Source organism: Schistocerca americana, chromosome 2, assembly GCF_021461395.2.
Source record: "Schistocerca americana isolate TAMUIC-IGC-003095 chromosome 2, iqSchAmer2.1, whole genome shotgun sequence".
NCBI classification, from domain to species: Eukaryota; Metazoa; Arthropoda; class Insecta; order Orthoptera; family Acrididae; genus Schistocerca; species Schistocerca americana.
Window position 1 is genome coordinate 916,432,621 of NC_060120.1, and position 72,089 is coordinate 916,504,709.

Sequence of the window (72,089 nt, forward strand, 5' to 3'; positions counted from 1 at the left end):
CCTATTTGCGTTCTAAGGGGGTTACTTATAAATACTCGAGCCGAGAGTCCCATGGAAGGCTTCTTTATCAATTATTTTCGTTCCCTGACTCGTACCCACGGTGGGCATGTATTTTAGTCGTTGTTGATGGATTTATTAGGTTTATCTAGTTGTTCCGTAATAGGAATATTATGGCTGCTCAGAGTATTACAGATATGAGTAGAATTTATACTTGGTTTGCTCACTCAAGTGTTCCGGTTAGTGATAATGCTCCTTTTCATACTTCTTTTCGTAAATTCTTACTTCTTTTCGATAATTTGTTTCCACTTCGATATTAATCATGTTACTATTGAGCCCTATTATCCCCAGCCATCACTCGTTGAATGGGTCAATCGTAATTAGAAATTCTCACTTAATGCCTTCCACTCTGAGAATCAAACTAGCTGGCACCATACATTGCCTTTAATACAGCTAGGCTAAAAACCCTTCAGACTACTTCCCCCTCGCTTACTTTATCTTATCGCTTAATACTCCCTTGGCCAACTTCTGGTGCATACAAGATCTGCTGCCCAACAAGCCCACTGTCTACTATATCACAGATGCATGGTGAAGGTCAAGGCTAATATTCAGTGTGCCCACAACAGGAAAGCTGCAGGGTATAATAAACGGCATCGTCTGGGAAACATTCGAGTCGGGGATAAAGTCTTTGTCAAAAATTTTGTGGTAGGGATTCATGCAGTAGGGTTTCGAGTAAGTTATCTCCCCATTTTCTGGGGACATAAAGGGTGTTGGAAGTTCCCACTCACACACATTCAGGGTCAAACAGGAAGAGAGTGGAGGTGAACTCAAGGTCCATCTAAGTCAAACGAGGTCAGAAATAGTCGAAATTCTTATACCTTCCAGTTTCGGCGGAGGTGTGGAGCGGCGAAGGTTGAGCCTTACCATGTCGATAGATCGCTGTACATACCACCTTTCACACCAACAGAGGGCTTGCCATTTTGACGTAACTGATAGTGTGATGATTGAGCTGGATGGTGAAAGACAGCGGAGCAGGAAGGGTTCTTCAGGCATGGCGTGTTGTGATTTGAGATGTCCAATTTCTCTGTCGGATGACTGGACTTTGGTACTCCGCTTTCAATCGTTCGTCTCAAAATAGGTTTTCATCCTGGCAGCTCTGGAGGACTCGAGGCGGCCATAGTTATTCTTATCACGGACGTCCAGGGTTGCGATGCCACAGTTAAGAGGAAAGCGTCCTATCTTACATCTGTAGTGAGGTATTTTACTTCTATTGAGTGAATTCGGGGACAGCTTAAGGTTCGCAAAGTTTTCCTTTCTATTGCCTTTCCTGAGGCATCGCTGTCTGCTTATGCTCCTCACCGACCTTCATGGCTGTTAGCACTACAGATACACCTGCTCAGCCATCCTGATTTCTTACACTCTGGTCGTGGGTACGCTGTTTGCGAGTTCAAGAGGCCTGCTTGTATTTCTACCAAGTGCTTGTTATACTAGCATAAATCTGTGATTTTCTTTTGTAATTAAGACATGCTGTGGTTTTACATTCTCGTATCCATCAGCTTTGTGGACTTCAGTTTAAGTTACTTCATTTATTGCTGTGAGTGGCTCTAATGCTTACTGTTTAACTTGTTAATTTTGGGAGAAAAGAGCTGGTAGCAGTTTTTGGGTATTTGAGGTAGTGTCTACTAATGTAATCGAAATTCGTCTGCCACTTGTGTGCATCCATTTCAGTATTGTTGGCTTCCCAACGCACTTGGTGGCTCTTGCTATTGTTACAGCATTGGACGTTATTTTGAAACTGAACTGTGGCTGGGAGGCAATTCCTCTTATCTGCTTGTTGAGGTTTTTCTGTGTGTTAAATAATAATAATAATAATAATAATAATAATAATGCCCAAATTTTTTGCTGTGTATTAATACTGGAGGGCTTAGTTTCTACTCCATTATTGGCATGTCAATGTGTAATTGCACTCACAGACGTATTCTGTTCAGTTCCATGACTGAGGGGCTAAAGATTATACATGGTTTTATTATTGCTTGAACTTAAAGGTCTTTTCCTCACCAGATAATGTTAGCATTTACTTGTGCCATGCACAGATTTGTATCGATTATATGGGAGATATCTGTATCTGATTTACACTGAGTAACTACCTAGACGCACCAGGTTAGATTTTGAGGTCGAAGGGCAAGTTGTGCTGCCTCTTGATCAAGAGTACTCATGTGTTCCCAAAAAACATTGTATCTCTCTTGGATTTTTAGTGAGATTCTTTGTTTTTTTTTCTTTTGAAATGTGTGTGTGTGTCTTCTCCAGAATGCAATGTAAATATTAAGATCATTGTCTTAGTAAGTTTCACTGCTCTGGTCAGTAGTGTTCCAAAACATTCACTGATACCAAGCAATTGTAAATCACTAAACATACTGTCAGATAATCAGTGAGGTGATTTGCTAAAGTACTTGCGACACTAATTCTTCTTTGAACCATAGATATTTTAAACAGTTTTTTCATCATTCTCCTGTCACATACTCTTTACTGAATTTTTTGTCATGCTGTAATATGGTACCTCATTACAGGAGTTGAAACTTTGTGATAAATGGTTAATACCCAAGGAACTGCAACAAGTTTCTTTGCCTCTGTGATGTGGATTGATGAAACTGTATTCTTCCGTAATTGTGATACCCAAGTATACAGCTCACTTCTTGTCTTTGAACATAGATATTTTCATTACCATATACAACATTTTGGGTTTCAAATGTTTTTCACAGTACAATATGGGTAAGTGTGACAGTGGATTAAAGATTTACTTGAATGAAAAATAAACACTACAGGAATATGCACATTTATGGAGTATCATCATGTTTGACACTTGTTGCTGTTGTTCTTAAAGTGTCTGTAATTAATTGTAGAAAGCTTAAAAGTAAATTTTTCTAAATTGGTTTGATTTACATTGTATGCATATATTACCCACAAATGGTGTTCAACACCTACTTGGGCCTAGTGCTCCTGTGCCTAGTCTACCGCACTGGGACATTACAGTAATTACTGTTTAAATATCATGTAAAACAGAAATATTTTACAATAATAAATGTAATGGCATTATTAATTGTGTAATTCGTTGTCATAATATACTGATATTAATGTAAATAATGCAAGACTGAATCGTGTAATCACTAAACAATACAGTGGGGCAGTGGTGGTTTTGAAATGTGTTATGTAATCATAAAAATAAAATCTGATATCAAAAAAAGATATATGTGTCATCAACTTTTCGTTATGGGTTACATACTAACAATTTCAAGAGCTTACTGCCATCTTATTGTTGAAACAATAATTTTAAAAATGATTGTCTCAAGGATACTGTGTATAAATTTACAGAGAATTAGTTTATTACTTTGGGTACAAACAAAATAACATATAATATGTGAATCCATTGAATTCTATACATAGTATAGTTTTACACCTAATCAAAATGTTGTGTGACTTCGACTTATATTTTGTATTATCTGTTTACACCATTTGATTCATTAATAATGAAAAAACGTTTCATCATGGTCACCAAATGGATAAAATAGTTAATTGGAACTGTATATCAGAATTTGTTGAGAAAAGAATGGTCGTTTCAAATAGACCAGTTGAGGATCTTTTCTCAAAGAATTCCTAAATTTCGACCAAAAATCCTTAAAATTGGCTCTGCAAACCTAAAAAACTTGACCTAGAACACAAATTTTACACCTACTGACAACTAATGATTACTGTTTTGTGAGTGGCGATACCTTGAGGGAAAATGCTAACAGAGTAATGAAAGTAGAGCTGTTTAATAAGTGCAGCGTTTGTAATTATTGTGTTTGTTTATGTCATAACTACAAAGTGGCAGGTGACTAAAAACTGCTTTGCGATATTTACAATATTAACAGAACGAATTTTAACTAATGATGTAGTTAATTAACTGTGTTTAAGAATGTAACACACTTCCAGCAAGACAGTGCAGCTGTCTCTCAGAAGGCACCAACAGAAGAAGGCTATCCACCAAACTGAAACAGTATGACAGCGTATGTCACTACTGCTGCCAGATAACCTGTGAACAGCCCACTGTCCACAGTGAGGACATAGCAGGTGCTGAATGAGATGGGGCAGTGACGCACCTGCTGTGACAGCTGGCGCAATTGTTGGGACAGCTCATCCTCTCCGTTACCTGTGGAAAGTAATGGTTTCCATTAATTCTGCTCCAGCCAAGTGCTACAGATAGATTACTGATCGTCGACTGTTCACAATGAGATCATTAGAGATGAACCAAAAACTGAACTTAACGAAGGAAGTCGGTCATGTCCCATTAAAAAAAAAAAATAACCTCCTGGCTTTCACCTTAACTTATTTAGTCAAACCATGGAAAATTTAAATCAGCATATTTGGATGAAAGTTTGAACTGGGATCCTGCTGAATGCTGCTATAGGGTCTTACAACTGCACCAATTTGCTGGTTATCAATTGAATATGAACTCTGTTACTTGTAAGAAGAAAAATGAAGAATGGAAGCACTCAAACAATAACCCACACTAAAGAAGACTCAGCGACATATTAAACAAGTAATAAAGTGCAGCGACTCACTGAGGTCCAGTGTGCAAAACTCGTTTGATGTTCTAATATGTTAATTTGGAACCGATTTATTGTGGATACTCCATCATAACATACCCCAAGTGCTGCAATACGATGGAATACGAATTCTGGTTTTATGTATGCTACATAAAAGAATGTGATGGGCACAATAAATAGTACATGAGATGGCAGATGTGCTTGATAATGGCTCTCGACCGAAATTATCTAATAGCACGATTTTAATAAAGCACAATAAAGCCCACAACAGACAATGTATTCTTTTATTAAGCAACTGCATCCTGTGGATCCCCATGGAAGCTACTTCCTTTTAAATAAGATCGTTCACTGCATGTTCATTTATTTTATGAATTCAATATGGCACTGTTATCGGCTGGTGGACTTCATTCTCAGTGTTGATTGATTCTTTCTCCATGTGAACGAGTTTGGAGTTTGTCTGTGGGTATAAACGCGTATTTGTATGTTGGATGAGGGATTTATTACGATTCTTATACATCAGGGGGTCAGAAATGAAACTCTTCTTTCCCACATTTTAAGGAAATTGAGTTAGCCACATGTTATTGTTCGGTTGGCACTTGTGTTGGGAAAAGTGTATTTTCTATCCTGAATTTCTTATTTCCATAGTAAAACTAAGCTCAAAAACTGAGGTTTGATTTAAAACTCAAGTTCTCAAATGTAACTAATGCAAAAAAATCTCTTTTTTATATACAGATGGATTTCCCAAATACTATTCTTTTCCAAGGCTGATTGCATGTTTACATTTAAGAATTTGACACAGAACTGTCGTTTTCAGTCCCTAACAAATTTCTGCATTTTTGGTTTATATTTTGAATTCCAATGGTAAATAAAATATTGGCAGCTTTTCTTGACTATTAAATAGCGTACAGTTACATGAGCTGACAGCTCTGCATTGTTGATCATTTAAATATGGCCAGAAGGTAAGTTAGAGTCTAGAAGTGTGATAGATCACCTCCACACTTTCAAGCAATCAAGAGACGCCTGCCCAAGTTTCCTTGAATATTATCCTTTTAATCAGTATCTTTATGGAAATAATTTCGGGAAATCGCTTCAGAATGTTGATGTGCAAAATCGAAGACACAGAAAGGGAAAGAGAGATGTTTGTAACTGGAAGCAAAAGATAATGAAGGGGATAGGAAAAAGAAAAAACCTGAAACAAGTAACGCTAATTTATTTGATCCCTTATTGCGAAATATGTTAAATAATTCAAATGGTAAAGTATTACAATAGAAACTATGATTTCTTTAATGAAAGCATCTTCCATTCATTGTGTACAGCTTACAGAAGAACGTCACCTACATTTACGTCTACGAGAATCATCAAAGTATTTTGCATACTGTTTGGCTAAGGTAAGAATTAAATGTTGTTACCTTACAAAATTGACTATGTATGATTCAGGTATAAGGTGAAATCCCGACGTGTCATCACAGCACACAGACTTTCACTAATTCTTCTCTCCCCATGCAAGATGTGCGACGGATCCCTTAATTCATTATGAAAAACACGCGTCATCAGATTCAGCTACGTGCAAAAACCTTGTTTTCTGTACTGAGTTTCTTGCAATAGAGAGTGCACAAATTTTACAGAACACATCTTCAAGGAGGCATGTCTCCTAAAGAAGTCACAGGAGATTACAGACGGTCAGAAGTGTAGGAAAACAAACGGAAACCTGTCATTGAGTTTATAAAGAAGCTAAAGCTGGTTGAATCGCACTACACTCGTGAGAAAAATGGAAGGCTTTAACTAAACTGTCACATGAACATGAAAAAAATGTAGGAAATGTGCAGTAGCAATTGTCACGTCATGTGTTCTGTATTCAGTCATGAGATAAATGTTTAAAATTACCTGAGTTGTAAGTCCCCTGCAGCTGATTCACGTTCCACATGTATTCAGTTGAAATCTCAAATGAACTTAGCACAAAGCGGCTCAGATCCAAAGAGAGCGTGACGTATTTTACGACGTATTAGAAAACATAGAATAACGGTACAATAGAATTTATTGACTGTCAAAAAAACTTGGTGTTGTGTGAATGACATTACCAGCCTGCCTACTAGAGCTGACAGTTAAATCAATACAACTTGAGTTTCCTATTAGACATTCCACAGCGAATCAGACTCCTGAAAATATGACTATTTATGCGCAGTTGGAAAAGGAGGTTTTGAAATGGTCGAACCAAATCTGATTTTCTCTCTAGGAATGCCTAAACACCTTCAGTCTAGGTGGAGTAAACGGCATCTAGTTATGCTCAAATGGATGCTCAGGACACAAAACAAAAATGCTTTTTTCATGTGTGTGGTCAGAGAATGGTTCAATGAATTTACTCCTCTTACCATTAGCGAAGTTGTGGTAATGCATCCTGTAGTAGGTCATTACCTATCATTTCCACTGACAGGCACAGCAACCATTATATGTTGTTTGATAAAGTGAAAGAAAGACTTGTTTTGATTGGAAATATTTTGTGTAAGAAAGTGTGAGGCCTCCAGCTTCTTGCCACTTCAAATTCTTTCAAGCCAAGAGATTTGTTTTTTACCAAGAACAAGAATATGGAAGTCCTACCTCAAGGTAAAATTCACTGTAACACTGACACTGATGTACTTAAATCTGTTCTGATGCAACGAAGAATGTACTCTCCAATTAAACTGACAGAGTTGATAAAGGGGATGCTTCTCAAGCAGAGAAGCTGACTGATGTAGACAATCTATGGATAAAAACATTGTGTGGTAGAATGAAGAAACATTGGCGAGATAAAATATAACAGAAGCATCGTTGATATCCCCAAAAATATCGGCTACTAAACTGTACAAGAATCTAAACGACATAATTGTGATGAACATAATGAAATTGTGATTTAGTGTTAACTGCTGTTATGGATGATTATTACAGATTTATGTTTCTTAAGGATTAAGAATGATTCTTTGTTTACTTACAAAACTCTCCTTCACATGGTCTTCAGCAATAAAACTGACTAACAACAAGCCTAACTGAATCACACAGTAGGACCATAATCATGTCGTCCTACTTCTTATAATGTGGCACATTTTATCTATTACCCAAAAGTTAACTGTTATGGGAAAGGACAGTTTGGTTCTCAGTGTCTCGTTTCTATACATACCAAAATAATTGGAGCAATTGTCAGCACTCACAAATCTGTTATCAGCAAGTAACTTCTCTAGGAACACATTTCATTCACTGAGTTTGAGAGAGTAGATGCCAATTCATCAAACAGATTTTTTCCCAATAAATGAAGTATTATTATTTATAACTACAGCTATAAACTGCTAATAATTTGTTTTCCATCCATCAGACAACGTTAAATAATCTTTTGGAATTAAATGGGGATACTGAAAAAAATGAAATTACATTTTACCCTAATTTCACGTTTGAGGATTATATTACACTGTTTATCTACAACATCATTATTAATTATATTATATTTAATTAATAGTGATCTTATAGAAGTCTTATGTAATTTTACACCAGTGACTTCTTTTGTAGTATTTGTTCACATTCATTCACTATTATGTTTCCCATGTCTTTATGCAACAGTTACAAATAAGCTTGGACGAGTGTTTGTATTATTTTTATTAAAAAGGATTTTCACTGTAGAACACATTCGTAGTAAAATAACATTTGAACGTGTTCAGTATTATTACAGTACCAAAACTTAACAGTCATTTCTTTAACTTATTCCCTGATTAATGTCCATGTAGCAAATGCATGAGATATTTATTTATTCCTGCTGCAATCTTTGGATGAATATGACTCAGAAAGAAATGTGTCTTCCTATATGATTTTTATACTTAAATGCTAGTGCTCAAAACTTAATGACTGTTTTTCTGTACATTTTACAAAGCTACCTGCACAAATAGAAAATAGGGTATCACCCTTGTTATTGTTTAATTTTCTACAGGTGTGGCCCTTGAGTCTGTATGACACAGGTGTTTAAAACGTCAAAAATGTAGAGTTATTGATAGTTAAACTCGATTTCTATGTTTCTGAGACATGTGCATAATGGATTTTTCATTATAACGTAGCTGCTTCTTAGCTTATTGTTGAAATATGTAACGTTACATAACAGTGCAAATCGCATATTACATTACAATTATCAAAGCATTATCGTTACTAGTAATGTTTCTTCAGCTGTTTGGAGCAGATGCAGTTCATTCATCTAATGTAGTGTGTTATGTGTGGGTATCACGATGCAACATTTTCTTACTGGTGAGTTAAATGTAATGGTATACCTCCAAAGAATAATAACGACAGTATTTATTCTACATGTGCCACAAGACACTTTATACGTAGAACCTCGTGTGGCAATCTGTAAGTGGTGCAAGTTGTTCAGTCAAACGACAAAAATATCATGTGGAACTTAGAATCTTTTCCACCAACTTGAGGAGCAACCACTGAAACCGTTATAAATCCAATTTCTGATGCAACAATATATTCTGTAATTTCTTTTCAAGCTCTCATGAACGATAATCTTCAGAGTATTGTGATGCAAATGACAAATATTGAGAATCAAAAATGTATGCTGGTATCTGCCATTAATTTGATTAATTTACATTACATAGGTTTCTTTTTACTGGATAGTGTGTATAAAACATACGGTAAATAAATAATTAGTCCATGGGACCCAGAGCCATATTTCCTACTGTAATAACACAAAAATTGTTATGTTATATTTAACATGTGTTGTGTTTTGAAGAACGTGAAGAAGAAATCCAATGTAGTTTCTACTAGAGTTCTGTGGGAAATGTATTTGGAAATGCTTTCGAAATTATACACAGATGAGGAAGCGAAACTGGTACACCCACGTGAGCACTCAGAAGTGCAGGAACATGACACAGCATGGACTCGACCAAGGTCTGAAATAGTGCAGGAGGGAACTGACACCATGAATCCTACAGGACTGTTCATAAATCCGTAAGAGTAGAAGGAGGTGGAGATCAATTTTGAACAGCGCGTTGCAAGGGATCCTAGATATGCTCAACAATGTTCATGTCTGAGGAGTTTGGCGACCAGTGGAAGTGTTTAAACTTGGAAGAACGTTTCTGGAGCCACTCTGTAGCAAATCTGAACGTTTGGGCTGTCTCACTGACCAACTGGAATTGCTCAAGTCTGTCGGAATGCTCAGTGGACATGAATGGAAGCAGGTGATCAGACAGGATGCTTAGTTACCTGTCACCTGTCAGAGTTGTATCTAGACGTATCAGGGGTCCCATATCACTCTAACCGCACACGTCCAACACCATTACTGAGCCTCCACCAGCTTGAAGATTCCCCTACTGACATACAGGGTCCATGGTTTCAAGAGGTTGTCTCCGTACCCTTACATGTCCATCCTCTCGATACACTTTGAAATGAGACGTGTCCGACCAGGCAACATATTTACAGTCAGCAACAGTCCAATGCCAGTACTGACAGGCCCTGGCAAGGCGTAAAGATTTGTGTCATAAGTCATCAAGGGTACACGTGTGGGCCTTCCGCTCCAAAAGCCCATATCGGTTATGTTTTGTTGAATGGTTCATACGCTCACAGTTGTTGATGGGCGAGCACTGAAATCTGCAGCAATTTGCGGAAGGGTTGCCCTTCTGTCACATTGAACGATTCTCTTAAGTCATCGTCGGCCCTTTTCTTGCAGTATCTTTTTGCGGCCGCAGCAATGTCGGAGATTTGATGTTTTGCCGGATTCCGGATATTCACAGTATACTAGTGATATTGTCGTGTCGGAAAATCCCCACTCATCGATACCTCGGAGATGGTGTGTCCCATCGCTCGTGCGCCGATTATAACACCACGTTAAAACTCAATTAAATATTGATAACCTGCCGTTGTATCAGCAGTAACCGATCTAATAACTGCGCCAGATACTTGTCTTATATAGGCGTTGCTGACCGCAACGCCGTATTCGGCCTCTTTACATATCACTGTATTTGTTCACGCATGCCTATACAAGTTTCTTTGACGCTTCAGTTCACAATCATGACACAAACCTACCATGGAAGAGCAACTACTGGTTTCCTACAGATACTGTCAATATATACTAAGTAGATGCTGAAAATATGGACACAGGTAGTGCTACTTCTTAAGTTCTGAAGAGAGAAATCTGTTCCTGAAAGTTAATGGGCAAAAATCCTATGAAAAATCATTAGATGCTTTTGAAAATGGATTTAACACATAATCTGAAAGATCAAAATGTGATATGTAACAGTTTCTTCACATTTCGTTCATTGCCTCAAGTTTTTCTCAAAAGACTATCAGAAAAAAATAAGTCTCAACTCGCTAATAACACATCAGCCAAAGAACATAAGCGATCAAGATCCTGTTTTAGTGAGAGTCCTACATTCGTGTTTTATGGACTAGGTAATGTGAAAGAAATTGTTTTGATGATCACTGTACACCAATATAAGGGAAATAGTAACAGAGATGGCAGTAAACCAAAAATAAAACTGGACTAGAACACAACTAAGAGACATTGGTTCAGCTTACTGCTTCTTAGTCATGCAAGAGGAAGTCCAGCCATATTGTAATCTTTTACAGTATTTTTCATCCCTCTGTCTACAATGCACCTGAACCAAGGAGGGAAATGAATTTAGAGTAGAACAGAAATATTCATTACAAAGGAAGAATTTTTAATGATGCAATGGGAAAACTAGTCACTTGTTATACTGAAGCTAAAAAAATTCTCTAATGATATGAGATAAGAGCAGCCATTTATAAAAGAATACAAGGAGTAAATTCTACAGTTTCAATTTCAAAGAGGTGGAAATCAAAACTTCAAACATCCTAGACAGAAATTCTATCCATCAAATTGTGATAAAAAATAAAATCCCTTTCAACTGTTTAAAACCATACTAACGTGTTTATAAAGCTATGTACTACTGCCCCAAAACTGGAGTGTAATATACTGTTCATTTTGATATTTAGCTGAGGCAGCTAAGAATATAGAAAATACAGCAATTGCAATTTTACCAATTGTTAACAGTTCCTGTTACATTCAGTTTAAGTATTGGTGTAAAGAAAATATTTATTTTTCTATATATCTGACATAATTGTGAATTTCTAATACTGTAATGTTTATTTCATGAAAAGTAGTACCCCACTAATTTTAAATACCAGAAACTGAGAATTTACAGATTAATGTTATTGTAATTTCCAGTTTAAGTTATTTGACAGTTACCAATACATTGTTTTTTAAACTAAGTAAAAACTCACATCAGTTGCACCTTGTACTGACTATGTGTAAGACAAGAGCATTTAATATTTTTTTTACACAGTTAATGCAAATGGCCACAGTTTTGAAAAATTGTTTATTTTGCTGTAACTGCAGTAGCTTGTAATAATTTGTTTATGCCTTCCAGTACCAGTCAGATTGTTATTGCCCAAAAGAACTTTTGTGTATAGCTTTTTTAAGGAAAGCAACTTTGTTAATAAAAATATTTTAGTAATAGTTCCTTAGTTCATGAGAAACGTATTTTTGAAAAAAATTCGAGGAATTTAATTATTCTGTTAACTTTACAATAATTAAATTTTTGCTAGACAAATGGCACTAATAAATTCTTGGAGGCTGAAAATCTTATTCTAACTAAATATATTATTTTGTCATAACAGAAATTGTATAAAGTTTCGAAACCCAAATAAAATTGGGAGATACAGTAGCACACTTATAGAAATCACTTCCTATGACATTTAAAGCTGCAATTAAATTTACAAAAACAATACCTCTACATGCAACAATAAATTAAAATAAATCCACTAGCATCATGATCAGTTTCAGAGAGTTCTTTATTCATTGTTAATCAAGAAGCGAAAGCAGAGCAATCCAAAGAAAGGCAAATAATAATAAACTATCAATGAAGTTGAATAGCAATGATGTGAAATACATATCACATCTGCAAATGAAAATTATTAAAGATAATAATGCCAATTCTACACTTACTGCTGTGAAATAGTTCCAGTAACAAAATATAACGACACTAATCACAAGTAATCAAAATTTGGCAATGAACTGGCCATTAGCACTGCATAATATAAAAGAAATAAGACAAAAACAAAACAAAACAAAAATTTGAAAAATAGCTATATGAACAATTGCATTAAAAACAGGAATATAGTAGTGGGCTAAGTAATTTGATGAAATGGGAAAAGATTGTTCCTAACAAACCATTTTATTTACTTCTCTGAAAGACTGAGGAATAATAATAAAGGAAACCTTACAAGGGCTCTTATGAATCTGAACACACTCAAAATTTTATGCTGCAATGAAGGTAAAAAACACAAACAATGAAGAGAAGAAAATTTATAAAAAACATAAATAAACAGTAACATCTCAGAACTAATTGTAGGTGAAACCTACTTAAGAAAATTCTAAATTCAACACATTAAGATGTCAAATTTGACGTTAAATAATTTTATTCAAAAGTACAAAAACTTTGTCCTTTCATGCTAATGCTAAACGTCCTGGGTTCCACGTCCAGATACATGTACTGCTTACATTATGAATAAAAATTGTCAGCAAAACTGTGAAGATTTTCAGCATAAACTGCCAACTGCCAACTGCCTTGTCAGTGTGGGTAGAGGAACAGACATAGGTTCATAACACTGTCTTGCCTTTGAGGTGGACCACTCTACAAGATGGAAGAATTGACAGTGACAAATGGCATGACGATGTAGAAACTAATGGAAACCACTGCAGAGAAGACATGTAATGTGTATTCTCAAAGGACATGGCCTGTAATTGAAAACGTGACACGATGATGTCTCCATTGACGAAATGTGACGTCTTAGACCTCATTTCCGGCATCAAGGAGCAAAATTGGAAGGCGACCAGTGAGAAACTTAACAACACCATTGGTGATCACGAACTAGACGAAGTAGATGTAAAGAAATTCTGCTCCTTTGGAATTGAAATAACCCATGACGGGTGGAGCAACGAGAACATAAAAAGCAGGCCGGCACAAGGAAAGAGGGCATTTCTGGCCAAAAGAACTCTACTGGTATCTAACATTGGCATTAGTTTGAGTATTAAATTTCTGAGAACGTACGTCTGGATCACAGCAGTATACGGTGGGGATCGTGGGGAGGGCGAAAACTGAAATGAAAGAGAATTGGAGCTTTTGAGATGTGGTGCCTCAGAAGAATGTTGTATATATGGGTTACTGAGAAGATGAAGGATGAAGAAGTTATCGTCAGAATCTCCGTAGAAAGCAGTATATGGAAAATGCTGACAAGAATAAGGGACATGATGACGGGACAGGTGTTAAGATACCAAGGAATAATCTTTATGGTACCTGATGAAGAAGTAGAGGGTAACATCTGTAGGGAAAGACGGGAATTGGCATTCATCCAAGTAGCTGAGGAAGCAGGGTGATAGTGCTACTCTGAGATGAGGCGCAGGCAGGTATGTGTGTTCGAACGCATCATTCCAGTATACAGACATGACTCAAAAGAAATCTAATACGATTATTTATAGCATGGGATAGAAATCAGCGAGGATCAGGCGAGTATGAGCTCCGTTTATGCAAGTACTTAAAGGGCAAACAGCCTTAATTAATAGACTTTTGCACTCCGAATTCTTCTTAGCCAAACAATTAGGTTGCAATCTACTTTTACGATATGAGGTCTCTAAAGTCATGTAGCTATTACCTCTAACGTACCTCAATCTTAAGGTAATAAATTGTGAATCATCATAAGCATAAATTGATTTTATAAGAAAGAGTTCATTTATTATGCATGTCACCCCAACAACACATTAAAATTAAATATAGTCGAAGTCTATGAGAAGCATATTAAGTGGTTTGCAAATCAAACTAGGATGTACTCTATAAGTGTACTTACGGTATTATCCTCATTTCTGCAACAATTACAAAAATTAAGTGAAATAGCATACATAACAGATCTGCATCGGAGCACTGAAAATGCATCTGTAAACGATGAATCTTACAAAACAGTAGGTGAAGTCAGCCCAAATCCGGAAGTCCAGGCTAACTTTTGTTTTCATCTACATCTACATCTACATTGATACTCCGCAAGCCACCCAACGGTGTGTGGCGGAGGGCACTTTACGTGCCACTGTCATTACCTCCCTTTCCTGTTCCAGTCGCGTATGGTTCGCGGGAAGAACGACTGTCTGAAAGCCTCCGTGCGCGCTCTAATCTCCCTAATTTTACATTCGTGATCTCCTCGGGAAGTATAAGTAGGGGGAAGCAATATATTCGATACCTCATCCAGAAACGCACCCTCTCGAAACCTGGCGAGCAAGCTACACCGCGATGCAGAGCGCCTCTCTTGCAGAGTCTGCCACTTGAGTTTATTCAACATCTCCGTAACGCTATCACGGTTACCAAATAACCCAGTGACGAAACGCGCCGCTCTTCTTTGGATCTTCTCTATCTCCTCCGTCAACCCGACCTGGTACGGATCCCACACTGATGAGCAATACTCAAGTATAGGTCGAACGAGTGTTTTGTAAGCCACCTCCTTTGTTGATGGACTACATTTTCTAAGCACTCTCCCAATGAATCTCAACCTGGTACCCGCCTTACCAACAATTAGTTTTATATGATCATTCCACTTCAAATCGTTCCGTACGCATACTCCCAGATATTTTACAGAAGTAACTGCTACCAGTGTTTGTTCCGCTATCATATAATCATACAATAAAGGATCCTTCTTTCTATGTATTCGCAATACATTACATTTGTCTATGTTAAGGGTAAGTTGCCACTCCCTGCACCAAGTGCCTATCCGCTGCAGATCTTCCTGTATTTCGCTACAATTTTCTAATGCAGCAACTTCTCTGTATACTACAGCATCATCCGCGAAAAGCCGCATGGAACTTCCGACACTATCTACTAAGTCATTTATATATATTGTGAAAAGCAATGGTCCCATAACACTCCCCTGTGGCACGCCAGAGGTTACTTTAACGTCTGTAGACGTCTCTCCATTGATAACAACATGCTGTGTTCTGTTTGCTAAAAACTCTTCAATCCAGCCACACAGCTGGTCTGATATTCCGTAGGCTCTTACTTTGTTTATCAGGTGAGAGTGCGGAACTGTATCGAACGCCTTCCGGAAGTCAAGAAAAATAGCATCTACCTGGGAGCCTGTATCGAATATTTTCTGGGTCTCATGAACAAAGAAGAAGGCATCAAATACAAAATTATTTTATCTTCGAAAGTGGCATGATATACGTACTTCTGTTCAACATGAATCATAATGTATGGGTAGATTAGTTGTAAGGCTCAGGATGTGTTGATTATCATGGATTGTTCTCTCTCTTACCACCTTTGACCGTGGTCCTTCCCAAGTCAATAAATATGTAATGGTTGATTAACTGATGTAACGCATTTTAGAAAATTCATCCGAATAAAGATTAGATTGTACTATATGGGCACTCGGAAGAAATAAACGTATAAAGCGAATCAGTTTTCTCTACGGTAGTTCCCAGTTCATAACCCTCTGCGTCGTTCGTACTGACACAGCAAACCAAACCTACCAAACTGTGGAAATCAACCGAGGAATAGCTGACACGTCGCACGACTCCCATTGGTAGCTTTAAACTGAGCCCACAATTACTGCAACCAGAAATAAAATCAGTATAATATCATACAGGACGTATCTGCATCGTAGTACTGAAATTGTACCAATGCGAATCATAAATCTTCAGTGAATAAAGATCACTTCACAACCATGAATGATCCGCGTTTCATAGAATTTAGGACGTCAGTGTGCCGCTGATTTAGTTGACGCAAGATTAGAGGAGTAGAAATTAGTCAGATTTTCAATTCGTTCACGATTGCAAGAGATGGGTGAAGGTAAAAGGAGGGAAGATAAAATAGACTTCTTTCAGTTTTACTTCTTACCTTCCAATATTCTATCAACAATATAACTTCAGATAGTAAAATAAAATTATAACAGCCGGCTGGAGCGCAGAAAGAATTGCAAAGACCGACACTGACACTTCTTACTACACGTAAATAACTTCACAATGGTTAGAACGCAACTATCCTGTGACGCTTCAAAGTCTTTGTCGTGTAGCTCATGATGCTATATCCAAGCTTTGTGGCTATGTGGAGAAAGAACTTGTTCTGCCATAGGCAGAAAGTAAGTTAGGAATTACTTGCTCGTTTCCACATTAACCAGTGCTGAAATACAAGATGTGATAAGTTATTCTAAGTTTTATTTTCCTGTTCATTTATTCACTTATTGTCCATCTCAGAGTTTGTCACATGCGTCTCTTAAGGTGCACCTATGAAGTAGTCATAAAACCTCACAGATCGTGAGTAAGACAAACACTAAAAGTGATATATTTCTACATTACTCATTGCGATACCCTTTATCCCAATGTTGACTAGATGTACCTTGACGTGCGTTGCACTTACAGTTTTCGTCAACAGCAGTTGCTATGTTTTTGATGCTCTTATCGCTAAATGATCGTTTACTGCAATGATCACACCACAATGCAAGATGTCGTTTGAGGAACGTAGCTTTCCTAAATCGCATAAGGCAAGTCTGTTACGGTTCCTTCAGAAACGACAGGTTTTTCTCATTTGTCCCAGTCCGAGCTTGTGCTCCGTTCCTAATGACGTAGTCGTTACTGGACCGTTAAACCCTAATGTTCCTTCTACCTTCATTTTTCCAAGACCTCTTGTCTTTCCGTGCCCCGTTATGATTCATAGCTGCCTTGCCTTGAGGTCGTCAGAAACGATGAAATTGCTTATGAAAGATATGCGAGCTATGGTTATGAATATACTTAACGTGTTAAAGGTTGAACGTCAATGAGAATTTTTCTTTGTGTCGTGAGGAGTAATTTAGACACAGTATCGTAAACTAGTGTACTGCAGCAACACAGACCTGCATCGTTCCAGACTATTAGTTCTTCTGCAAGCACTGCTGTCTTCTTTGACTCTGCAGATGTTGACTGACAAGCAACAGTTAAAGTTGCCATCTGGATTAGTAAGAGAACAACAAATATTATGCTATTTAGTTGCACTAAAGGTGTTGTGAAAACTGAGGTCATGAAGACGGTGATGATAAAAAACACAGCATTAATCGTTAGCAGGAGAATCTGCATTACAGACGTAAGAATGCTCACACTGTATGTATCGTTCAGAGCTACTGCGAGTTTTGATAGACTAAGATGAAGAACTTTAAACTCCATCACTCGCTTTCGTGTCATCCTCCTTTTGGTATATGGCTCTCTAGGTGCCGTTGTACTAGTGATGGTATGTCCATGACGGATATACAGTACTCCTCCGGATATTTGTCCCGGAAGGACGTAATTTAATTCCCTCAGCATACTCTCATTAAGCCATCTGAACCTCTGTCTGAGGAGCAGACAAGGAATTACAAACTGTAGTAAAATCAGGGACATTATGAAATGGTGCACCGTAATGGTTGCAACAATATTATTTCTTGTAACGACATATTGAACTGAGTTGGCAACAAAAAATGGGCATATTACAGACAGGCTAACAATCAAGAAAAACTTTATACTCGGGATTGCATCCTTTTGTTCTCTTATCGGTTGTATGTCCACTTTTTGAATCTCGGCAATGAGTTCCATGAAACATTTGCATCTCCTTGGTGGACAGGCTAGGACACAGGTGGCCATGTTGACACTGGACAGTGAGCACATAAGTATCAAGATCCAGTGGGTCGTTATGCTCGGCTCTCCGAGCACCTGCACCACGGAAATGAAACCGAGATAGAGGATAGTCATTACGACTACAGTCTTGTAAGCGCGAGCACACGCGATCAACAGCGGCCGGGTGTGTCTAGACAGCGGCACGCCTGCTAGTGTGGACAGCAACGACAGTGGCCACAGAACACCTTCGAGGTGAGCACGGCCTCCACTCTGCAGAAGAGGAGCCATCACTGCTCAGTACAGAAGGAGGAACTGCGCTGTCACGGGACTGCCGCTGTACTGAAGCTTCGCAAACGACCAGTAAGGCCTGCTATCCTGAGTCAAACACGACGCCATGCTGGGGGTAAATAATTAACAGTTAACAGGGAGGTTCGAACGCTGTGCTTGAATAAGTCAGCTAAGGTTTCATTCGCTAATAGGTCCTGCCGCATCACTTCTGCGGTGCGATAATGAAACTGACTCATTTGTGGGGTGACAGTCGCTTGTAACTCTTGCGGTGACACAGGAAAGTTTCACTTAATTGCATGCCTTATTATTGGACACACATCAATATGTCTGATGAACCACACACAGCTCATATCACAGCGTGGCAGTTTGGTGCGGCGTTTTTAGATAATTACGTATCTACATTAACTAAGAAGGCAACATCTAAGTCCTGATTAAGTACAAGATAAAAACGAGGGCTTTAGACTTTGCTGCCAATGCTCACTCTGTCATTCGAATTAACGCCGTCATTAAGAGCAGAAACTGCTAGCAACCAGTGTGCAGTTTTGAGTTTCCATTTGACTCACAGTTGTAAACTGTGGGGTAATTGTATCCTCTGCTGAGAGCAACATCTAGTGAAACAATGTCCAAGCCACTACAAACTGAATGAAATTGAATGAAATACTGCAGTAAGTTATTTCCTGCCGATCTTTGAAGTAACAATTCGGTTCACTTTCACAGTTCTTGACCTCTCATTATTATCAAACACAAGAGATCATATAAATCTGTAAAAAAAAAAAAAAAAATGTTAGGAGGTATGCAGTCGATGGCAATAAAAAGCATATACCTTTATTTGTTTTACACGCTGCATATCACAAAATCTTTGTTTTTAAACGCCTCGTCCCCTTTGAATCGGAAGGAAATTTGCGGGTAAGCAGGATTGGTAAACCGAGCGACAGACAACCGGCAATTTGTGTTCAAATATAAAAGTATATATTCCCTTTTCATCTAATGTGGGAAACATTCTCCAATCGAGCAGTACCAGGTGTGTGATCGTTACTGATTTTTCAACAGGATCCATATCTGGAACACATGCCTGTGTCGCAATTTACCACGTCAAGTGATACAAGCAGCTCGTCTGCACCAGTGACCTACCTGTTGTTGTCGTGATCTACTGTCCCAAGACTGGTTCCATGAAACCCACCACGCTACTCTATCCGAAACCTCTTCAGCACCGAATAACTACTGTAACATGCATCCTTCCCTATTGGCTTACTATATTCATCTCTTGGTCTCCCTCTACGATTTTTATCACCCACACTTCCTTCCAGTATTAAATTGGTGATCCCTTGATATCTGAGAACATGTCCTATCAATTGACCCCAACTCTTTTTCTAGTCAAATTGTGCAACAAATTTCTTGCCTTCCCATTTCTATTCAGTAGGTTGTTAGTAACGTGATCTACCAATATAATATCGAGCATTCTTATGTAGCGCCATATTTCAAAAACTTCTATTCTCTTCTTGTGTAAACTGTTTAAGGTCCATGTTTCACTTCCATACATGTTGACACTCCATACAAATATCTCCAGAAAAGACATCCTAATAATTAAGTCTACGATCGATGTTAACAAGTTTTTCTTCTACAGAAAATATTTTCTTCCTATTACAAGTCTGCGTTTTATATTCTCCCTACCTTAGTTTCAGTTCCTTGCTGCCCAAATGGTAAAGTTCATCTGTTACTTTGACCGTTTCGTTCCCTAATCTAATTCCCACAGCATCACAACATTCTATTATCTTTATTTTTCTTTTGTTGATGTTCATCAGACAGTCTCCTTTAAAGACACTGTCCGTTCCGTTCAACTGCTGTACCAAGTCGTTTACTGTCTCTGACAGAATTATAATTTGATTGGTAAACTTCAAAGTTTTAACGTATTCTCTCTGAACTGAAGTTTCTTCTCCCAACTCTTCTTCTGTTTCCTTTACTGCTTGCTCAAAGTAGAAATTGGATAACATCGGGAATATACCACAGCCCTGTCTCACTTCCTTCTCAACCACAGCTTCCCTTTCATGCCCCTAGACTCTTACAACTGCTGTCTCGTTTCTGTACAAGCCATAAATAGCCTTTCACTCCCTGCATTTTACCCCTGCAGCCTTCAGAACTCCAAATAGAGTGTTCCAATCAATATTATCAAACGTTTTCTTTAAGTCTACAAGTGCTATTAACGTAGGTTTGTTTCTGCTTCACCTATGTTCTAAGATAAGTCGAAGGGTCTGTATTGGCTCGCGCGTTCCTACATTTCTCCGAAATCCAAAGTGACTTTCCACGAGGTCAGCTTCCTTCAGCCTTTCCATTCTTCTGTAAAGAGTTTGTGTTAGTATTTTGCAAACACCATTTATTAAACTGATATTTAGATAGTATTCACGACTGTCAGCACCTGCTATCTTTATATTTGGAATTATTGCATTCTTCTAGAAGTCTGAGGGTATTTCGCCTGTCTCATACAACTTGCCCACCGTTTTGTCGTGACTCGCTCTCCTTAGGCTATCAGTAGTTCTGACGGAATACCGTTTGCTCCCAGGGCTTTGTTTCGACTTACATCTTGCAGAGCTCTATCAATTCGTTCTCGCAATATAAATCTCCCATCCCATCTTCATCTCCATCCTCTTCAACTTCTATAGTATTGCCATCAAATTCATCTCCTTTGTATAAACCCTCTACATACACCTTCCAACTTTCGGCTTTCGCTTCATTGCTTAGGACTGGTTTTCCATCTGAGCTCCTGATATTGATACAGCTGCTTCTCATTTCTCTAAAGGCTTCTTGAATTTTCTTGTAGGTGGTGTCTGTCTACGAGGGTGAGTAAATTGAAAACCTTAAATTTGTAATAACAAATCGAAATTTCGCGCCGTTATCCTGTAAGATGATAAGAGTGCTACAAACAGCTTGCAGAATGGCCTGTAGGAGGCAGCATAGTGCAGATGCACACATACCGTTCCTCGTATCAGTATAAAGATGGCCGCCCCACTTGCGACTTGCACCAGGGCTGAACAGCTTTCTGTTAGCCGGTTTTTGGATAGTGAGGGTGTGAAACCAATTGAAATTCATCGATGAATGAAGGTTCAGAACGGTGATGCATGTTTGTCACAGCAGCAAGTCTACGAATGGAGTAGGAAATTCGCAAATGGTGTGACTTCAGTGGAAGATGCTCCTCTTCCAGGTCAGGCACAACGAGCTGTGACTCCACAGAACATTGCAGCAGTTGAAGCCATAGTGAAGGAAAACCGCCGAGTGACGCTGAATGACATTGCAGCATGTTTACATATTAGTCATGGGTCAGCACACCACATTGTGCATGATGTGCTCCAGTTTCACAAAGTGTCTGCACGATTGGTTCCACGGCATATGACTCCTGAAATGAGGGAACGACGTGTTGATACTTGTGAAGAACTTCTTCGGCGCTTTGAACGAGAAGGTGATGGCTACCTTGCAAGAATCTTTACTGGGGACGAAACCTGGGTTCACGGCCAACAACCGGAAACGAAGAGAGCGAGCAAGAAATGTCGCCATTCCCCATCACCAAAACCAAAGAAGTTTCGCACAGAACTATCAGCAGGGTAGGTTATGCTGACTCTCTTTTCGGACGAAAAGGCATCTTTTGGAGCATTACACGCCTAGAGGGACCACTGTCACCAGTGCTTCATACACAGATCTCCTAAAAAATCATCTGCTGCCTGCAATCAAATCAAAGCGACTTCGACTGCTGTCAGCAGGTGTAATTTTGCAACATGACAATGCAAGGCCCCACACTGCCCGTACAAGAGTTGCAACAATCACAGACCTGCATTTTGAGTGTCTTCCTCATCCACTATACTCACCACACCTTGCCCCAAGTGATTTCCATATGTTTGGACCACTCAGAGACGCAATGGGAGAAAAGAAGTTCCGTTCTGATGAAGAGGTACGCCACGCGGTGCATGAGTGGTTGCGCGGACTACCAAAAGAATTTTTTTTCTAAAGGAATTTATGCACTTTGTAAGCGCTGGAGGACTTGCATTGAGCGTGGGGGAGATTATGTTGAAAAGTGATACAGATTTGTACCACTTCTGCAGAATAAATAATATTTAAAAAATATTTTAGGTTTTCATTTGACTCACCCTCGTATCTCCTAGTCAAACACACTTCTAAGTCCTTACATCTGTCCTTTGTCCATTCCTGCTCAGTCATTTTGCACTTGCTTTTAATCTCAGTTTTTAAATGTCTGCAGTCCCTTTCGCCTGCTTCATTTTCTGCATTTTTTTTAATTTTTTCGTTTCATCACTTAATTTCAGTATCTGTTGTGTAGTGCAAGGGTTTCCAGTTGGCCTTGTTTTCTTACCTGCTTGATCCTCTGCTTCCTTCAGAATTTCATCACTTAAAGCTACCCATTCGTGTTCTACTGTGTTCCTTTCCCCTATTTCAATCGTTACATAGTGCTCCCTCTCAAACGCCCTACTTTCAACTTATTCAAGTCCCTTTTGTTTAATTTCCTACCCTTTTTACAATTTATTCAGTTTTGATCTACAGTTCATAACCAACAGATAGTGGTTAGACTCCACATGTGCCCCTGCGAATGGTTTACAATTTAAAAACTTGTTCGTAAATTTCTGTCTAACCATTATATAATAAATCTGAAACCAAACAATGTCTCCAGGTCTCTTCCACGTACAAAATGTTCCTTCATGATTCTTAAATCAAGTGGGAGATATTATAAAATTACGCTCTTTGCAAAACTCTACCAGACGGCTTCCTCTTTCATTTCTTTCCCCAGTCCGTATTCACCTACTATTTCTCCATACCTTCCTTTTCCTACTACCGAATTCCAGTCCCGGATCGCAGTTAAATTTTCATCACTCTTAACTACCTGAATGATTTATTTTAACTCATCAAATATTCCTTCAGTTTCTGCTTCATCTGCGGAGTTAATTGACATATATATTATTACTACTATGGTATGGGGGGATTCGTGTCTGTCTTGGCTAAAATAAATCACTATGCTGCTCGTAGTAGTGTACGACCATCCCTAGATTCTTATTCATAATTCAACCCATTCCTGCGTTACCCTTATATGATTTTGTATTTATAATCCTGTATTTACCTGACCTGAAGTCCTGGTCCTCCTGCCACCGAACTCCACTTATTCCCACTATATCTAACTTCAACCTATACATTTTACTTTTTAAATTTTCTGAGCTCTCCACCCTATTGAGAGATCTAAGATTCCCAGCTCTGATCCTCAGAAAGCCAGTTTTGTTTCTCGTGATGACCACAATCTTCTGAGTAGTCATCAGCGAGAGAACCGAACAGGAGGCTATTTTCGCTTAGGAACATTTTTCCTAGGAGAGTGTCTTCATCATTTGATGACAGAATAGAGTTGCAGGCCATAGGGAAAAATTACACCTGTAGTTTCCCCTCGCTTTCAGCTATTCGCTGTACCTGCACAACAAGACCGTTTTGCTTGATGTTACAAGACTTCCTCATTCATTCAGACCAGTGGCCCTGCAGCCACTGTTAAACCAGTTGCTCCTATTTGGCAACCATACGTTTGTCTGGCCTCTGAACAGATATTGCTGCGTCGTGTTTGCACCTACGGCACGGCTATCTCTATTCTTAAGGCACGCAAGCCACCCACTGACTGTAAGGTCTACAGTTGATGGCAGTAAATGAAATTCTATACAAAGAAATTGGTCTGATAGGATTACTACATTCACTTCTCTTGGGGAACGCAATACTGAAAAATAAAACATAAAACGAAAAATTGACTATTATCTAGAATCTTGTTGCTCGGGTTGCAAACTCCTGTAGACTTATTTTTCGTGTTTGTCCTTCAAACTTATTTGACTTACTGAAATAGTTAACGTAGAAGAAGGTATCAGTGATCAGAAAGTTGTGATAACAACTATGACCACAGGTTTTACAAGGAATCTAAAACAGTTAGGAAAATATTTTTCGCTATGAAGAGTGATAGTAGTATCTGAGTACTCAGCATCAAATATTCGGTGCTGATCACGAACTTGTGCACCACCAGAGTGAAAACTAAAAAGGATCATTCAATATACCTTAGACAAGTGCTCTTCGAACAAGGTCATAAGGGATATGAAAGACCCATAGTGGTTTAATAGTCGTGTAAGAAAACTGCTTCGTACACAAAGAGAGTGTTATCACAGATTCAAGAGAAGCTGAAACCTATCTGACAAAACAAAATAGAATGAAGCGAAAATGTGCGTAAAGAGATGCGTTTGTTGATTTTAGAAGTAAAATTTAGGCAACCGATCTGAGTAAGGGTTTTGTCTTATGTGAAACTACTAAGCTATTCGAAATCCTCTATTCGTTCACTCAAAGACCATTCTGGCACTGAAACTGAAGATAACAGGGAGAATGCGGAAAAAAATGGTTCAAATGGCTCTGAGCACTATGGGACTTAACTTCTTAGGTCATCAGTCCCCTAGAACTACTTAAACCTAACTAACCTAAGGTTATCACATACATCCATGACCGAGGCAGGATTAGAACCTGCGACCGTAGCGGTCGCGCGGTTCCAGACTGTAAATGCGGAAATATCGCATTCCATCTCCCGACATTCTTTCCCCGCTAAAGATCGTAACACGCTCCCCCCTTTCAGTCACCGTACGAACGTCGGAATGGCAGATATTGTGGTAACCGTTCTCGGAACAGAAAGGCGACTACAATCGCAGCGTTGTAGACGACGGCGCTCAGGTCGGTCCAGTATCCTCGACTTCAGAAGGCTCTTGATACCAGTTCGCAATGGCGTATAGTGTAGAGGAAATACTAGTTTACCGAGAATTGGGCTATATTTTCGTCTGGATTCAGGCCTCCCTTTCGTACAGAACTCGACACTTAGCTCTTCACGGAACAAAATCGATAGTTGGAAACGTAATTTCCAGAGTACCCCAAGGACGTGTGATAGGTCCGTTACTGTTTGCACTGTAAATACATAATATGGTACAAAGCGTCTGAAGCTCTTCAAGACTGTTCGCAGATGAAGCGGTTCTCTATAAGACAGTAGTAACGCCAGGAGGCAGTATCTATTTGCAGTATGACCTGTAGAACATTGATGAATAGTGCAGGTTCTGACAGTTTATTGTGAACTTAAATAAGTGTAACTTACTGCGCAAACACAGGAAAAGAAATCCGCTTCTGCACAATTGCATTAGTGATGAAAAATTGCTGTAAACAATGTCTACAGTAAAATATCTAGGAGTAACCATCTAGAGCGGCCTCAAATGGAATGATCACATAAAGCATAAAGTAGGAAAATCAGATGTCAGATTGATACTCACAGCAAGAATATTAAGGGAATGTACTACACGCAAAAACAAAGTTGACACTCAGCTCGGTGGCTGATGGGAGAGACAGTAAAGGCGTTTCTCATTTATAGTCGCTCCCATCAGCCACCGAGCTGAGTGTCAACTTCGCGCGAATAACAACTCATCCAATGAAGGAAGTGTGGCATACAAGGCGCTGGCTCGAATGATTGCTGAGTATTTTTCACCTGTCTGGAAACTTTACCACGTAAGATTGATGGAAGATACAGTAATGATCGAAGAAAGAGCGGCACGTTTAGCCACGGGATCATTTAGTCGACAATACAGTTACAGATGTGCACAAAAATACTCCACTGTCAGAGTCTACAAGACAGGCGTCGAGCACCAAGTAGAGGTTTACTGCTGTAATTTCTAAGAATATAACTACTCCCTCCCACATACATCTCGCGAAATGACCACGAAAAGTAAAAACGAGAGATTAAAACTGATACAGAGGCTTTCCGACAGTCATTCTTACCATGCCCCGTTGCCGAGTTGAACAGGGGATGGGGGTATGAATTAGTGGAACCGGAAATACTCTCCACCATACACCATTCGATGACTTGCCGAGTATGACACAGATGTAGAAACTTTAAGTTTTTTAAACTCTTCCTTGTCAAAACACAATTTTTATCCGAAATACTACAAGTTTAAACACTGGTACCGTTATTTGTACATCCTGTGCTTGATAACCCGCAGGAGCACGCAGATAAAACAACTACACAGTCTCTTAAATACAGTTCAGTCTCAAGTAAAATACCCCATTAACAGGGAAGCAGAAGTGAAACTTAATTTCTGAAACATCACTATACGCAGAATCAACAACAAACACAATTTTGGAACATTCAGGGAACTTACGGTGATAAGTACAACATTCACCTCAGCAACAAAAACTCTCAAGTTTCAGGCGCACGGACACAGGCTCACCAAAATTTCACCGGAAAACTTACTTACACAGGAAGTAAACACAGTACACTAGGTATTCAGAGAAAATTGGCATAACACACAAATAATAGATGCAGTGTGAATAACAAAATAAATAAGCAAATTAAAAAAGAACGAAATGCGAACAAATTGCCAGCCACAACAGATAACAAGGAACACAAACACGGGGAACCAGGAACACTCTACAAAGACCACAGCAGCATAGCACATAAGAGTACTAACATATGGCAAGAAAAACTTCTACAGCGTGGGAAACACACTGAACAAACAAGGACTGCAAATATCATTCCGCACAAACATATAGAGAAAAATTCAGAAACTAAGAATACTTCCATGGACAAAGTCTGTATTGCTGTAATCAATCAGTTAACTTGTAGATCATGCCAGTCTGTTTACATCGGCCAAAACGAGATACTCTGAGCACTTTGGAGCCTGAAAAAGTGACAGTATACCCTCTACTTTTGCAGATAATCTCGTACAAGAAAACCGCCACCGTAACTACATTGAGACAAATCTTTAGATCCTTTGGGAATAAAACAATATCTATCAAGAGCACACAAAACAGGACAACTACCACATACAGAAAGCAGTGATACAAGAAAAGAGAGCCTTGATTACAAATTTAAAAATGTGAAACTGAACACTACAACACTCAATGAACTACACAAAGACACTTTTCCACACAAAACATTGTAATCTAAAACCACGAACCAAGAACAAACGTTTTCTCAATTCCCTCCTCCCCCCCCCCCCCCCATTCTTTCCAGCTCCATCACTCGACCCCCTCTCGCACACATGGACACATGTGTGCATGTACATTACATTACATCACGTTTGTTCTTACCTGGCAAAACCCACCACAGTACTTCTTATGAAACATAAATATCAGTGCCACACTAAACATAAGCCAAATGATGAACAAGTGAGCAGCCATAAAAACATATCACCACTCAATGAGTATAGACACATAAGTATTTGTTCAAACCACATTATGTGGAAAAAAACTTCTGACGTAAAGGTGAGAGTGAAATCATATAAAGAGGTGTGAAAACAGTGTACGCAATAGCAACCGGAAGAGAGAACTTCCACAGATACACAACATGATGGAAAATGTAAGTAGGTACACTAACATACACGCCCACTACCTGCAAAAAAAGTATTTAAAAATGAACAAATTTCGTCGTAAGTACTTTGCAGATGACATGATGTCCAAGGATTAAAAAACTATCTGTAAATTTTCACTTGCTATATAGTTTTCTGGTGAGAAACTGAAAGAAACCAAACAAAATGCATTTGTTATAATTTTTAGGCCGTCAATAGATAATCGCCCCTTAAATTTGTACCATATTTTACAGAATAAATTTGACGCACTGAGGATGACACATTGGAGTGGATATAGGACTGTATGAAAAAAAGGAAATAAATTGTTTTCCATAAGGCTGTATTTTTTCTTTCTTTTTAAAAATTTTAGTATTTAGTATCCACGTACTTCATTATACACTTGTTAATAACGTTCGAATATTTATGTAAACAATATTCGATATTATCTATTGTGTAGGTTCTGGAGTACCAGACCATACCTCTAATAGAGCCATGGCTGTATTCCCTTGATTGCATGGTACCTTCTGGCTGTCCCAAACCGGAGGTTCTGGATAAAGATTTTATAGTTAGAATCTGTATCCACCGTCTATGAATATCGGGCGTATGAACACTGAACAACAGTGCCATCTTTGGCTGAGTTCTACATGCCTCCAATCTGGCAATGATCTTTCAGTACACTTCATGATGTATTAACAGTATCGTATCAACTTCGTCAACCTACTTTTCTCATCCTGCTCCTTCAGATAAAGTTGTAACCCTTACTCCCAATAGTCAGGTTTTCTTTATTCTTATACGATGGACGTACTGCTATGGATGTAACATGCTCGGCTTTCTAAGGTTTTTGGGTAATCTTTCTTCACAATTTAACACGAGCAATGTGTTTGTACCTTATGAGTTAACACTCCCGAACAGTTCTGTGGACTGAGATCAGTGCGCTGGATTGAAGGACTGGATATTCAATTGTAAAGACAAACTTAAGTTTCTTGTGTGTCAATATGTACATATGTATATGTAATTTCATGATATGTCTGTATAAGCCATACGCTAAATAAAACAAATAAATAAGACTGCCTCACTTCTGTCACCTCATGTAATATATGTACAATTTAAATAAAACCGATTAACACTTAAATTACTGTCTTACTGCGGTGATATGACCCTTAACTCTCCAGCAAAAGGAATACTTCATATGACACGAATCATGTGCTGAGCGTGTAGTCAGGCTCAATGTGTAGAATGTATACTCTCTGACTAAAAAGATAAGGAACCAAAAAGGGAGGAGGAAACGGAATGAAATTTAAGTCTTGAGAAGGTGTGTGATATTATTTCGATGAATACAAAAAGGAGTCAAATACACAAATGACTCGGCAGCATGAGACCACTTATCATTATGATGTATCCATCTCGTCTGGATGCCAGCAACTACTCTCACTGGTCCTTTATATCCTGGATACTGGCGATGGGACAGACTTTCAATCTGGCTTCACACGTTCTAGCAGATGAGCAGATTTGCGAAGCTTGCTCGCCATGGCAGTACCTCAACATCACACAGACAGTTCATTTAGATACATGCAATTTGTGGATGAGCATTGTCCTGTAGAAAAATGTGGCATGATTTATATCTATATACACTCCTGGAAATTGAAATAAGAACACCGTGAATTCATTGTCCCAGGAAGGGGAAACTTTATTGACACATTCCTGGGGTCAGATACATCACATGATCACACTGACAGAACCACAGGCACATAGACACAGGCAACAGAGCATGCACAATGTCGGCACTAGTACAGTGTATATGCACCTTTCGCAGCAATGCAGGATGCTATTCTCCCATGGAGACGATCGTAGAGATGCTGGATGTAGTCCTGTGGAACGGCTTGCCATGCCATTTCCACCTGGCGTCTCAGTTGGACCAGCGTTCGTGCTGGGCGTGCAGACCGCGTGAGGCGACACTTCATCCAGTCCCAAACATGCTCAATGGGGGACAGATCCGGAGATCTTGCTGGCCAGGGTAGTTGACTTACACCTTCTAGAGCACGTTGGGTGGCACGGGATACATGCGGACGTGCATTGTCCTGTTGGAACAGCAAGTTCCCTTGCCGGTCTAGGAATGGTAGAACGATGGGTTCGATGACGGTTTGGATGTATCGTGTACTATTCAGTGTCCCCTCGACGATCACCAGTGGTGTACGGCCAGTGTAGGAGATCGCTCCCCACACCATGATGCCGGGTGTTGGCCCTGTGTGCCTCGGTCGTATGCAGTCCTGATTGTGGCGCTCATCTGCACAGCGCCAAACACGCATACGAACATCATTGGCACCAAGGCAGAAGCGACGCTCATCGCTGAAGACGACACGTCTCCATTCGTCCCTCCATTCACGCCTGTCGCGACACCACTGGAGGCGGGCTGCACGATGTTGGGGCGTGAGCGGAAGACGGCCTAACGGTGTGCGGGACCGTAGCCCAGCTTCATGGAGACGGTTGCGAATGGTCCTCGCCGATACCCCAGGAGCAACAGTGTCCCTAATTTGCTGGGAAGTGGCGGTGCGGTCCCCTACGGCACTGCGTAGGATCCTACGGTCTTGGCGTGCATTCGTGCGTCGCTGCGGTCCGGTTCCAGGTCGACGGGCACGTGCACCTTCCGCCGAACACTGGCGACAACATCGATGTACTGTGGAGACCTCACGCCCCACGTGTTGAGCAATTCGGCGGTACGTCCACCCGGCCTCCCGCATGCCCACTATACGCCCTCGCTCAAAGTCCGTCAACTACACATACGGTTCACGTCCACGCTGTCGCGGCATGCTACCAGTGTTAAAGACTGCGATGGAGCTCCGTATGCCACGGCAAACTGGCTGACACTGACGGCGGCGGTGCACAAATGCTGCGCAGCTAGCGCCATTCGACGGCCAACACCGCGGTTCGTGGTGTGTCCGCTGTGCCGTGCGTGTGGTCATTGCTTGTACAGCCCTCTCGCAGTGTCCGGAGCAAGTATGGTGGGTCTGACACACCGGTGTCAATGTGTTCTTTTTTCCATTTCCAGGAGTGTATATACAGGGTGTTACAAAAAGATACGGCCAAACATTCAGGATACATTCCTCGCGCACAAGGAAAGAAAATATTTTATGTGGATATGTGTCCGGAAACGCTTACTTTCCATGTTAGAGCTCATTTTATTACTTCTCTTCAAATCACATTAATCATGGAATGGAAACACACAGCAACAGAACGTACCAGCGTGACTTCAAACACTTTGTTACAGGAAATGTTCAAAATGTCTTCCGTTAGCGAGGATACATGCATCCACCCTCCGTCGGATGGAATCCCTGATGCGCTGATGCAGCCCTGGAGAATGGCGTATTGTATCACAGGCGTCCGCAATACGAGCACGAAGAGTCTCTACATTTGGTACCGGGGTTGCGTAGACAAGAGCTTTCAAATGCCACCATAAATGAAAGTCAAGAGGGTTGAGGTCAGGAGTGCGTGGAGGCCATGGAATTGGTCCGCCTCTACCAATCCATCAGTCACCGAATCTGTTGTTGAGAAGTGTACGAACACTTCGACTGAAATGTGCAGGAGCTCCATCGTGCATGAATCAAATGTTGTGTCGTACTTGTAAAGGCACATGTTCTAGCAGTACAGGTAGGGTATCCCGTATGAAATCATGATAACGTGCTCCATTGAGCGTAGGTGGAAGAACATGGGGCCCAATCAAGACATCACCAACAATGCCTGCCCAAACGTTCACAGAAAATCTGTGTTGATGACGTGATTGCACAATTGCGTGCGGATTCTCGTCAGCCCACACATGTTGATTGTGAAAATTTACAACTTGATCACGTTGGAATGAAGCCTCATCCGTAAAGAGAACATTTGCACTGAAATGAAGATTGACACATTGTTGGATGGACCATTCGCAGAAGCGTGCCCGTGGAGGCCAATCAGCTGCTGATAGTGCCTGCACACGCTGTACATGGTACGAGCGGTTCTGGCGCTTGAGTCTGGAGCCGCGAGACCGCTACGGTCGCAGGTTCGAATCCTGCCTCGGGCATGGATGTGTGTGATGTCCTTAGGTTAGTTAGGTTTAATTAGTTCTAAGTTCTAGGGGACTGATGAACTCAGAAGTTAAGTCCCATAGTGCTCAGAGTCATTTGAACCCATTTTTTGTACATGGTACGGAAACAACTATTTATCCCGCAGCACTCTCCATACAGTGACGTGGACAACGTTACCTTGTACAGGGTTATCGTCAACTGCACGAAGAATTGCCTCGTCCATTGCAGGTTTCCTTGGCGTCTTCCCCAGTCGCGAGTCATAGGCTGGAATGTTCCGTGCTCCCTAAGATGCCGATCAATTGCTTCGAACGTCTTCCTGTTGGGACACCTTCGTTCTGGAAATTGTCTCGATACAAACGTACCGCACCACGGCTATTGCCCCGTGCTTATCCATACATCAAATGGGCATCTGCCAACTCCGCATTTGTAAACATTGCACTGACTGCAAAACCACGTTCGTGATGAACACTAACCTGTTGATGCTACGTACTGATGTGCTTGATGCTAGTAGTGTAGAGCAATGAGTCGCATGTCAACACAAGCACCGAAGTCAACATTACCTTCCTTCAATTGGGCCAACTGACGGTGAATCGAGGAAATACAGTACATACTGACGAAACTAAAATGAGCTCTAACATGGAAATTAAGCGTTTCCGGACACATGTCCACATAACATCTTTTCTTTATTTGCGTGTGAAGAATGTTTCCTGAAAGTTTGGCCGTACCTTTTTGTAACACCCTGTATATTGCTGCCCAAACTTCCCTCACTCGCTCGCTGTGTTTCCCATGTTTCTTCTCGGCTTCGTGTCTTCGGCTTTATCTTGGTTGCCTTTTTGTTTGCCCATATTTCTTTCATATTCACGCTGTGATCTTGTTTGGGTTCTTCGGTTCATTTTATGCCTGTTCGTTTGTCACAGTGTATCTCACGTAGTTTAGCTTTCTAAATTATGGTTCTGAATTTTATTCTGTCATTTATTGTGTCTGGTTTGATGTTCAGTTGCTTCATGTCGTTTTTTTACCACTGCCACCCATTTGTTATTTCTAGTGGCTTTCCAGTCAAAGATCTGTTTGGTCAGTCTGTATGATGGCATCCTGTATAGGCGTCCATTGAGTTCTAGTCTGCGTTTTCTAACCTTTCCTGTGATTGTCTCCGTATTTTGGTATAGTTGCTCTGCAGGTTTCTTGATCCATATTCCATTGCTGTTTGTTGCGCCAAATATTTTGCTAAGTATTTTCCGTTCTACTTTTTCTAGTTGTCTGATAAGTGTATGCCCTAGGATTAGTGTGGTCTCTGCTGCATACAGTGCTTCGGGGAGCACCACCGTGTGATATGTGATAGTGGCGTAATTTGGCTTTTTGTGAGATAGACTTCTTGTTGTACTGATTCCACACTACTTTGTATCCCTTGTCCAGTTTCGTTTTTGTTTCTTCGTTTGAGTCTCTGTTATGTCCGCTCGTATGTACTGTTTTACCGAGGTATTTGAAGTTCGCAATTTTGTAAATCGTGCTACACTTTGTGTTCAGTGATGAGATTTTCTTTGTTCTCCTAAACTGTGTCTTTTCGTGAGCGATCTGTAGTCCAGATTTGGAAGCAAATTCGTGTACTTTTTCAATAGCTTCTTTTGTTTCGTTTATACCTTTCGTGACAATCCCCAAATCGTCTGCAAAAGCCAGGCACTTACTCTGTAGGTTTCCTGAGGCTATACCCTGTTGTGATATTCCCCATTCTTTTATTACCTTACCTAACACTAGATTGAAAAGGAGAAGTGAGAGGCCATCGCTTTGTCAGACACCTGTGCGAATTTCAAAGGGCTCTGATAGATCCCCACAGAACTTTATTTGGAGGTCTAATTTGTTCCGCACAAGACCGTCCTTTACGGAAGCCTGTTTGGTATTCCCCAATCAAGTGGTCGGTGTGGGATTCTAGTCTGTTTAGTAAAGCTTTAGAGAGGATCTTGTGTGTGACCGGTAGTAGGGATATTCCTCTGTAGTTGTTCGGGACAGTCTTGTCATCTTTTTTGTGTAGTGGGTGTATCAGGGCAGTTTTCCAGCCGTCAGGAATTTTCATGGTCTCCCAGATATCTTCCAAGGTCCTGTGGATGTCTTCTGTGAGTTCTGGATCTTCTAACTTCCAGATCCGCGATGATGCCGTCTTTTCCTGGTGTTCTACGATTCTGGAATGACTTGATTATTTCTTCTTCTAGAGTTGGAGGTTCACTATGTGGATTGTACGTACTCGTTTCTCTCGTAAGTTCTTCAATTAGGGGGGGGGGGGGGGGGGCGTGTTGAGGAGTTTTCCAAAGTACTTTGCCAGAATCTCGCAATTGTCTTTTATATTGGTTTCTAGGGTTCCATCCGGTCATCTGAAGCATACGTTGGGTGGTTGATAACCTGTCATATTTTCTCTGAACGTTCTGTAGAAGTTTATTGTTTTGTTCTTCGTGTTGTCCGATTCGATCTCCGTCAGTCGCCGTTTATCATACTGTTGTTTTTCACTGCGAATGATTTTGCTTGATTATGTCTGTGTTTTCAGGAATTCCATCCAATTCTCTGGGGATTTATGGCTACAAAATTTTTTTCCATGCACTGATTCGTTGGTCAATAGCTTGGTCACATGTGTAGTTCCACCAACGGTGTTTCCTTGTGCGTGGTGCTTGTGCAAGTTTCATGGCCTCTCTGATTCTTCCTGAAAGTTGTGTCCAGTCTGTCACTTTCTCCGTTTAAATTTTGTCTAATATTTGTGTCTGGTTTAAAGTAAGGTATTATGGATCTGGTCTAACAATTTTGTTCTCCTTGAGATTTTTCTTGGGCAAAAGACGAACTCTGATCTGTAGTACGTTGTGGTCTGAACCGAAGTAGCCCTTACATATGTCTGTGTTCCAAATTTCTTTTTGTGAATCTTTCTGGACTTTTACGTGGTCCATTTGTAGTTCTTGCTTTCCAATGGGGTATTTCCATGCGGTAAGTTTCCGTGATGGTTTCTTGAATTTTGTTAACATAATGGCGAGGTCGTGGCTTTTGCAAAAGTCTATCGGGTGTTTCCCATTTTTGTTTGTGCTCTCGTGTGGTGTATGTTTTCCTGTCATATGTCTGTATTCCTTTCTTCCGAGTTTAGCGTTGAAGTCTCCCAGTATTATTTAGACTCCATGTGCAGTAATTTTCCTGATAGTTTCTTCCATTGTCGTCCAGAAGTCATCAATTTCGTCCGGGTTTTTCCTGTTGTAGTCATTAGTAGGTGCATGTGCGTTGATTATTGTGTAGGATTTGTTGGTTGATTTCACTGTGATGGTGCTGAGTCTTTCGTTTGCTGACGAAAAGTCGATTATGCTGTCCGTGATGGACCTGTGTACTGCTAAAACCTGTGCCAAAAATCAGTAGGTTTTTCAGTTGTCTCGATGGTTTTCCTTTGTGTATTCTAAAGTTCTCCGTGTTAAATGCTCTTCGTCTGTGAACAGTGTTTCTTGCAGTGCACATATTTTGATTTGAAATTTTTCGAGAGTGTCTGTGAGTTATTTCATCTTTACTGTCTTCATCGAGTGTGCCGATGTAGTGTTTGAGTTTGGTCTTGAGGGAGTTTGAGAAGCTCCGATTGTTCTCATGATGTCGGAATCCGATACTCACGACGATCCCTGTCTACTGACTGGGCCTGGGTTAATGAGATTTTTCTCGTTGTACCATCATGATGTTTAGTAGTTGGATATATGTCATGCTGCCGAGTACAACCTGACTTTCCAGATCAGGAGGTAGGTTGAGGTCGCCACTGACATGTGGAATACACACTGTTGTAGCCGCCCATTGTGGGAACAGACGCTACAAGCAGTTTTGGACCACTCCTAGTATTTCATTACCACGGTGCCACCGGCATCTAGGAGGCATTCCCCTATACAGTACCAGCATGAGCAATTCTTGAGTACTGTTCGAGTGCTCGGGATCACCATCGATATCAAACAATTTAGAGGCGTACTGCTAGATTTTTTACCCGTAGATTCAATCAGTACGAATTATGGAGATGATCCTTCTCTCTGATGACATTTCACCGCCGAGGACAACGTACTGAATCCTAGTACATAAGCAGTCTTCGAATCACTCACATATCTGGGAACCTAATCCGTATGCTTGACTTGCCGTTAACAGTTCGCGGTGGGGCGCCGTGTTAAATACTTCCCGGATATCTAAGGATGCCTGTTGCCATCCATCCACGGTTTGCAGGATAACTGGCAGGAGTCACCTGGGCTGTGTTCCAGCGCTAGAGAGTTGTCGCTGAGCGAGAGACTCGCGATAAATGCAGGTGAAGTAAGGGGCTAATGCCGAAGACTACTCGCTGTAAAATCGAGTTGGAATTCCATCTGGACCTGGCGATATACTTGTTTTCAACTGTAATGGGAATCCCTGTATGTAAGATGACGTTCTTTTCGCGGAACACCATTGAAAAAACGTAGAGAGCCGGGATCTGTAGTTAACTGATGAACGATTCAACTGCTGCCAGTAAACTTTCCGTTTAAGGGCCACGAAGGTAAGAAGGTCGCTCGTCTCTCGCTCTGTTTGTGAGTGGAATAGGGAATGAAATGACTAGCTATGGTAAACGGTTCCCTTCGTCATCGCCTACGAAGTAATTATGTAGAAGTAGAACATATACAGGAAACACGAGAGCAACAAAATGATGGAAGACGAAAAACGGAGACAAAAGATAGATTCTGGTGTGGGATTGAAATTCAGGTTGAGAAGATGTCACTCATAATATTCTCTGAAGACATTGCTATACTAAGTAAGGAAGAGATGTAGCGCCTGTCACGTGGAAAAAAATCATCTAATGATGTCATGTTTTACTTTTAAAACGTCAAATGAAGCACCTGATTTAAGTTAGACTGTGATAGTGTTCCCGTACGTTGAAGGGAAAATCGTTCTTCAATACTATTGCTCCGAAAACGCAATGTTAGTTGTCATACTCCAAAAATATCTATCATCACTGACAGTGGATTTAAATCAGAACAGTGTTTACTTTCTGTAAGGATGATATCAAACAGGAAAACCATACGTTAAACTTAATTTAACTACTGTTATGTAAGAAAAGTTTGCCAACAGTGCTTTACAGGAAATGTTCCTACAGTAGACGGCATGCCCTTTGCAATCAAACTTGAACTGACTTACCCTACCAATTATACTATTACTTAAAGTTGAATTTTGATTGTGAACGATGAGAAAAATGGTCTTTTTCACGTCAGAAAAACGTTGGCAAAAATGACAGAAGCGGTAAGTTACGGAAAAATTCCTGGGGCAGATTGAGGAACAAACCGCAGACGTCTGGAATTGCGTTCAGAAACTTTCGATCTTTTCTGGTTTTCCTAGTTATTATATTTTTGTGTTCGTTGCTGCCTTAAGAATCTCGTTTCTCACCTACAGCTCTTCCTTTTGGTCACCAATTTTTCGGTTTTACACTGGGTTTGTTTGCCATATTCATATGCACCTGGAAACTTAGTACTTTAGAAACGTACCTTCCACTCCTAAGGGAATTAACCTCTCTGCCACTACACCAAAATTTAGTAACACTGTATTTTGAAAATTTTTTATGGAAATCAATAACAGAGAAATGGTAAAATTTCTTTAATTCTAGTTTCTTCATGTTTTGCAACTGAAGTATGTTAAATACAAAACGTAAATAATGGAACGAACTGTTAACAGGTTATTAACAGTGAGTCCTTATTGTATTACTTAGCTACACAGCTTATAATGAAAACGCGAAAGACTTTATGAGATATCATGTTGGCATATCGTCAATGTACAATTCGTACGGTTTTATTATAGCCATTACGGTCATTTCAGGTTCACTTGAATGTTACTGAACCTCTCAGTTGATGTGAGGCATGTGCAATTGTGCGAGTGCTTTAAGTACATTTTTTATGCTGGCAATTGTAACAAATTATTAAGTGTAAAACAGAGAATCTTAATCAAATTTGTCTGCTAAACATTGTTACATATTGCTGTTCTGTCAGATATTAGTTTTGCTTTCGAAGTTGAAGTGATGTAATACATCTCAGTGGGATTACTGCATCTAATTGCAGTGTTACATGATTTTTCATCAGTGTTCCATGACTTTTTTAAACATTTAATTAGTATACTACAGTATGTAACTTGAATACATTTTGCAGTTGATACAAACGTAGTTAACAAAGTTTAAAGGCAATTCACAGTTAAAAGGGTACATATCGAGAAGTCCATCTCGATCTTTGATGCGGCGTAAGTGTAGTGACAAAAGTATGTTGTCTTTCATCCAAGGAGCTGGCGGGCAGGGTGTATGAACGAACAGTCCATCTTCCTGGATGACAATCGCTCAGTCCTTCCAGACGACCACACCTCTGAAAATGCTGTCCAAGAGCTCTTATGTTGCAGTGTCAGGTGGCGCATTTGAAATGTGTCACTCAACTGAGGGCACTAGCTGGTCATACGGGAATGAACATGTTATTTAATCACAATTATGATCAGCAGCCAATCAGCATAAAACATGGTCATGAACCAGACGTTTGTGGTGACTTACAGCTGAGTTGTTCGAAACAAGCTATTCCAAACTTTGAAGGATATGGATTTACTTTACAGAAGAAAAGTGATCATCCAACAGACCTTGACTGACACCACCTGTAAACTCAAATGCAGAGGACAACATTCAGCGGCATTAGAGATCAGGGTTGCTATTAGACTGGGAAATGGACTCTCCTCCCTGCTTTTCTATAGCATCCTGGTGAAAGGCAAAACGGTGTAAATAACTGTGTAAGGAAGGGGTAAAAAGCAAGTTCCTTATGTGCTATGAAATCTAAAAACGGTTATCGCAGTTTTGGTGATTGGGACAAGAACATAATTCAGTCAAGAAAACGACTAATAATAAACAAGAAATGTGTTAATAATGGTTTAATATATTTGATACAATAAAATATAAATTTGTTAAGCAAAATCAAGAATTTCATCTTACATATTATATTTTTAAACAGAAAATAAATAAACCTAATAAAATATCACGGAAAGCTCATTAGAAGTGAGTAAAATAGTGTATATGAACGCAGCTGTCAAGGTGCAAAAATTAGCTTATAAAACATAGAAAACGATCTGTAATTAAGTAACGGGGCGACAGTTGCAATTAATTATAAAAGAAATTTAATGCAAAATTCACTACTAGAATCTGTGGTATGAAGTTACCTACAATAAAAACAAAACTGAGGGAATGAATGCTTGATTTTGTTACAGAAATGACAAAAAAGCTGTAGAAATAGAAAACATTACAGGCATAAGTGTGTCATCTAACGGTCTTTAAGAAAGTGGCATTTTGATATTACATTTATTTGCTACAGTTATTTAAGTTTAATTTTCTAAAAGGAAGATGGAGGAGAAAAGGAAACCGAAAAAATAGTCACCGATGAAAGATATTGAAGGATTAGCCTGTGTAAATTCTGATGATATGATTTGGCAAAATATACTGAAAAGAACGCCTTAACACTTCTTGCTTGAATTAAAAACAGACTACAGAAAATGAAGACGTATAGTAGATGCTGTAAATATGTTAAATTATTGGAAGATAACTGCATTCAAAATCCTTATAATGCTTCTAACAATTTTAATATCAAAAGAACTGTGGAATGTATTGTGGAAAGGAGGTTATCCTTCGTATTTCATAGATGATGCGGAAAGCATGCAAAAAGATAGTATCATCGGCTGAAAAGGGAATAGTAAGTTGATGCAGACTCTACTGAGAAGAGGGCACATACATCAGTAGTTCATCACCTTCTCTTTCTGATATACATCAGTCAAGATACAGCAAAATGGAAAGCTGAATTTCATGTCGGTCTTCTGACAGGTAGGCACGCTTTCATAACACAGCTCTTTCACATTGCGCTTCCACATAGATGGCGTTGCTCTTAAGGCAGAAAAATATATTGTAAAAGCAGGCTTTCCTTGTAGATCACAGTGAAAGTAAAATAAAGCTTAACCACATAAGGGGGGGGGGGGAGGGCTGAACGACTGGTATTATTGTAAATAACAACGTTGTAAAACGTAATGTAACAAAGAAATATTACAACACATTTACTATTCAGGAGTTTGCCTTTTGTATATTGTATGTGATTATGATAAGAACAGGTGAATGATACAAAATCAATTCCAAAACTTATGGGGCACAAGAGATACATGCCTGAAAGCGAAAGATGCAAAGAGATAAGAATGATATTTAATAGAAAAAATCGGTGTTCCATTACTATCAGCTGGATATGAGTAATTGGTCACAAGAAAGCATAATTATTTCAGCAGATATGTAAAACCACTGGATATGTGAAAGAGTATTGTATGCAATCCGGAATTCGGAACGAAATTTGGAATGAACTGCAAATTTACAGGCTAAGATGTAAAAATCATGAAACAGAAGAAATCAACAATATAGGAGATGGTATGGTCTTAGATAGTGTTTCAAAATCCTAAGATAGAAACATGCAAAAAGTTGAAGTAAAGAAAATCTATTTAAAATATTGGTATTAAAATAGGCAAGTATGTGAAGCTCGAAGTGTAGAAGAAAAGAAACAGATATTTACACTTGTTCACTGCTTTGGGGTGAGCTGTCCCAGGATGATTAAATAAGTAACGACAATAGCTAGTGCTGAGACCAGCAGGCGGCGGTTGACAGTGAAGAATCCGGCTGCGGAGAAATGCAATGGTGGCCCGTGTGTGACGAGAACGAGCAAAGACTCCAGGTCAGCACAGCGGCCCTCAGACGCCACGGCAGCCCTCAGGACGAGTTCGCTGGTATTCGCCGCCGCGTGCTCGACTGAATCGCAGGTCAGCGACACCGTGGTCAGCCGGAGCCAGTGGCCAGTGGTAGGCGAACCACAAGAGAGAGTTGCCCACCGAGGGACTGAGCGGCAGCTGCGCCACCCACTGAGGCCGCAGCTGCGTCAGTAGCACTTCGTAGGCGCTGCAAGTGGAACACCACACCGACTGCGCCACGCTGACAGCCACGGGAGCACCGAAGTGGCTCTGCAGCAGCTGCGCGGCACGTCTGAGGGAAGTGTACGCCTCCAGCAGCTGGTGCAGTCTGAAAGGAGATGTCGATGTTGAAACTCCTTCGAGGGACGCTGGCGTGAGTGGCACTGGAGCAGCCTTCGTAAGTCTATCGCTTAGGTAACAGAATCTCACCCACAGCTCTAGTTGCAATATACCGAACTGCAGCGTCGTCAGAGAATCGAAGAAATGGGAGAATATGAGTTTTGTATGTTCATACAGACTGTTAGATTTGGATGCAATAGTCGCGATGACGGCTATCATTAACTGTCATGAGAGTAGCTAGTAGGAAACCACCCATCATCTTCATATTTACTTTTATATTAGACAGTAGTTGGGTATCTGCATACCTCATTGTTTCAGTGTAGTGATGTATAACCTGAATGCCAGTGACAGTGCATATACCCATTGTCAACAGCGCTTTCAGTGCTGATAGAAAATCTGTGACAACGTATGCGAGTGTTATCAGCTCTGAAATGGATCGATATAATGTAATATTTGAGTATGCAGTCTCTGTTTTGACAAGCAGGATAATGATGAACCACAGGGTAGATGGAGACAATATTTTCTTCAACGTAATGTTCTCCTGAAACTTACAGAAGATCTTCTTTTAGCCTTCTACTGAAAATGGTGCTAATCCAAATGCCACAAACAACAAATGCGCCAGATTGAAGCCAATGTGAAACTGCATCCTCTTATTCTTGTGAAGTACTGGCATAGTTTTCAGTGTTACATCTTAAATGAATGCTTGACAAGTGTCATCGTTAGACTGCCTTGCTGAGGAAGATTTAGCAGAACGTATCAGATTTCGCTGTAATTTCCAATTGGTGTCAAGTCTGTGAGCCAGGAAAATACCAGCATGCAATTAAAATTGATTGAGTTGGCGTTTGTTGATATGGATCTCACATAAGTGAATAGGTGCATAGCCCACAACAGGTAAGATATTTCGACGCTTGCTAATGGCCAGCATGCATTTAAGTGAATTAAAAATGAATTTTTCGATGTCAGTATCATTATGCTGAAAATTTATAGGTGGATAGCAATAAGAGACAAACAATAACACTCACTCAAGACATTCTTTTCTACCTGGTTCCACCAGCAAATCCTCATTATCACTAAAATATGTTATTGACAGTAAATTCATATTTGCTGTGGCTGCCCCATGCAGCCTTTCAAATGAGAAAGGTAGTAATTTGCTGGTATACTGTGGATTATTTGCTTTCTCATTTTGTTTCTGAAAGAATCAGAAATTAACGCAAAGCAGCCGTATATGTAACATTGCTTTTGTCATTCAGTTACTTCATGTCACTGCTGAAGGTTTTTTACTTTAAATTTAAATATTGTACTGAGCTATCCAATCCAATGCCATAAAAAACCATAGACTATTTAGTTCCAATAAGGCATTTCATTACGAGTGCCGATCATAATTTGCTTAATATTTTTCTCGAGTGGCAATCACGTAACGAAACAGCCTGGCCATGTCAGTATGTTACGGAAGAACTACACTCGATACTATTTCTTGATTGTCACATGGTGTAGCAATATAAACTTCTGTAGCATGTGCAATGTATATAAGTACCTTAGAAACAAACTTTAGCCTAATATGTGAAGTGATCTCTTATTTAACTGCTCTATTTGTTTCCAAAATTATGATCATACGTATTGTATGAGATCTGATACAGTAGAAAAGTAATTATATTCTAAAAGAAACTGTTGCTCATTTAACAGAACTGAGAACAACGTTATTATTGACACCTCGAAGGAGATCTTGAAACGTGTGTATCAATTTCCATACTAACATTCCACACATGATGTGCAGTTTTTTACCCCATCATTTAAACAGTTCTTCTAATTTCTTTTCAACTGTGTACAGCATGTTGAACCTGTGTAGTTCTACTTTTTCCATTGCAGATTAGTAAATCGAATCCGAATTCATAAAAAGATTTACTCAACTGCTTGCATCAATGAAGGTACATAAGGAATAGTTTTTAATACAGCAGCAACTAGGGAAATAAATGTTTCAGATTTGTCCGATCTCAAGTATTCCAATTACGGTATGAAAAGATTTATCATTTACCTCAGATCAGCACACTTCAAGGATGAACTGTAAGCTCCAACTTAGAACTGGCTCCTCCCATTCCTTCCAAACGCAATAGTTACCCTGAGAGGCCAGCAGTACAATACTCAGGCCCCTATGCACTGTAATGCTTGAAACACTTTCCACCGAAAACTGCCACTGTCAGTCTTGTTCCATTCAGTAATGAAATGAGGGGGATACGGCTATTTTCATATCTCTGTAAGTGCTATTAACAGTAGTTTCACGTGGCTCGACGCTCTGGTGCATGTCCTTCAATTTGACGTCCATTTTGGTGACTTTGATATCTGTAGCTTACCCCAGAAACAGTGCCAGAAAAGATGACTGACAGATTAACACGGAATCAGAACCACGTGCCGTTCTTAGTGACTCTTTACATCACTGAAAATTTAAGAATAGATTAAATTCGGACTAAATTATTCCTTGGTCCGGTTAGGATATGATTCCACGTACTTTCGGTTTACGGGTAGGCACTTTATCCTTAACTCACCAGACCCAACGCCGTAAGTGTCAATCTGTCTCTTCGTATTCTCAAAAAACCTACACGAGACATGTAATGTTACTTAAAATCCGGCTTGATTGCAAATTTTTTATTGATATGACCAGTTTCGGTTCATTCAGAACCATCTTCAGATCCGATATTTCAGTTACAGGAGTAACCCGTCCAAATCCAGCAACTTTCACATGCTACGTAGCACGTGAAAGTTGCTGGATTTGGACGGGTTACTCCTGTAACTGAAATATCAGATCTGAAGATGCTTCTGAATGAACCGAAACCGGTCATATGAATAAAAAATTTGCAATCAAGACGGATTTTAAGTAACATTATAAAATCACTGATTGCTGTTATCCCATAAGACATTATGTCTGTTTTGCAAAACGAGACATGTAGTTGTATGTCATGGAGACAGATGGATTACGATCGAATACACTCAAGTTGCGACTTCTCTCTAAATACAAAGATCATGATTTACCTTCCATACCACTGGTGTCATGTGTTTATTCCACTTTATACGACGTCACACTGGTTGTTCTAGTAACTTAAACGATGTTACTAACTAAGAATCTGTATAATGTTTTAATTCTGTCCTCAGTGTGCCACACTTTGAAACACACTGCATGCAGTAAATAAAATTCTGCCTTGGCACAACGGTCCTTTACAGTAATATTACCGCTTTCGGAGGATTGAACTTTAAAGTTCAGGTAAATATACATGGGAAAACAGTGCCACATGGCAAAAAGATACGAAACTCCAATTTATATTGTCACAGAAGTTAGTTAAAATTTCTGAAGACTGGCCAATGCTACAAACCTAATGGCAGTATGTAGCAAAAGGTAAGCTAAAACAGAAGTGCAGGGGAAAAACTATCCTCCCACCTTCAAATATAGTGTTAGTGGCGGGCTACCTGGCACAGTGTATCGATTAGATATCTAGGGGTAGCGTTTTAAAGCGATATTAAATGGAAATGGGTCATAAGGTCAGTTTTTGGGGAGGCGACCTGTCGACCTCGGTTAGCTAGGGGAAAGTATGACCGATCTGCATTGAGGAAGAATGTGCATTACATTCGGTTCCATTTCGTCCATCTTAATTTTATCGCTGTTTTGTCGACACATTATAGTCTGGTCACAAGGTGTAGAAGCTCTTGAGCACATCTAGAAACATATGAAACGCATGCAACCAAACATCCAGTTCCCTATCGAGACAGAGAAAGAGGCAAGGCTGCCATTTTTGATGTTCTGGTACAAGTCGGACGTCTAGACCAAACAGTGTACCGCGCAAGCCGACGCATACTGAGTTATATCTTAGTGCCCGGAGTCTTCACCATCACTCTAGAATAGAGCAGCTTTAAATACACTGGTGCACAGAACAAAAACCGTTTCTGACGAGGACCACTTGGATTCAAAAATTAATCAGCTACAGTATGTCTTCCGAAAGAGCGGCTATGGGTCACGTGACACGAATTCAGTGTCTTCCAAGAAAAGGAAACGTGAAAATGTTGAACATTCAGGTGATGAGCCACCGATTGCATTCATTCCCTTCTGTGGTGCTACATCGAGCAAAATAGGCAGAATCCTGGGAATACGAGATATCAGATCTACTTTCCGACCTCAAGAGAAGATAAAACAGATGCTATGCCCTATTAAGGACAATCTCGGCCTCAGCATTCCTGGGATGTACAACTTCAAGTGTTAGTGCGGAAGCAGTTACATCCATCAGTCCCTCCGCAACGTTTTGGATAGCCGTGCGGAACATCAACGTCGTATTAAAAATCTAGAACTGGAGAATTCTGCAGTTTCTGAACACAGCCTCGCAAACCAACAAAAAATACTGTTTGAAGAAACGGAAGTTTCCATAGATTCCCACATATCGGAGCTCTATAATTAGACTATAGGAATAGGAATGTGTGAGAAAACCTTCAACCGTGGCGGCGGATATAATCTTAGCGGTGCATGGAAGCGAGCTCTCGATGCAGAGAAGAGCCAGAGATATTTGTCGCAACGGATCGAGCGGTGACGCCACCAGCGCAAACGTCGACACCATCTGCGACAGCATGACGTAATGACCGACCAATCAGAACCTGTCTTTTGGTTGTACGAAGTGTTAAAAAGCTATCCAATATTTCAGGGGATGACTGTACGCATCAAAACAACAACAAAAATTCTCATAAGCTCAAGTCCTGCACAGCATTCATTCTGTCGTATGACCACTTGTTCAGAGGAGGGGCTCAGTCCATGCCTCTGCCCATCGGTGTAATGACTCACGCACTCTTTGCAATCGCCCGGGTGGATTCTGAATGTGCTGAGATCCACGGAAGTCGCGTTTTTGCAGTGTCTGTACATTACTTATTGGAGTGGCAAAGGCCAATTGCTTCACGTATCCCCATAACCAGAAGTGGATTTAGGTCCACGGAACGAGCGCTCAAGGTATGAGACCTCCCTGGCCAATCCACTGATATTGAATTGTCCTCGTCAGGCGCCGGCGCACGGTGCACAGAGAATGTGCTGGTGCGCCATCATTCATGAACCACATCTGTAGTGTCCTGACATGGCACATGCTCCAGCAACGTGGGCAGTATGTTCTTCAGAAAGCGGTGATAACGAGCCCAGTTAATCTCTGTGGTAGCACATATGGCCCTAGTAATCTGTCGCCAAGAACACCTGTCCATATATGAATTACTAATCGATGCCTTGTTTCTTGAACCGCATGGGGATTGTCATCGGCCATTTCGTGTAAACCCTGCCTCATCAATAAACAAAATCTTGGATGCAAATTGTAGATATGCACCACACTGCCGCAAGAACCACTGGTAGAACTGCACTGAGGCAGGATGATCTTGTGTCCTAAGGGCCTGGACACATTGAACATGGTTGGGGGTACAACAATTGCTTTTGAAGTACCACCCTGACCAGAGGATGCCTAACATCTTCAGCTGCTGCTATTAGTCTTACATCGGTTCCAGGATTGTCGTCCACTGTACCTAGAACATGGTCCTCCATTTCGGGCATGGGAACTGAACGAGGCCATCCATTGTCAACATTTTGGATGCTACCGAACCTGTTTCCCCAAGACGCTGGAACATATGGTACCCTGCGTGCTGTAAATCGTTCAGTGTACAGATTATGTGCTCTCATATTAACTCAGTCTGCCAAACCATAGCAGTTGTACCGCGCTGCAAACATCACAGTAACACGCACTTCAAACTAGAACTTCAAGTAGGCCGAACATCTCGGTAAGCACCTGGAGTTAGTAAGAAAGTACGGGAACGCAAACAGACTCAACGAGAGTACAGACAATCACACAACATAAACGGAACAATTCGAGGCAGATCACTGAACGAACTAATGTTTACATCGATAATGTACGGCTGTAGCCCAGCACGTTGTCGATCCTGGTATGACCCACAGCGCCAATGCAACATCAGTGCTCACATCCACAACCAAATGTTCGTGATGGCTTGCTACCTCGCAGTATTCCATGCCAGGGGCTGTGAACGTTAATCATCGGGTAGCTGTCTCTAGCAGGACAAATAATTCATTGCCATGGATGACATCGCAAGAGCACCTCCTATGAACATGTGTTCATATACCGCATTGACACATTCCTGGGGTCAGATACATCACATGATCACACTGACAGAACCACAGGCACATAGACACAGGCAACAGAGCATGCACAATGTCGGCACTAGTACAGTGTATATCCACCTTTCGCAGCAATGCAGGCTGCTATTCTCCCATGGAGACGATCGTAGAGATGCTGGATGTAGTCCTGTGGAACGGCTTGCCATGCCATTTCCACCTGGCGCCTCAGTTGGACCAGCGTTCGTGCTGGACGTGCAGACCGCGTGAGACGACGCTTCATCCAGTCCCAAACATGCTCAATGGGGGACAGATCCGGAGACCTTGCTGGCCAGGGTAGTTGACTTACACCTTCTAGAGCACGTTGGGTGGCACGGGATACATGCGGACGTGCATTGTCCTGTTGGAACAGCAAGTTCCCTTGCCGGTCTAGGAATGGTAGAACGGTGGGTTCGATGACGGTTTGGATGTACCGTGCACTATACAGTGTCCCCTCGACGATCACCAGTGGTGTACAGCCAGTGTAGGAGATCGCTCCCCACACCATGATGCCGGGTGTTGGCCCTGTGTGCCTCGGTCGTATGCAGTCCTGATTGTGGCGCTCACCTGCACGGCGCCAAACACGCATACGACCATCATTGGCACCAAGGCAGAAGCGACTCTCATCGCTGAAGACGACACGTCTCCATTCGTCCCTCCATTCACGCCTGTCGCGACACCACTGGAGGCGGGCTGCACGATGTTGGGACGTGAGCGGAAGACGGCCTAACGGTGTGCGGGACCGTAGCCCAGCTTCATGGAGACGGTTGCGAATGGTCCTCGCCGATACCCCAGGAGCAACAGTGTCCCTAATTTGCTGGGAAGTGGCGGTGCGGTCCCCTACGGCACTGCGTAGGATCCTACGGTCTTGGCATGCATCCGTGCGTCGCTGCGGTCCGGTCCCAGGTCGACGGGCACGTGCACCTTCCGCCGACCACTGGCGACAACATCGATGTACTGTGGAGACCTCACGCCCCACGTGTTGAGCAATTCGGCGGTACGTCCACCCGGCCTCCCGCATGCCCACTATACGCCCTCGCTCAAAGTCCGTCAACTGCACATACGGTTCACGTCCACGCTGTCGCGGCATGCTACCAGTGTTAAAGACTGCAATGGAGCTCCGTATGCCACGGCAAACTGGCTGACACTGACGGCGGCGGTGCACAAATGCTGCGCAGCTAGCGCCATTCGACGGCCAACACCGCGGTTCCTGGTGTGTCCGCTGTGCCGTGCGTGTGATCATTGCTTGTACAGCCCTCTCGCAGTGTCCGGAGCAAGTATGGTGGGTCTGACACACCGGTGTCAATGTGTTCTTTTTTCCATTTCCAGGAGTATATATATATATATATATATATATATATATATATATATATATATATATATATAAAAGAATTTAAATGAAAAGAAATAAATCAGTTTACATTTGGAAATTTATTTTAACGTTGATCATTGAAATTTCAGCATGTTAAACTTGATTCCTAACTAAACTGGTGCCTTATTTAGGGTTGTGAAAATGTGAGATTGTAATCTTACGGAACACATCAAATATGGAGCCAAGATTGGGAGACTGCATACAACACTGCATTCATAAAACAACACACAAAGAACGTTGAAACACGTGCAACAGAAAATTAACCACTACCAACCGATTCAATTTTCACCCAAAGAAGTTACGTTCGTGGCACAATCCTGTCCGTCATGTAATTACCACACACTGGTATACTAAATTCATATTAACTCTTTGTGAAATCTTCCCGAAAAGAATAGCTGAGGGCTACTTTGATGATTACACCACACGCTTCACTTGGTCAACTTGGTGTACACAAAGAGTGTAACTCCACAATAATTTTGATAATTAAAATAAATTTGATCAAAAAGCAATTTACAAAAGAAAAACCTCGAACTGGTTACTATCGTCTTACTATTAACCTGATGGGTCAAACAATTGTATAAGCACGTGGTACTGGTTTCACAAAGTACACCCCACGTGGGTTGAACATAAAGAAAAGTTGCTATATTGAAAAATACTGTCAAGACGAGACGTTATAATCTCACGCACATTCGTATTTAAGATTGGTGAACTTAGAGTTACTGATTAACACGTGGTTACACTTTACTCACAAAGTAGTGACAAAGCAACTACCGGAATATATTCTGAACTTCACACGAGAATTACACTGCGCTGCAATTTAAGATAACATTAGATATTTTAGAGCTAAGCCTGAAATAAAGGTGATTAAATTTTCAGTTAGGTTGAACGTCACAAATCCATTGTCCTACGGACTTAGCAGAGACGCGCTTAGCCGGAGATCTTACCACTTCAGACGCTCGCCAAGGACAGACCCTTTCTGAGGGTGCCTCACAAATACAAATGGAAGTGGCCAGAGGGGCAGCTTCCTATACCAACATGACAAGAGACGGACAGGACCATACTAAGGATAGAAACCTCTCTGCTTTTAGAAAGCGTAGCTACCTGTTCCGACGTTGGTCCTACTGTTCTCTAGCAGACAGGCTTGTCTGCTACCCTCAAGCATGCAACTAGAAATACATTTGCTCATTCATCCTCTCACACAGAAGGGAAGGGGAATGACAGTATCTTATCATATACAGTATATAAAAGAAAGCTGATGTAGGTTCCGTATGAGACTGTGTGACATGAATTACATATAAACTGTGTTTTAAAGTGTAGTAGTGTGACAGATCGTTCTTGTTTATGTGTAAAAGTAACACGTTCAACTACTCAGTCTCCTCCCAGATAGTGAGAAACGCCACAGTAAATTTAGAAGAGGAATTTATGCCGTAAATGACAACAGATTTAAGAAATTAAACATGAAAGGAATCCAACAGAGACCTTTCACTGTACATTAACAGGTACTCAAGAGCCAAGCTATCACACTATCCTTCTTTGATATCAACACACATCACAAATTTCTGAAGTGTGCATTGGAGTGCACCATTGTATGAAGTGAAACTTGGATCGTGGGGAAGTCGTAAGAGAAGACAATCAAAGGATTTGTGATGTGGTGCTACAGAGGAATGTTGAAAAATAGGTGGGCAGATAAATGAGGAGGTTTCCCGCGGAATCGGCGACGAAAGAAAAACACTGACAAGACGAAGGGACAGGATGATAGGACGTCTGTTAAGACGTCGGGGAAGAACTTCCATGGTATTAGATGGAGCTGTAATTGTATCTGTTCCATTATCAGTCGCTCATGGTCGATCTTAATGTGCTATAGATATGGTTCTACTTGAAATTTCCGTCAAATATCCCGTTTTGTGGCGCTGCGTCGTGTATCTCGTCTGTGGGCGGGGGTCTTGGTGTGCCTTTGAGCGGGACCACGGGCCATGTTCACATTCACCTACTTTTTGTTTTGTCGAGTAAGATCATTAATTATTTGAGGCTTCCTGGTTGGTGCAGCTTGTTGTTATTATTGTTCTGGGATAAAAAATTTCAACTATTTAAAACCTGATTTGCAGAAGCTTTTGTCATTACTATTATGTGGGGCTAAGATCAATTATTATTTGGGCCCTGCAGTTCAAGTGCGGCTTTCTTATTGTGATTGTTGTGGGATAAAATTTCTAGCTATTAAAAAGTGATTTTGCCTAAGCTATTGTCAGCGCAACTGTGTTATGTAAATTTATGAATTACTTCAGCCACACTGTTTAATTGTTGCCTTACAATTATTATTGTTTTTGGATAACTTTAAAACCTAATAATGTGAGTAAGGTGAGTCATTTCTTGTTGTGGGACAGAATCACTAACAGTTTACGATGGCGACAACCTCGGCCTATTTAAAATGGCTGATTGTCTGACTACCTCCGTATTAACTATTTTGCGGTTCGACAACTGTAGTCGAAATGTCATTGTCTTGGAGATAGAAAAACTTCTTTTCCTCTTTAAAGGTTGGTTGGTTGGTTTTGGGGAAGGAGACCAGACAGCGTGGTCATCGGTCTCATCGGATTAGGGAAGGATGGGGAAGGAAGTCGGCCGTGCCCTTTCAGAGGAACCATCCCGGCATTTGCCTGGAGTGATTTAGGGAAATCACGGAAAACCTAAATCAGGATGGCCGGACGTGGGATTGAACCGTCGTCCTCCCGAATGCGAGTCCAGTGTCGAACCACTGCGCCACCACGCTCGGTTTTCCTCTTTAAACCTGCTTTCTAATGAACTGGGAAGTTTGTTCGTTAATTTTAAACTGACTCAAAATGAAGTCAGTGTATGTGACTATGAACACTGCTCCCCTTGCATATTTTTCTCATCCAGCCTTCCACTCAACAGCCAGTCGCGGTACACGTTGCGTCGATTTAACGCAAAGAGACACTTCATCCATATTCCACAAAACGTACAGTACTTTTTTTTAAAGAATGTACACTATGTCATTCGCTGATATCATGTCTGATATTGCAATTGTAAGCTTCTTTAGAGTTATTAAAAGCTTATAATGTTCTGCTGGGTTTAGTACTTCTCTTGCCATGTTTTCATACAGAAAAAAGTATCTAGAAACAAGAAAGACACAGGTAATGGCTATTTTGGTGATTTATGTTGAGCACTGAAATCTGTTTATAAATTCTTACGACAGTCACTACCACAATATTTAAAAAAAATGGCTCTGACCACTATGGGACTTAACTTCTAAGGTCACCAGTCCCCTAGAACTTAGAACTACTTAAACCTAACTAACCTAAGGACATCACACACATCCATGCCCGAGGCAGGATTCGAACCTGCGACCGTAGCAGCAGCGCGGTTCCAGACTGTAGCGCCTAGAACCGCTCGGGCACTCTGGCCGGCCACAATATTTCAACGGACTTCAGAATTCCAGTGACAGAGTAAGAAATGGAAGGCCATTACAGGAATTATACCTGCACAAATCGATTTTGTCATCAACTAATGAAGGAAGCAGTAAGTGATTAAGTAAAGTGGAAGCAGTGACGTGCTTCACAAGAAGTTATACCAAGGACACAGTATTAACGTAGCTTAACAGTCTGCTGGTCATAGTTCTGGCAACGATTGCTCATCACACATAAATAACGAAGAGTATTTTATTAGACAGTTCCATCAACTCGAATTAGAGTACTGCTGAATCGGCTGGGCCCACGACAGTCTACATTAGGCAACCGAGTCTGATGGCTCCGCCTTTACAGATGTGGGGACAGAGTGCCACCGCTAGGAGCCTGCGGCCGGTGCTGCTGCTGTCTGCTGTTTCTGGGGTCCCGATGTGTCGCTGGCGCAGCTCCCCACGTGCTACCTGCACACGCGCCTACAGCCTAGCTGTGTTGATCGGGGTCCTCTACCTAGGTTTCAGAGCACTGCAACAAGCGATTTCTGTTATCAATGACAAATTTTGGCACCGCCTTACAGTTCCATGTGTCGTTATCAGCACATTGATGACTTTCATGACATTTGGGTCCATCCTTCTCTTGCTTAGTCAACGCAAGAAAGCGTTTGTGGAATTTATTGATGACATCCAGCGCGTGGACAGAATGCTTAGACGTTGCCCAGGGCGCGGTGATGAGAAAGTTAGGCTTATCCTGACTGTAATGCCAGCATTCTATGTTACTCTTACGATTGCCAGTGCTACTCATTCTCTGTATAATCAAGATATATACTTCTTAGCTGTCGCCATTGACAGTTTCATAACATCTATGGCCTTGCTACAGTTCATAGCACTTTGTTTGATGCTAGGGCGAAGATTCAATTCAGTTAACGAATCAGTGAGGGCCAACTTCCGTTATGAGTTCTTAGAGATCGGATCACAAGATTTAACAACACTGCTCTGCAAATGTAATGCTCATTCTTTTTTCACAATGAGCCACGTACGCCCTACAAACGTAATATTAACATCCGCAAGCGATCGAATTGTGGAGATTCAAGTATTTCACTTGAAATTAAGAAAATTAGCTTCATCTCTGAATGATGTATACGGTCCGATCATTGCAATGATTGTAGTGCAAAATCTCGCAGTTACCATACTATGTGTGTTCTGTGCCATTACATTTGTTTTGTATAACGCTACTGTAACAATGACAGAAAAAATAACTTGTATGTTCAACATAACTGCATTAGTTCTACAAATAGCGTCTGTAGTGGTTACCTGTCAGTCTACATCCTCAGAAGCAAGGAGAACAGCAGTAATCGCTGAAGAGTTGTTCACACTGAATTGTGCAGGTTTGTGACGTGTGCTTCTCTATTATAACTGAATTTCAAGTTATCCTTGTTACTGGCTGCACTGCTTTGCAAATGGTTCAAATGGCTCTAAGCACTATGAGACTTAACATCTGAGGTCATCAGCTCCCTAGACTTAGAACTAGTTAAACCTAACTAACCTAAGGTCATCACACAAATCCATGCCCGAGGCAGAATTCGAGTCTGCGACCATAGCAGCAGCGCGGTTCCGGACTGAAGCGGCTAGAACCGCTCGGCAACAGCGGCCTGCTGGCTGTTCTGCATTGTGTCTAATGTAAGCTTCCCATAACTAACAAATTAGACACAGACAGTATGAAAGCAAATTTTACTATTTTGTACAAATTAGTATTGAAACTGCTTTTGTTTATTACACTCCTTGCCATTAAAACTGCTACACCAAGAAGAAACGCAGATGAGAAACGGGTATTCATTGGACAAATATATTATACTAGAACTGACATGTGATTACATTGTCACGCAATTTGGGTGCATAGATACTGAGAAATCAGTACCCAGAACAACCCCCTCTGGCCGTAATAACGGCCTTGATACGCCTAGGCATTGAGTCCAACAGAGCTTCGATGGCGTGTACAGGTACAGCTGCCTACGTAGCTTCAACACGATACCACAGTTCATCAAGAGTAGTGACTGGCGTATTGTGACGAGCCAGTTGTTCGGCCACCATTGACCAGACGTTTTCAATTGGTGAGAGATCTGGAGAATGTGCTGGCCAGGGCAGCAGTCGAACATTTTCTGTATCCAGATAGGCCCGTACAGGACCTGCAACATGCAGTCGTGCATTATTCTGCTGAAACGTAGGGTTTCGCAAGGATCGAATCAAGGGTAGAGCCTCGGGTTGTAACACATCTGACAAGTAACATCCACTGTTCAAAGTGCCGTCAATGCGAACAAGAGGTGACCGAGACGTGTAACCATTGGCAACCCATACCATCACGCCGGGTGATACGCCAGTATGACGACGACGAATAGACGCTTCCAATGTGCGTTCACCGCGATGGCGTCAAACACGGATGAAACCATCATGATGCTGTGAACAGAACCTGGATTCATCCGAAAAAAATGACGTTTTGCCATTCGTGCTGCCAGGTTCGTCGTTGAGTACACCATCGCAAGCGCTCCTGTCTGGGATGCAGCATCAAGGGTAACCGCAAGCATGGTCTCCGAGCTGATAGTCCATGCTGTTCGTGCAGATGGTTGTTGTCCTGCAAACATCCCCATCTGTTGACTCAGGGATCGAGACGTGGCTGCACGATCCGTTACAGCCATGCGGATTAGATGCCTGTCATCTCGACTGCTAGTGATACGAGTCCGTTGGGATCCAGCACGGCGTTCCGTGTTACCCTCCTGAACCCACCGATTCCATATTCTGCTAACAGTCATTGGATATCGACCAACGCGAGCAGCAATGTCGCGATACGATAAACCGCAATCGCGATAGGCTACAATCTGATCTTTTTCAAAGTCGTAAACGGTACGCATTTCTCCCCCTTACACGAGGCATCACAACAACGTTTCACCAGGCAATGCCGGTCAACGGCTGTTTGTGTATGAGAAATCGGTTGGAAACGTTCCTCATGTCAGCACGTTGTAGGTTTCGCCACCGGCGCCAACCTTGTGTGAATGCTCTGAAAAGCTAGTCATTTGCATTTCCTGTCGGTTAAATTTCGCGTCTGTAGCACGTCATCTTCGTGGTGTAGCAATTTTAATGGTCAGTAGTGTACTTTGAAAATAAGACTCTTATTGGGTGGTGTTTGATATCTACAACTGCAACTAACTTACAACAAGAGAGGGATCACTGTTTTATAGTTGTCTAGCACACTACGCCACTCATATGTGTCGATTATAGAAAATATTCATCAGCCGTTCTGAAATATTCTGGCGTTTCTTGCAGCATCACATGTGCTGGGTACTGACCAGCAGCAACAAGGGCACTTCGAGAATCCGACCAGATGAGGAATTTCTTGTCACGTCGTAGGGGTCTCATCCGGTCCACTGCCTTCAAGACTGCGATGAATTCCGCGATCTACACAGAAAACTGATAAGGGAGCCCTATCTTGAGGGGAATGTCAGGAAACACCACGGAGCAGCTGATAAAATCACTCTGCTTCGATCCACCTGGGTATACACTAATAAAATCTAGCTGACATGAAATCACGTTAAATTTAATTCTAAAGATATAGCCTCGGCTACATTTCTTCCAGTATTTAGTCAAAGCGGAAAGTAACCTGAGCCTTTTGAGGATCCACAGGAATCCTTTGCTCCACCCCTGGCTCTGGACCTTCAGCCATGAGGCAGCTAAGTTAGAATCTCATCAAAACTGAGGTTCACGTATTTCACCGTTTCCTTCAAAGTGAGAACAGTGTGGAAGTGTGTGCATGCGATTAAAAGCAACATACACAGATGTCTCCAAAGAGAATTTAAAATCACTGGTGTTTCGCCAATCCTCCAGCCGCCTCATCTTCAAATTCAGTTGCCGAGTAGCCGTTGCAATGTTGGAGGCGGTACAGAGGACAGAGAAGCTGTTCTCGAACGATGGTCGCTCTACAGGAGGCCTTAGACTAGAAACCCTCAGATGTGGCATTACCAGTCCTCTCGGATAGGATGGACTGTATGACTGTAAGGAAACGTCCACAGAAACCCAACTCGTAGAGCTGCCACATAATACTGTGCCTCCAGGCACGATCGTAAGCGTTTTTTCTAATCAAATAATACTTACTAAGGGAAGCTTGTTGAATTGCGAGGTTAGGTTAGCGTGTGTGAAGAAACATCTCCTGAAACTGCACAGGGAGCCATTGAGTAATTACCTGGTACCAAGAAAACACGCTAGGCATTCTCCAGTGTCTTTCCTATGCACCTTGTGAGACTGACGCTACGATAGCTAATGGAGTTAGTTCGATCCCTGGCTTTTCAGAAATTCTACGTTAACGCCATGCAGGCAGATTGCTGTTTTAGGGAAGTGGAAGGCGTCCAGGACTGGATCGGTCACATTACAGCCGAGATTCACCAATCGGGAGTTGCACCCATCCCCAGGTCATCAGTATAAATTGGGCGGCAGCCTGTCTCTTAGTAAAATGATGAGTATCGTTCTGCAATCAGGGACAGAAGGGCAGCTTTGCGACAGCTCAGTCGGTCACTACAGATGCCGATAGAAACGAAACTTGCATCTTTTCAAATGGAGAGAGCCAACACAAATGAAATAATTCGTGAAGGTAGACAGACGTCTTGTCATCCGTTCCTGAAGTCCTTCAATACACACGGAAAGAAAGTACGGGAGCCATTGGCAGGATTTCCAGGTGGAACTCACGACCACAAATAGCAGCTGTATGAGAGCAGAGGCTTCTTCAGAGGTATGAGACTGCCACTGCCGATTATAACCAGAATCCAGCTTTCCTTCGCTATCGAGACACATAGGGGAGGGTTAGTTTTAATTTCTGCTCCATCAACAAGCAGACTCACTCCCCTTGGGACCTGCAAACTGCACTGTCAAGTAGCTCGTTTTATTGCGGCCAGTCACGACCTGATAACGTACGGGGTGTTCAAACAATTGGGCCCGCAACCGACGGAGGTCCTCCTTTAGTTCTTTAAAGCACTTTGCATGACGGGCGACCTTTCCAACTCCTGGAACGAATCTGTTTAAATCCCGATTTTAATTAAAATACTACAACAGTTCCAGCGGAGAAGATATTCTTTCCTTTTCTAAAATATTTCAATCACGTACCCGATAAGCAAACTATGAAAAACCAAACCACTGAAAAGTAAATCGTTTTCCGGTTGGCCATGGAACTTCGAGAAAACTAATAAAGTCACTCATACCCATATCGTCTAATGGTTGACGTGTGCATCTTCAAAGAACGAATTCCAACGCTTTGCTAGTGAATTATTCTGTCGCTACAATGTACTGAATAGCATTGCTGCAGTAAGTTGATGCAGATATTTTGCGCTGAGTTCCTGCATAGCTATAGCAAAATCAATGACAAATACATGAGAACCTATGAATGTTTATGATGCGGCATTTTTTCTTAAGATAATTTTCTGCATTTTTGGGCGTACGGGAATTTTCGAACTAATGCACGACACAAAGATTTGTGCCTCGCCTGGGCCTGTCAACACCGACATTCGACTTTTAATGACTGAAAACACGCTGCGTGGTCGGACGAGTCTCGTTTCAAATTGTATCGAGCTGATGAATGTGTACAGGAATGGAGGCAACCTCATGAATCCATAGACCCAGCATGTCAGCAGGGCACTGTTCAAGTTGGTGGAGGCTCTGTAATGGTGTGGGGAGTATGCAGTTGGAGTTATATGGGACCCCTGATACGTCTAGATACGACTTGACAGGTGACACGTTCCTAAGCATCCTGTGTGATCACCTGCATCCATTCATGTCCATTGTGGATTCTGACGGACTTTGGCAATTCCAGCAGGTCCATACGACACTCTGCAAGTCTGGGATTGCTACAGAGTGGCTCAATGAATACTCTTCTGAGTTTAAACACTTCCGCTGGTCGCTAAACTGTCAAGACACGTACAATATTGAGCTTAACTGGTATGCCTTGCAACATGCTGTTCAGAAGAGATTTCCACCCCCTCGTACTCTTACGGATTTATGGACAGCACTGTAGCATTCGTGGTGTCAGTTCCCTCCAGCACCATGTCAGACGTTAGTCGAGTCCATACCACATGGTCTTGCGACACTTGTGCGTGCTCGGGGGGGGGGGGGGGGGGGGGGGGGGTTACACGACATTAGCATGTGTCACGTAGTAATGTACAAGTTTATTTGGCTCTTCAGTGTACTGCCTTTTGTCAAATATGATCATAATGATTTCATCTACAATTACTTGCTACTAGTAGATGTTCTTGTAATTCTGACAACGTTGATTTGAGAAAAGAAACTCAGAGTTTAAGCGATACAGAGATGTTGAAAACATGCACTGGCTTAGCAGACAGTATTGTCTGATTTCTGCACCAACATTAAAATACGTTTATTTTAAAAGCAGATGATTACAGTGTTGTTGTGTTTACAGTAAGAGTACAGCAAACCATATGAACTGTTAGTCACCCACGTTTAACCATCATACAAAGCTACACTCCATAAAAATACCTTCGGGAAAGAAGGTCGCACTCTTCGATTTGCTTTCGGTGCTAACTATTTATTCAGAAACACTTTCCTTTCTGTCGCCAATCTGCATTTTATATAGACTCTACTTGGATCATCGTCAGTTACTTTGCTGTCGTAATGGAAAAACTCATGAGTTACGTTTGGCATCTCATGTTCTAATCTAATTGCCTCTGCATTCTTGGTGATTTTTGTTTTTTGGAAATTAATTTGCGGTCGCATTCGTATTTGTCTGCCTAATGATTCGTATCCGACTATATTGAAAGTACTCTTATCATAGTTAGGCTGCTGTCAATCTTACAACCTCTTTTCAACTGTCAACTGTTGGCAGAGGTCGTTTTCCATCTATGACTTAATTAGCTGTCGTGGGTAAGCCTAGTGACTACTCAGTTAGTTACCAACAATACATCTGTGTGAAGCGGTCACATAAATCGTAGGGACCAGCCTTCCCAAAGAGAGAGACAACTCAGCCATGATCCTCCTAGCCAGCAGGCGGCATCTCACGTACCGCCAGAGCTCCCTGGCTCCACGGACCTATTCTCCTTTGGAAGCCATTGGACTGAATGTATGCCTATGTTATCCTAACCCCTGGGCTATAATCAGGATGTCACTCGAGCCACAATGAGCAGATAGAGAGGACCTGTTGGACAGACGCTGAATGCTGCACCTCCATCAATCAGGAACTCACTTAGGAGCCGCCGCTACGACGGTATCAGAATTTCCTGTCAGTGATCGGGTAGTGAACCTGTAACGTGTCTTGTCGTTGTTTCTTCCCCGGACTTTACTGTGTTTCATCATACTGGGAATTTGCAACTGAACATTCGTTCTGAGACCTTAGCTCTTACTGTGTCCAAGGTTAAAAAAATTTAGATTTGCAATCTCCCATCACGGATTGAACTTCAGCTAGCGTAGTGCATTCTGTATATACTAGTTAGTGATGTTTTCTAGAAAAGATTTTTTTTTCCTTCTTAAAGGCATTCAGTCTTCAGACAAAATTGGTGTTTATTTATTGTTGCAAAAAGTGGCTGTTATATTACTGTTGTGTCACTACTTGAGACGAGACTCTTTTAATACTGTTTATTTCCTATTCAGGAAGTAACTGAGTATTACTCACTTTGTCAAGTAAGTAATTTTAGTGAGCCTCTGAAGTTTAATTCCCTTGGTTCCGCTTACTGCTTGCTCAGTGTTCAGATTAAATAACATGGTGGATTCCAACCATCGCTCACTCTCTCCTCAACTAATACTTTAATTTCCTTTTGGGTATCTGTAGTGGCTTCCTTGAATTTAGTCGGCAGGGGTGGCCGAGCGGTTCTAGGCGCTTCAGTCTGGAACCCCGCGATCTCTACGGTCGCAGGTTCGACTCCTGCCACGGTTGTGTAATGTCCTTAGGTTAGTTAGGTTTAAGTAGTTCTAAGTTCTAGGGGACTGATGACCTCAAAAGTTAAGTCTCATAGTGCTCAGGGCCATTTGAACCATTGTTTTGAACCTTGATTATATTTCTGATACATTCAGAAATTTGATAAGTATGTTCTAGTCTCAGTCGTTCAATGCTTTCTGTAGACTCCAAATTCTACAAACATAGGTTCACTTATTTTCGTCTCTCTTCTGACATTAATTTTTGCGCCAGTGTTATGTTGTATCAGTTAGAGGGCCCGTACAACAGACAAGATTGGGGGGCTGCCGACCTCCTTTCAAGAGCTCATCAGTGGATGTAAACATCAACAGACTTACCGCATAAACATAGCACTACTTCACGAAAAGCCATGTGACAGAGATCCACCAATTGGAACTAATGTGACTACGTGTAGCACTATCCCTAATCGGTGTTAGAAGCACGCCGGCAGAGTCAGACCGGCAGTGTCTAGTTACAGCTAGGATAGCTTTGGCCAATAGCTACGCCGGCTCTAGCGTAATAGACACTCGCCGTAGCTGTCGGTAGAAAGTTGTATCTTTTTGGATGTAAGCACAATTTGTAATTGTGTAGCGTAGTATTTTCGTTATTATTTTCGTTTCCCTCTCTTGTACATTTATCTGACTTTTACCACCACGAAAACAGTTGGGTTTCTTGTTGTTCTTGCGTTTGGAAATTAGTGCAAGTCAAGAAAGCGTTTTCGTTAAATAAATGTGTGCAATCTTGATCGTTAGTTCTTTCCTGCCGCCCGCAGGACACTAAGTTATTGGAGACGAGGGTAAAACTTTTATTTTCGGACGAAATGGGTTCCTTAGAGAAATTTGTCCAGTCCTTGACGGAAACTCTACAGCAGATTCAGGCAGCGCTCAGAAGGCCAGAACATCGCCCTTAACCCCCTTCCCCCCCCCCCCCCCCCCGGCATTGCAAGAGGCAGCTCGTAGAGTTGATTCCATCGCTTGGTAAATTGAACACTCTGCACGTGGCTCCACGGACGTTTCCAGCTTCCGATAGGTCTGTCGACGAAAATCGAGGTCGAGCTTTTTTTTTCTTTTTTTTAACATCAGTCATTCAATAGGTGTATCGTTTAATTCGGCAGTTGAACCCTAAGCAGTCCCCTCGACATCTCTCGTTTATCCATAACAAGGGCTGCCTTTTAGAGTGCTTTGACGCACAAATACACGTCACCTCTTCTTCTTCTTTCTTGTCGAAAGTCCATAGGTGAGACATGTCGGGAACTGGTTACGATGCTCCAGGGTCCCTCGAGCGATTGCAAATTCCGGTGCACAGACGTTGCCTGCAAGTAGTCTTATGCCTCATCGTTGATTCGCGATATGGTGGTGTTTCACGCATCAGGCCAGGGTCTTCGGGCAACATTCTGAAGTTACAGGACCCGTCCCTCGACACCAGTCTGCCGATCATTCGCGCGTTTGAACAGTCTCACCGGCTGCAACCACCGCGTCTTGATTCGGCTGTTTTCGCGGCTCCCCAATTGCCTAGCGCGGAGCGGAAGTCTCATCGGTCCGTAGGTACATCCCGCGACAGAAAGTCTTTTGCCCGTTTACCATCATGTCAAGACTGTTTCCGGACTCACCAACGGTCGGAGTGCCCCATCAGCGAGCAAGGTGCAGCCGAACGGGCCATATCGTCGTCGTGCGTCTGGCTTCACAGAAACATCCCGTAGATGCCACGCTTCCTGCGGACGCACAGGTTCGTCACGAATCGTCACTGCTGGCCTATCTTAGAGGCCGCGCATATTCCTGTAGTATTCCAAATTGACACGGCATCTTCAGTTTATATTGTGGATGGTGCAACATACCAACGCTTGGGCTCGCCAGCCTTCGTTTCCGTACGCTTGCACCTTGGGTAGTTTAAATAAACACCATATAGTAGTCGAAGGCGTTTTTACCAACACAAATCTCCTACAACGGTCGTTCCTTCACCACTCAGTTTTCGGTGTTCGGCTGCCCCGGCGCTATTAACCTTCTGGGTGTGGAGATTAGTAGTTGTCTGGGTTTGTCAGTGTAGGATGAGGTACAGATGGTTTGGATCTCCTCCTCGAATACCTCCTCGGCAAATACGATATGTGGTTTTCATCCTCCCCACCAGGGATGACGGGTTCCACTGCACATGTTCAGCTTCTTCACCCTGTTGTCCTTCGTTTTTTTTTTAAGGCCCGCCCGGTCCCCTTTGCTCTCCGAGACAGGCTCCAGGTGGAACTTTGCCGCATACGAGACGAAGGCATCCTTTCTCCTGTCGCACACAGTCGCTGGGCGACGCCTATCGCGTTAGTCGAGAAGCCGAACGATACTTTACGCATCTGTGGTGATTTTAAAGGCAGGTCAATTCTCAGACCATCATCAATGTATAACATGTCCCATCACTGAATGACATACTCACCCGTCTTGCGGGCTCAAACGTTTTCACAAAAACTGGTTTGCGTGACGCTTATTTGCCGCTGCCGTTGGGCGAGGAATCGTAGCAGGTCCTAGACAGCAATATCCAGTGTGGCCTTTTCCGGTACAACCACCTCCTGTTTGGCATTGCCAGCGCAGCTGCCATTTTCCAACGTTATTTGGAACATCTCGATATCATCGTCGATGGCTCGTTCACAGTGGACCTCGTGGACTGCCTGGATAGGCTGTTTCAGGTTTTTCCGAGGCTAACCTGCATTGCCGGAAAGAAAAGTGGGGCTTTCTTGCGCGCGAGGTAAGTTATCTCGGGTTCGCAATTGATACCTGCAGCCTACATGCCACTAAGTGGAGGTGATTCAAAACCTGCCTTCTCCCATCAATGTGAAGCAACTGAAATCCGTCCTGGGTCAAATTAACTATTATCGTCGTTTTATACCCCACGCCGCCAAGATTTTGGCGGCCATGACCGCGTTGTTGCGCAAGGGTGTGTGTTGGGTTTGGAACGCAGAGTTTGAGCAGGCTTTCACAAGTCTCAAGTCGGTTTTCTCCCACCCACCCTGTCTGGCCGCTTACGATCCTTCCCTGCCCTTCATCGTCGCCGCCGAGGTATCGAACTATGGATTGGGTATGGTCGTCTCGCAAGTTGTCAACGGTCTTGAGAGGCCAGTGTCTTTCACATCCAAAAAATTGTCCGACGCTCAAACCAAAAGTAATTGAAAAGGAAGCTTTGGCGCTGGTTTTTGCCCTGACGAAGTTCTACGACTCCGTATATGGTCGTCATTTCAAGCTGCAGACCGACCACAAACCTTTGGTTTCTTTGTTTCACCCAGGTGCTGCAGTGCCCACCCAGACAGTGCGCCACCTCCAGCATTGGGCGCTCTTCCTTTGGTATTGTCTGTCGCACCTCTGAACAGCACGCAAACGCCGATTTCCTTTCCCAGCTGCCTACCGGAGCGGACCGTGAGTTTGACGCCCCCCCCCCCCCCCCCGCCCACCCCCTCCATGGTTTGTCTCATTGTGGAACCGAACGTGGACGCAGCTCTGGACGCGCTTCCGTTGAATGCCAATGCCATCCGGCGGGCTCCCAATCAGTACCAGACATTGCAAGTTCTTTGCCGCCAAATCACTGCTGGTTGGCCGACCAGCCATCGTAGCGTCCACGCTGCGGAAGACCAGCATTTTTGCGATCATTGGCACAGTCTCTTTTTCTGCAGTGGCGTCCTCCTTTTGCAAAGTGATCTTCACGTTCACCAGGTGGTCATACGGCATGCATTACGCCGCCCTGTCCTTGATCTCCACCATGCTGGCCATTGGGGAATCGTCCTCTCCAAACAGCTGGCCCGCCATCATCTTTACTGGAGCGGATTAGATAAAGACATTGCCTCCCTCATGACAGCCTTCACCACACGCCAAAGACGTCAGGCACCAGCCCTGGGCCAGTAATTTGTGGCCAAGTGCAGTTGCTCCCTGAGAACGCCTCCACTTGGATTTTGCAGGGCCATTTCTTGGTTCCTAATGGCTCATCCCAGTCGACTCCAGGTCGGGATATCCTTATTTATCCCGCATGATGAACAACATTTCTGCTGACACTATCGAAGTTCTCCAACGCCTCTTTGGTGTCTAGGGACACCCCAAAACGATCGTTACAGATAATGGTCCACAGTTTATTTCGAGTGAGTATAAGCAAGTCTGTGCGACGAATGAGATTTTCCTCATCCACATCACCCCGTTTCTCCTGGCGTCAAACGGCCATGCAGAACGTTTAGAGTGGAGGCTCAAGACCCAGATCGATAAGCTGCTGAGCCACCACCCACTGGAGGAGGCCGTGCTTCTTTTTTGGCTACATACGGTGCCACCACCAATGCTGGTAAAAGTCCAGTGGAGATTCTTCGTGGTGCTACATTCTGCTCTCCCTTATTTGTCTTCGTTCCTGAGACTTCTCTCCCTCCCGCCCACACTCAAGTGCACTCCTTCCACATCGGGCTGGAGTTCTGGGAGCGGATCTTCTCTAATCCACAGGCACACTGGGCACCTGCTGTCATCACCAAGCTCTCCAGCCAGGTGATTGTGTCTCTCTGGTGGGCCGATGGTTCTGCCGCCAGCTGCACCTCAACCGGCTCTGCTCCCATCTGGTGGACCACGACGCTCCAGGGGGAGGTGCCAGTGCCTGTCGCCGGCCACTCTGTGACGGAACCCCCACTTCCGCCTCCGACGGCTACCAGATGCCCCTACTGCGTCGCCACCTCCAGTCCCTGCCAGCCACTAACCTACTGACGTCGACCAGGACGCCCCTACTCCTATAGACGTTTGAGGCGCTGTGCATTCTTTTTTCACGGGAAGAAATGTCGTAGAGGCCCATTATCTGTTAGAGATCCAGCACAACAGACAAGTAAGTTGGGCTGCCGACCTCCTTTCAGGGGCTCGCCAGTGGATGTAAAAATCAACAGACTTTCTGCATATGCGCGGCACTACTTCGTGACAAGCCATTTGACAGAGATCCACAACGGAACTAATGTGACTATGTGTAGCACTCCACCGAAACCGTGTTACAAGCACTACAGGAGAGTCAGACCAGCAGCGTGTAGCTACAGCTAGGACAGCTCCACCCAGTGATTATGCCAGGTTTAGCATAGTAGACACCCGCCGTAGCTGTCAGTAGGGAGTTGTACCTCGTTGGGCGTAACGCCACATTGTAATTGTGTGGCGTAGTATTTTCGATACTATTTTCTTTTCATTGTCTTGTATTATTATGTGGCTTTTGCCACCACAAAAGCTGTTGAGTTTCTGGTTGTTCTGGCGTTTGGAAATTAGTACATGCCAAGATGGCCTTTGGTTAAGTAAAGTGTGTTCGTGCTTGATCGTTAGTTCTTTTCTGCCGACCGCAGGACACTACATATTAATTCACATGTTCCTCAAATGTTCTTCCCTGAGGTAATCGTCTACGAGTATTGTATTAGTATTACTCAACCATGAGTTATTAAACAGACTGAACTGTATCTTTCGCACTTGTCAGCACCTGCCTTCTTTGAACTGGAATTATGACATTCTGCTTCATGTCTCAGGGTATTTCCACAGGCTTCTTCATTTACATGCACAGGAAGCTACTTATTTTTAAAAAGAGTCCATGTGTTGCGGTAAGAGTTCTTCCATAATAGTCCACGGTAGCCTCACTGCTGGTGAACCACGAGTCCTGCTATGGAACGAAAGACAGAGGCCGAACCGGAGTGCGAGTTGGTGCGTCAGTGACTGAGCTAGCGACTGAGCGGCTGCGCTAGTGACTTAGACTGTGAGCTAGTAACTGACACTGAGCCCTCCAGTCCACGGCGGCGATCTGAATACCTGCAGTCGAGCGGTCATTGGTGGCTTGTTCGTTGCGAGTCTGGCCTCTCCTGGCCTGGCACGCTTGATCCAGCACCTGCTATCGATCTTCTTGCTGCGTCTTTGCTGTCCGGCGTGTTGGCGCGACCGCTTACGCCAGGACATTCCTACCCCCAAAATGCCGCACTATTGTCATCTAGGGAAGAAACGAATGACAATGGGGAGGGACGTGGGACGCTGGACGGAGAGATGAGCTGGGAACAATGACAGTGGAGGACGGTGTACTCCTGGCCGGTCCTCGTCATCTGGCTTTCAGGACAACAGGAACATCCTCCGGGAAACTGCTGCCAGGGCACGCGTCCCGGCCTGAGGGTGTGTCCTGGGGCCACACCAGCGATGGCGACGGCGCTGTCGGGTCCAGGTCCATCGGGTCGGCGAGAGGGGACGAAGAGGCGAGGACTTATCGTCCATCCACTCCTCCTGATATGCCCTGGTGGCACCAGTGTACGGCTTCAAAGGCCGCGCTGTCCTGTGAGACCGTGAGTCTGGGGGAAGAAAAGCAGCAAAACCGCTGGGCAAATGACACTAATTAATTTGGTTCAGGTGCTGGCGCTGCAAATCATCGGGACTTACAATCAAGCACATAAAAGTGCCAAAGCGTTATGGATCACGTTCCTTTTCCGGCCCCCGATTGCCATAACACTTGAGAACAAGTTCCGCCGGTGACGCTCCGACTCGTGGGTGGGAGCGATAGGTGGCGAGAAGGAGCAGCAGAGCTTGTTCCCGTGTGTGGGTGATGCGACGCTTGGCCATCTATTGTTTAAAGTCACGTACGAAGTGTTCTGCTTGTCTGTTGCAACCGGAGCACTTGTTAGATGACGAATGCTATTTTGTTCACAAAGCTGTTCAAAATCATGTGAAGTGAACTGTGGTCCGTTGTCCGACGCAAGTACTTCTGGAGGACAACGCTGAAATGGTGCTACGTGGTATGGTACAAGCCATAGGCACCGCAAATAGGAACTTGCTAAAAGATTCTATCACTATGAGCGAACGAGTGTTCAAGAAAAGTCCTGCAAAGTCAATGTGCACTCGCTGTCATGGTGATTAAGTCATAGGCCAAGCTGGGAATGTCTCTGGCGGGGCGGATTGGTTTTCCGCGCAAGCGCGACACTGTGACGTCATCTGTTTAATATGGGCGTCAGTGCCCTGCCTAGTATAGTGCTGTCGCGCTGTTTATTGCGAACAGTTCTCCAATATCCTATGTTGAGCAATCGAAAAACATCCTTTTGAAATACTTTGGGTATAAGCACACGCGATTGTCCATTGTCATTTTGAACCAGATTCACACTTTGTTGATCTGAAAGGTTATCCCGACGTGCTAAATATCGGCGCCCAACTGAGTTGTGGGTACTATCCAATGACATACGAATGTAATGCAACAAAATCTTGAGATCTGGGTCCGCTCCCGTGGCCTGTGCAATTTTTCTGTAGTGCAAGGGAAAGGATACCACAAATTCAGAGTCTTGCGCATCGATCTCACGAGATGCGACAAATGCATCAAAATCAGAGTCCATCGGAAGGCGAGATAAGGCCTATGCAATGCAATGCCATGCTTTGCTGTAAGTCTGTACACAATTTCATACTGATAGTGCGAGAGCAACAAAGCACAAAGTTGCAATTTTTGCTCAGTTCTAGTAGGAACCGGCTTTGACGGTTGAAAAATGGACTGCAAAGGCTTGGGATCTGTCACTAATAGAACTTGCGACCATACAAATAGTAATGAAATTTGGTCACACCATACACTATAGCGAGGGCTCCTTTTTCAATTTGTGAATAATTACACTGCGTTTGAGTTAAAAACTTCGAGCCAATACTAATATTTCTGTCTTGTGCACCAATTCTGTGCGAAAACACAACGCCGATTCCGTCTGAAAAAGCATCGACTTGCAAAACTACTGATTTGGCAGGGTCAAAATGCACTGAACATCTGACACAAAGCAAAGCATTTTTGAGTTTCAGAAATGCGTCTGGACAGTCTTCGGTCCACAAAAAAGTTACATTTTTGCGACGCAAGCGATGCAATGGAGCCGCGATCTGAGCGGCATTCGATATGAACCGAATGTAGTATGTTATCTTGGCTAGTGATGACTGCAGTTCAGACACATTGCGGGGAACACGCAATTCACGGATTGCCAGCACGTGAGATTATAGGGGGTGCACACCCCGACAGTTTATCACATGACCTAAGTACTGTAGTTCAGTCCGGAAAAAAATCACAATTTTCGAGGCAACACTTGTTCTGCTTCTGACAACACTCGAAAAAGAGTATGCAATTTGGCAATGTGTTCCTGTGGTGCAAGACCCGAGACGAAAATATTGTAATTTGAGTAAAATGGCACTTTTACAGTCGGCTGTTCCAAGTAACGTTAGAAAATGGCACAAGCGCAAGCACTTCCGAAGGGCAAACGCAAATACTTGAATATTCATAAGTGTGTATTTGCAACAAACTCTTTCTGTAATTCCTCATCCAATGGAATTTGCAAGTACGCGTCACGCAAATCTATCTTAGAAAAGTAACATCATGCACCAAGCCTGTCCACGAGTTCCTCAGAGGGAGGTAACGGATAAGTGTCACCTACCGTCTGTGGGTTGACTGTAGACTTGAAGTCAACACAAATGCGAATGCGACCAGAAGGCTTAGGCAACAAAACGAGAGGACTTGCCCATCGACTAGTTTGAACTGGAGCACTTACACCATTATCTTGTAATTCTTTCAATTCACTAGCTACTTTCTCTATTAAAGCAATTGGAACCGGGCTGGCCCGGAAAAACTTACGCTGTTCATTTTATTTCAATGTATCTGCGCTACGAAGTTATTTCCCATTCCTTCTGAGAATAGTTGAGGAAATTCTTTAAGCAAGCTATCGACACTGTCTTTTGGTGCAAAGACTGATACTGAAAGTACATTGTCTTGGACGCTAAGTCCAAAGAAATCAAAGGTATCTATACAGAATATGTCCTCACTGGCTCTTGATTTCAACACAGTAAAATTCACTGTCCTTGTGTGATTTTTGTAAGTGGCAGGTCACCTTCACTGTCAAAACAATGGAATTCCCTTTCTCTTGTAATTAGTGAGGTGCTTCCTACATTTAGAAAGGCGTGGTGGGCCTAACTGTTTGTACGTGGCGCGATTAAGCAAAGTTACAGAGGCACCTGTGTATAACTGAAAATTCACAGATATTTTTTCCTAATTGTCAGTTAATTTGTATGTTGTTGTCTGTGTAGTTAGAGATTGTAGTGTCCCTGCATTATTTTTATAATATATTAAAAATACCTATACTCCTTGCATCTAAAATGTTCTAGAGGAAAACAGGTACAAGTGCAAACACATTTGATTTATTGTGCTATATTTTCGTTAGCTTTTTGGTACGATATATGTGATATATGTACTACAAGACATGTTCACTATAAAACAAGGCAATATGACTAGCTCAAATGAAATTAACATAATAAGCTGAAAAACGATTGGCCAATAGGGAATGAAACTAAATTACATAAAGGAAAATATATTATTTCTAATACATGTGAAGGATTTTTCAGTTACATTGTATAATTACCTGACAGTCATTTTCTATAGAATCGTAGTATTTCCTTCTTTGGCATCTCTTGAAGACTGTCCTTGCAGAGGCAATACTTGTGACACAGAACGATTGGGTTGTACATTTTTCATTCTTCCTCGTCCCGTTCTTCCACCACATCTTCTTCTTTCTCCACTCAATCTTCTTACACCCATGTTAACTACTGTCTTGATATGCTGAAATTTCATCTCCCCAATTTTATTTCAAGATCATCTTGATGTAAAGGCTGCATAAAAGGGGACTAGTACTGGGCTCCCTACAACCCGCTTCCAAAAACTGATCACAATAGTTTAGTGAATACTTGAACTGCATAGTTAGAGGATTTTTGTTTTTGCTGATACCAGATACACCTGCCGTTCTCCATTTAATTTCGTTTCCTTTCCTGTCTTTAGCTCCTTTGTCCTTTGCTAGGGCATAACTGGCTTTTGTATCCGCTTTGGAAAAATTTTGCCGAAATGCTTCACTGCTTCCATTATATCTCGTGTTGGAAGTGTTCCCTTGGCCTTACAGATATACAGAAATCTTTAATACATTTCAAATATGATATGATCAGGCTCAGAGGCTTTATCACCTAATGTGTCAGTATGCTTATTTTTCCTCAAGATGAAGAAACGGTAAATGAAACATGGTCAATTTGAACATGCATTAACTACTGCTGTAAGTACTCTTCATAGCATACACGCTACACTACTGCTGTACTTTCAACAAATATGTACTGGATCCTTAATTAAAGAAACTAGCAATTCTCCTTCTTTCTGTCATTTCACTTTCTTGTGAAATGTCACTTGTGCCACTTGTACTCTCAGCCCCTCAATTGCTATTAATAAATTTTGTTCTGCAGCAACAACGTCAATGAAAACCATGCATATGTAAACTTTGTTTACAAGGCTGCTTCACCTAGTTGTTACTGTACATGATGAACGTTTCCTGCAGGTGGCGGCAGCGAACAGCTGACCCGGCAGCTGTGGCAGCTGTCGCACCAGGTTCGCTGCAGTCCTGTCTCGTTCAACGCATGCTCCCTGTTCAGGGTGGACGGCCGGCTACTCACAGGCTACGTGGTTGCAGTCGTCACGTACGCTATCGTCCTGCTGCAATTTGCTATGGAGTAGTGTGCCCTCTTTATCACACCTTCAGGAGCCGAAGAAGGCGTATAAAATACAGAAGTATAGCCTCAACAAGGGAGTTCAGCTCATCACATACTGGCATGGGCAAAAACGTAGATCAGTTTATAGTGACCACAGAGAATAATGGAGAAACGAGTTATTCCGGAATCCCAGTTGCGAATATGCTACATAGTGTTAGATCGACTGACAGGGAATTTAGAATAAACTGTGACAGTGGTCTTTCATGAATATGAGAAAAAACTGGGAAGACATGTGGTTCACCATGAATGTATCTTAGATATGAGAACCATCGACCGATAATTAGTTTCAGGATTACTATATATTTTCTGAGCTTCATCCAATCTAGTATTATGTGTGCCACTTCGAGGGTACATGACTCCACCATGCACTTCCATTGAGGAGATGAACACAAATCATCCTTCTTTATTGGATAAAAACGTAGAGCTACACGAGATTGTTCATCAAAACAGCTTAGTGACTTAATTACAGTCATTTGTGGTACTGTTAATACGATAATGGTGTATGCTGAAGCAGTGAATTAATATCTGGCACAAGACCAGGATTCGAGCATGCGTGTTCTGTGTAGGTGGCCAAGTACTCTCTCCCGGGCAGCTACGGTAGTTGGAGTGCCAGGGTGCCACATCAGATAACACATCTGCCTAGAAAATAGGAGACCTGTGTTTGAATCCTGGCACTGGCGCAAATTTCACACTAAGGTGGCAAAAGTCATTGGCTAGCTCCTAATATGGTTTCAGACCTTATTTCGTCCAGTGTATTGCAGAGTATTGACTTGATATGAACTCAGCCAGTCGTCTGGAGGCCCCTACAGAAATATAGGGACATGCTGCTTCTATAACCGTCCATAATTCTGAAAGTGTTGCGAGGACACGAACTGACCTCTTGGTTATGTCTCATAAATGTTCGATTTAATTGATGTCGACTGATTTGAGTGGTCAATCCATTCGCTAGCGTTGTCCAGAATGTTCTTCATACCAATCGCGAACAACTTCGGCCTGGCGATATGGCGCATTGCCATCCATAAAAATTCCATAGTTATTTTGGACTATGAAGTTCGCGGATGGCCGCAAATGGTATCTGTGTAGCCGAACGTAACCAGTTTTACTCAGTGACAGGTTTATTTGAACAAGAGGACACGGTCCATTACGTGTAAACACAACCCACACCATTATGGGAACTCCATCCGTTTACACAAGGCCTCATTGACAATTTAAGGCCCATGGCTTCGTGGCCCCCGCACCTCTCTCGAACCTTGCCATCAGCTCTTACCAAATGAAATCAGGACTCATCTGACCAGGCCACGGTTTTCCAGTCGTTTAAGCTCCTGTCGGTATGGTAACTAGCTCAGAAGAGACACTGCAGGTGATGTACTGTTAGTACGGTCAGATGTCTACTGCGATAGCCCATTAACGCCAAATTTTGCTGCAGTGTCCTAACGGATGCGTTCGTCGTATGTCCCGCATCGATTTCTGCGATTATTTTACGCTGTGTTGCTTCTCTGTTAACACAGACAACTCTACACAAAAGCCGCTGCTCTCGGTCGTTATGTGAAAAGCGTCGGCCATTGCGTTGCCCTTGGTGAGAGCTATCGCCTGCAATGTGGTATTCTCGGCTCACTATTGACACTGTGGGCCTCGGAATATTGAATTCCCTAAT